A 72089-nucleotide genomic window follows, 5' to 3' on the forward strand; every position below is an offset into this window, starting at 1 on the left:
TTCAAAAAGTACAATAAACTGCATCTGTTTGTGGGAAAGAATTCTCTCTTTCTGATTGAACGACTAATTCTATGCACAATTAGATTGCTTTTTTACTTTGCATTCAATATTTCATGAAATATGTTTTCTTTAATTGAGAGGTTTCATTTTATTTATTTTGTAATGATATAAAATACATTGCACTGGTCAACCTATTTCAGTTAAGATTTTATCCTGAAGATCTTTTCATGTGGAGAAATCATCCTCACTCTCTTTCCTCTTTTCAAATCAAATGTAGTTGGGTGTCGTTTGCACTGTAGTTGGGTATAGAGCAAAATGCACCCACCTTAGGTGCACAGTTCAGTGCATCTTGACAATTCAGCACTACCACAGTCAAAACATACAATGTTTTCATCGACTCCAGAAATCTTGTTTGCCTTTCTTGGAGTTAACTCACACCACCACTCATCTCATTCTTGTCAACACAGACTGGCTTTGTCTGTTTTAGGGCTTCATGCAAATGGCATCGAATGGCATGATCTATTTTCTCTGTATTGTTTTTCTCAGCATCATGTTTCTCAGATTCATCCCTTTTGTTCCTTGTATCCATAGTACATTTTGAATTTATTGACAGTCAATACCCATTTGGGTATGTAGTTATGTGTTGATGGACAATTCAGTAATTTCTGTATGTTGAGTAGATTATATGCTATAAAATCCGTGTCCTTGTATTTGTGTAAGCATAAGTTTTCATTTCTCTTATGCAAATATGTAGGAATGGAATGCCTAAGTTATGTGCTAGATGTATGTTTAACTTTATAAGGAACTGCTAAACTGTTTTCCAAGCAGGAAAGTTGTATTATTTTACATTTCCACTAGCATGGATATCCCAGTTGCTCCACATTCTTGCCAACTCTTGGTATCATTACTCTTTTAAAAGAAAAATTTAGACATGATTATTTGTATATAATTTGCATTTCCTTGATGATTAACAACATCAAATACTTTTCCTTTTTTGGTTTGGAATTTTTGTATTTCCTTTTATAAAGTGTTTACTCAAGTTTATTTTGCCCATTTTTAAAATTTTCACCTTAAGATACATTTTGACATCAGGTAGAATATGTCCTTTAATTCTGTAGGTCTTCTAGGAAATTAGTTTTGCTAATTAAGTTCCTTGCATTTCCATATAAAAGAAAAAGCCTGCTGAGATTTTGATTGATTTATGGATCAGTTTGAGGAAAATCGACATTTTAACCACATTTAGTCTTCTAATTTACACACATGGCATATATAGCCTTATTTTTGACATCTTTAATTTCTTACCACAAAGTTTTAGTTTGCAGTGTACAAGTTTTTCACACATCTTGTAAACTTATTACTAAGAATTTCCCTCATCCTGTTTACATTTTAGAAAATTTTCACTTCAACTTATGAGGTGCACGATGTTAGTTTCAGATTTGAAAGAAGCAGTTCGACAGTTTTCCTTTAGCCTCCTACACAGTCTTATGGGTAATCAATTTGTTTTTATCTCAGTTCAAAAAGTTTTCTTTGCCCTGGCTGGTGTGACTCAGTGGAGTGAGTGTAAGCCTGAGAACAGAAGGTCATTGGTTCGATTCCCAGTCAGGGCACATGCCAGCGTTGTGGGCCAGGTCCCCTGTAGGGCGCATTCATTCAAGGGACAATTGATCAATGTTTCTCTCCCTCTCTTCCTCCCTTCCTTCCCTTCTCTATAAAAATAAATAAATAAATAAAATATTTTTAAAAAAATGTTCCTTTCCCCAAAATAATCAGGTAGGTGTGCATTTAGGATATGGGATACCACCACAAATTCTCTAATAGGCTACCTAACTTTTTCCAACTTAACTTTAGTTCTCACTGCATGAACACCACTGTTTTACCAACATATCTGATTCTACCTTTTCTACTCCTGTATGAAAGTTTAAAGAACCATGTACTTATGAGAAAAAAATCATCTGATTCCCGTTATCACCAAATGCTATTTCTGACTGAAGATAATTTGAATCTCAGTGAATCTCTAGGATTTCACATGAGCAATTCTTATGTTTTGATTAGTTTGAAGGGCTTCAGTTCTCTGAGTAAAATTACTCAAATCAGTAGGTTCTGGGAGCTTCCATTGTGTCTTGGAACATCGTGTGCCAACCGTGCTCTGTTGCTCTGACTTGGTGTGTGTGCAGGGGTGTTAGTGGGCTCATGCAATAACATTGCTACTTTCCAAGGTGTCCTGTTCAAGCAATATCCCTGAAGCTAGGATTACATTCTGCCCTTCCTATTCTGTTTTCATGACCTCATTTTCATCCAGTTCTTCACAACTTTCCTGTTGATGAATGGCTAAAGATAACTTAATCTCCCCCAAACATCCTAATGGAATGGCTCCTATTACAATCCTAATTGTATCTGTACCCCCAAATAGGTTAACTGGGGCTTCATTTTGAAGTGTGACGCTGCTAGAAGTGAGGTAAGTGTAATGTCTTCCACCCGAGGTGATTTTCCCAGGGCTTCTCTGGCTACTCAAGTTCTAAGGAGGATTTCTTCCTCTTGCTAAGCCCCTGCAATCCTGCCTTGCCTCTTTCATATCTCCTTGTCTTCTGCAATATTTCACCCGTTTGCCATTAAAGCACTGATTGGGCTGGGGGTAAGCCCTTTTCATCCACCAGTAAGTGTTCACTTCAGTAGTAGAGATCCTCCTTCTTTAGTGAGCTCCTTAAGTAAGTTGTCTGTTCTTATCCTTCTGGAAACTCATGTTCTAACTTACCATTATTTTTGCTGCATATTCTGCGTAAGGAACTCTTTCTTTTCTTTTCTCATCTTTTCTTTTTTTCTATCCTTTCTATTTTTCTTCCTTCTTTCCTTCCTTCCTTTATTTCTGACTATATTTTTTCCTTACAGTTTATAACTCCAGTCTATTGCAAGACTTTTCTTTCTCGCTCCAGCTTCACTTCTTTGATCATGGGGCATCTCCTACCTTCTGCATTTCACACGGCAGCATTTTCTTGGTGGTTGATGTTGCAAGGAATCCTGGGCAAGAGATCTGCTGGCTGGGGATTAGAAGAATCTTATCCTTCTAACTGTTTATTATCTGATTTTTTACAAAAGCCATTTTCTCGTCTCTTTCCCCCTTTCTTCATTTGAAACCATGGTAGTACTTTTTCTACCCTTTTTGCTTCACATTTCAAACAAAGACATATCTTCAGCAGTCAAGGTGATCAGTACTTCTAAATGTCACACCAACTGGTTGCTTCACACTATTCTGTTAACTTGTCTGTGATGATGCGCAATGGATCTGATTTTAAGTAACCCAGAATTTCCCTTTATACAACACACTAATTTAGGCAGAGATGTGGTGACAAACCCACAGTGTCCTGACCTCCCTACTCAGGCCTCCTCGTCCTCAATACTCAGATTTAGTCTAGTCATTCTACATTTTAAAATCCTATAGGTGGTTCTAACTGGACAGCTGAATGGAAGACTTTGATAACTGCAGGTCTCATTGGATGAAAGGTCTTGGATTGACCCCTATCTCTACTAGGAACCCAGTGATATTCCTAGCCAACCACAAACACACACACTTCTTATTTCTCATCAACCTTATACTGACATATAAACCCATTGGTATACATTTTGATCAAACCATTTTTAAGTTTAATCAAAGTTTTCAGCATGGATTTTTGTTTAGGGTTCTCCAAATACTAATGACCTTCAGGCATACATTAAGGTGTATACACACATATATTCATGATACTGTTTATCCTCAATTATTTTTAAAGGGATAACTAGACAATTAATATTACAAGAGTAACATGAGAAGAAACACCATAACCACCACCTCCTTCTTCTCAGGAAAAAGCCAAAAAAAGTTCTTATGATACTTCTATAATTGTAAATTATAACTCAAACATTAAGAAAAGGGTGCTTTTATGTCTAATCTCTGACAAAATGTATTGTTTCGATAACTTTCATACTATACTATTGTATAGTTGATGGAACATAATTTTTCTTTATCTTCACTTTCATACCAATGCAGTGTTTTAAACATCTATACCGGTGTCTTTGCTTAAAATACATTTCTATAATTGAATTTAAAGTACACATCAGAGACTTCCAGTTTGCCAAAGCCTTTAGTGAGAGGTCACTTCAGGTGATAAAAGTTTTAAGAGAAAAACCACAGGTATCAGAAATAATGTATAATTTCAAACAAAATGTCATTTAGAATGATGACCTCTGCCCTTCATCCAAGGCAATGCATTTTAAAAGATAAGCTTTAACTTCCACAATAAGTTTTAAAAATAGTTTAATACTTTATACTTCTGGTCCAAGGGCAGAAGGGCACTTAAATTATATCTAGTAACAGAAAACCAGGACAATTCTTTGTAATTTTTTAAAAGAATAAAATGCCCTCAAATGTGTTATAATTACACGTAAATCGCAAAGGTTTTTTTTTAATAACTCCCTGTTCCCCATAGAAACCACTGACTTGGATCCCTCAAGGATTATTAGATGTTTTAAGGGAAAAAAAGAAGACCTGGAGAGACTGAAATCTTCAAGTCTAGTATCAGCTGAGAGCAAGACCCATTCCATCCAGCAGCCAGAGCCCACTGGGAACCCAGCTGTGCCACATAGCAGGCTTCATCACTTGTTGTAACAACGGGGAACTTATCGGCAGGGAGGGCATGGTGGTACGCCATTCAAATGGAATTTGGGCTTAGGGAAGGTAGTTAGGAATGAGAGTGAAGAGGCTCAAAGAGGAAGCACTTTGCTCTAGGTACGATCCCTGAAACCTGTGGACATTACCTTATATTAAAGGTAAAGACCTTATAAAAAGGTCTTTGCAGGTGTCATCAAGTGAAAGATTTTAATATGAGATTACCCTGGATCAGCCATGTGGGGCCTTAGTGCCACCATGAGCATCTTAGGAAGAATGAGGCAGAGGGAGATTTGACTAAGATTTAAGAAGAGAAGGCAGCCCTGGCTGGTGTAGCTCAATGGATTGAGCTCGGACTACGAACCAAAGCATTGCAGGTTTGGTTCCCAGTCAGGGCACATGGGTTGCAGGCCACGGCCCCCAGCAACCGCACATTGACGTTTCTCTCTCTCTCTTTCTCCCTCCCTTCCCTCTCTAAAAATAAAGAAATAAAATCTTAAAAAAAAAAAAAGGAGAGAAGGCAAAGTGAATACAGAGGTAGAGAGTAGAGTGAGGGTCCCATAAAACAAGGAACGCCAGCAACCACCAGAAAAGGAAGGAAGTTTCTTTAGAACCTTCAGAAAGAATACTGCCCTGCCAACACTTTGATTTCAGACACTGGCCTCGAGGACTGGGAAAGAATACATTTCTACTGCTTGCAGCTCCCCAGTTTGAGGATTTGTTTCCACGGCCACAGGTAATGCAATGCAGATGTATCGATAATTTATATCTAGGCAGAAGGAGGAATGGAGCATAACCAAAGCTGTAATTGTAAGAAGCAGAAGCTACAACTATTAGCTGGGACAGGAAATGTTTGGTTATTTCAGGACTTTGCAGCGTTCATGTTTTGTCTGTAGCTAGACAAGATTATGGCGGGTTCTGGCTTTTTGTCCCACTTCATTGGGGTCTCAGAGTGAACTTGTCTGATGTTGTATTCTGAGCACATTTAAATATTCACCAGGAGTATGCCACAGCCTTGCCTTCAAGCAGGCCAGTTCCCAACCGACAGCTGTCAAGACGATGTTTTTCTTTCTCATTACTAATTTGATGAGTGATGTCGGTAATGCTACCCGGCCTCTCTAGATACTGCTGTTCACTTCAATCATGTATTCACCAAGTAGTTACTGAAAAAAATCCTAACCATCATGGAAGTTGCAAAGAGGGAAACAGCTAAGTGAAATACATATTACCTGTCAATCGGGGATAAGAGAGAGAAAAGTGAAATGGGAAATGTCTTAGAAGGAATAATAGAATTTCTCCATTTCATAACCCCTAATACAATAATCAATTTATGGATGCAAACTCCGTAGGTGAAAGGCTAACAGGGTGCTGGCTATCTGCGCAGTGTCAACGTGTCGTTGCTTCCTGATCATGAAGAAGCAAACTTGGTTTTGCACAGCATGGATCTGGCTGTCATCACCTTAACCCAGGGATCACGAGCGGCCAGCTAGCAGTGGGAAAGCTGGATGTGATGTGCCTACTGATACGATGCAGCAGGACACATAAAATGCCACCCCTGGAATGTTCTTGCCCAATGTGTTTAGCCTGAAACCAAGTAAGCCAATAGTCATAGCTCCTAGGGTGTACAAGATTTAGGGAGGCAATGTAAATGACATCACACACACACAGAGAAGCAATTAGGCAAATTCAAAAGGCGAAGCATTTCATAACAAAGCTAGCCTGACCACAAGGACCACTAGTCTGACCACTTCAATAGCTCAGTGGCATTTATAAATAGATATGGCCACATTCGATTACAAAGGAGATGTTAAAAACACAAAGGGCCCCTCTCACAGTAGGTATATGGTATAGATGCATGAGATAGGTTCTCATATTTTAACATATATTAGGATCACTGAGGGAATTTATTAAAAACATGAAGCTTCAGGCTCTAATAAATATTCTGATTTGTACCGACAACAGAGTTGATGCTGAAAAAAAATGTGTCTCTGGTCTGCCTTTTGAGAAACATGTAAATATATTTAAATTTATCAGAGAAATTATCAGGTTCACAGTCAGGGATTGGTGGGATTCTGGTGTTCGTAGCAGAGAATGGGCCGTCACCAGCAGAAGACCCTCTGACCCTGAGCTCTGGACCACAGCAGACTCCCGTGCTGGCTTCCTGTCAGAGTCCCCTGCAGGGCTTGCAAATCACATCCCTGATGGGCTGGGACCCTCCCCAGACCAGTTACAGCTGAGTCCTGGGAAGGCCAACTGGGCACCAGCGTGTTTGTTTTCCTTGAGTGACCCTTGTGTGTGGTTGGAGTTGCGAGCTAGCTAAACTTTCTGTAAAATGAGAGGCTCTGTTTTGTATATATGCAATTGATAAAAGAGCTGATTTTAAATTTTGATCAGAATTCATAGAGTTACACCAATAAACAACTATGGCTCACTTTTTAAAATGAATGTCCTATTGGATTTTTAAAGGAATAAATCCCACTTGCTCATGGTGTATGATCTTTTAAATGTATTGCTGGATCCAGTTCGTTAATATCTTGTTGAGGATTTTAGCATCTACATTCGGCAGGGATATTGGCCTATAATTTTCTTTCTTTGTTGTGTTTTTATCTTCTTAGGGAACTAGGATAATGCTGGCATCATAAAAAGAGCTTGAAGGTCTTCCCTCCTTTTGAAGTTTTTGGAATAGTTTGAAAAGGATAGGTGTTAGTTCCGTGAGTGATTGGTAAAATTCACCTGTGAACCCATCCTGTCCAGGACTTTTGTTTGCTGGGAGTTTTTTATCACTACTTCAATTGTATTCATTGTTATCTATCTATTCAGGTTTTCTGATTCTTCCTGATTCACTTTTGGAAGGTGGTATGTTTCTAGAATAACAGCTGTCCTTAGAAGAATGAGGAAAGAAGAAGAAAAGATTAAGAAACACTGATTTTGCAATGCTGCGGATCCAGAACTAACGACACCTCTTCTTTTTACCGAGGGAGAGGGCATGGCTCTCCCCACCCCTGCAGAGCATTGCCAAGGGTGCTTGCTGGTGGGGACAACACGAAGCCAGAACCACTCTACCGTCCTTCCCCAGGACGGTTGTTTTAGAGGAATAGCATGTCTTCAATGGAAACTCAGTAACAAGTGGTTTACACTCACGATTGCAGCATGGTGAACCATAAAGTTATTCACAACTAACAACCTGATGAAAATCTAAGCAAAGGGTGACATGACAACCTGGGCCTGTGGCAGGGTGAAGAACAGGATCACCAGGTAAGTGGGGCTCCAAGGAGAAAAGGAGAAGCAGCACCTACTTACAAGGACCGCGAAAACCAACACTCTTATCTTGGAATGATTGCACCGTTCTGCACACCAGAACACTGTACAGTCCTATTTCCAACAAAAGTCCAATGGAAAAGACACCACAGGCATCTCTGACTAAGCTACCGCCTATGTGATCTTCTTTAGAAAATTGCTGGCGACATGGCTTTGATTGTAACTCATGCCCCCTCATCTTTGGAGAGACAATGTGGCACAGAGAACAGAGGGCTGGATGCAGAGCCAGGCTCCCTGCATTCGAGCTCCGGCTTTCCTACTGACTCTCCAGTGGCCTTGAACTTAATTTTCACACTTTTAAACATTTTCCAGGTGAAATTAATAAAGTCTATATAAAGGTTTTCTATGGGAAATTAATAAAGTCTATATAAAGGCTTTCTATGGGAAATAAATAAAAGACCGATTAAAGGAGCTTTGTAAGCTACAAAGTTTTAGTTGTGGTTATGAGGACTCTCCCCTGCCATATTTCACCAGCTTCTAGAATTCCAGCAAATGGAAAGGTAATGGAACCATGTCGGTGCTCAGTATTTACTAAATGCACAAAGAATGGATGATCGAACATGTCGGGCAAAGAGGAAGGGGGAACAAAGAGGAAGGGAGGACCAGTATTTTAAAACATTTTAAATTTTTCATTTGAGCAAAGAGTCATCCATTGAGAGTCATTGAACTCTTGGCTGTGCACACACTTGGCACTGTGACTAAGAAGAGGACATGAGACAAGAGACTCTGAAGGAACCGCAGACAGCACCCAGTGAAACCCCAGTATTATAGCAGAAGAAGCTTAGTGCTTTAGTTTTCTGTTGCCATAGTAGGAGATTTTAGGCTCGTTGTAATATATTTTAAAAACATAGTGGAATTGAAGTTTGGAAAGATGGGATGGTGGGTGATGTCAGGGCCTTGACGTCTCAGCATTTCCGAAATAAACCACCCTGAGAAAGGCAATGTCCACTTTCCCTTTCCCTTAGGATTGTATGAAGTCATCCACACCAAAAGGCATAACCTAAGCAGTCAGAAATTACCTACTATGACTTTCCAAAAACCAGGTAAAAAATAATCCTTCAAATCCCCAGGACAAACAAAATTAAATCCATAAAACACCCCATTCTGTCAGAAGGAAAGCACATATATTGCTGCTTTTGTAGAGAAAATACTCAAGCAAGTCTCAAGGGTAAAATGTGCAATTAGACAATTTAGCAAATCTGGCAGCTCAACACACTGAGGCATAAACCAACCTCCCCTCTGCTTTCATCTGACGTGGAATATTCTCTCTCCCCTGCAGTCCTATTCCTATAAGGCTAGCTCTTCCATGACCTATGCTGTCAGATATCTTCCAGGCACAGCGCTTCTTACGAGGTCCTCTTTGATCTTCAATAACCAGACCCTCTGGATGAAGTGCAAAGATGAACCACATTATACTAAACTCAGTTCTGTAAGAAAACTTAGAATCATGCAATAGGGTTACGGAATATTTAAAATGATTGATGGACTCAAAAACCTTGCTTCGGTCTCACCGGAAGTAGCACAAGGTACAGCATCAGAAACCCTACATTTAGGGGGTCATATCTTCTGCTGATTTTACTTTCAGCCTCTTAAAACAGTAAGCATTTCTTCTCTCACGCAGGATATGTGGGTTCTGAATCTGGGAACCAACTAGCTGGGTAGTTCTGGCTCAGGGACTCTCCTGAGGTTGCAGTAAAACACCAGCCAAGGCCACAGGCATCCAAACACTAGACTGGGGCTGGCGGATCTGTTTCCAAGGTGACTCACATCCTATCTGGGTAAGGTTGGTGGCCTGCCAGGATCTCAGTTCTTCCTCACAGGGATAGAAGGCTGTTTGACCGTTCTTAACAACATGGCAGCTGGCTTCCCCCAGAGCAAGCTGTTCATGAGACAATACTGTGAAAGCCATCATGTCTTATGACCCAGTCTCAGAAGTCATACACCACCATTTTGCAACATCCTGTAAGTTACCCAAGTCAGCCTGGTGTACTCTGTGTAAGGGGACAAGACAAGGGTAAGAATACCAGGAGAAGGGGGTCATATACAGGTCTTCTGCTCATTGATGATATAATTGGTCATTATATAAGTCACCTTCTGTTTCTCACTGTCACTGGGACGTATCACTACTGCCCCCTACTAATATTATGGAGTTCCTGAGAGATTAAATAAGAAAAAGTATAAGTAATGGATCTTAATATAAGGAGAGTTCATGCCTTATTACTGTATTTTGTATGGGTTTTATATGCAATCCTTTTATCAGTCTCCATCCATCCTCTCAGTTTCTGGAAAACAGCGGGAGAATGGCTGCTGTTGCATCAGGATCCTGATGCGTCTGCCCTGATTCTGCTGTTGCCCCTCCCACCCTCACTGACTTAAAGCCACCTGGGTGAATCGTGCCATGCGGACCTGGAGACTGCATTTCGGCTATGGAAGGACTCCTATTTAACTTCACTTCTCTTCAGTCTGTGCCATGCCTCTTGAAGTTTCTTATTCAACTGTTATACTATTTCCCTGTCTTTCTATTTGCTACATTTTATTTATCTGTTTGTATTTCCGAATTCCTTTCACTTTTTGCTTCCCTCGTGGTCTCTGAATGGGACCTGTTACGTAGAACCCTCCATATACAAAAGGAAAGACACGCTCACTCATTAACATTGTTCAAAGTTGTCAGACACTTGATGGACTTGGGTGGGATTACCTGGGGGTTTTATAGAGACTTCAGTACTTTCAACTACTCCCTCTCAGTGTTCTCTTTAAAAAGGGTGGAGAAAGGGTATTCAAGTTGCTGAAATAGTGAAACTTATTTCTAAAAGAGAAGAAAATATTGCAGGAGCCTGAAGACCATCGATTCCACAAAGACTGCTTTGATCAATAGCAATGCAGATCCTAAGTCAACCTTGTGAATACTTTGAGAAAAAGTTATTAAGTTATTACAATATTTGTTTAACTAAAAAATTGGCATTCATATCAATACTTTTGGTAACAAGTACACAAACACATTTTCACAGCACACCAATAATCTTCACCCTTCCCTGGATGCAAACATTACTAGTGGAATTACAGATTGGTGAAATCTGTTAAAAGCTATTTGGAGTTATATATCAAAATTGCAATTATATTTATCTTATAACTTTGCAAGTATAGTTTACATGTGCCCAAAAATGAGTATATAAAATGGTGCACTATTTTTTTGAAGTAACAAAAGGTAGGGTATGCGTAATTAGTAGTAAATAAGTTGCAGCCCAAACATTTCATGGCATACTCAAGGGACCTAAACATACCGACATGTAAAAATCTCTAAGGCACATCATGAAGTTATCAGAGCAATCCTTTAATAATATGTATAACATGTTCTTAGTAAAGCTGTATATATCTATATGCACACACACATACTGAAAAAGTAAAAGTACATCAAGGCCGTTGACAGTAACCAGGGTGGGATGCATAGGGAGAGATGAAGGGAGATTTTCATGTCTTGTTTTAATTCCTTCTCTGTGTTTGGAATCATGCACAGTTAAGAGAGTATGCCTATAATACTTATGTTCTAAAACACTCATATTTAAAAAATGAGTGTTTTACCATTTTTTAATATGACTGTGAAAATACTAAGAATGTTTAAATCCCCCTATCTAATTTACTACACATTTTGGGTTGTTTTGGTTCTTAAATATGCAATACAGAATGTATTAACGCTGGTTGGATGTAAAATCATATTGCAAATGGCTCAGGCATGGTCACATGTGTTTCGATAAATGTTTTGAAGTGAACATCCAAACAAATGAAGGAATGAGTGGATGAAACCCAAACACCAGTCACTCCAAGTGTCTACCAGCTTGCCAAGTCCACATCCTTACAAACTTTATCCACAATCTCATATTGCAACATTTCTCGAAATCGCTAAGAGAGACTATTTTAACAACCTGAATAGGCCCAGGCTCCTTTGCTTTAAGTATCTTTGATACACTCCGACGGAGTCTCATTGAGTTTGCACCACTTCCCCTATCGCGGCTCTCTGGTGGGCCACAGGGAACAAGGAGCATCACCCATGTGAATTAGCGACGACAGGTTACACCTGTCCAGGCTCTGCTGCGCGCCCGCAGCCCGGTGGTGCTCCACAGTGTCAGAAACCCGTGTGACCACCATTTAGGTGCAGGCCCACAAATCTTGTCCCTGCTCACAGGCTGTCTGTGCCCTGGGTTTTGCTAACTTCCTCTGGATTTCCAGTGTCTACTGACGTGGAGATTTACCCTGACCTTCTGAAGTTCGTGAACCTGTGAGGCATCTGTGTCCTTAGGTGCTACTTCATGACATTTTTCTCTACCTACTTCTGGATCATAGAACTTTCCAGACACTTGGGAGATTCAACCCTTTCTTCCACCTAGCTCTTTATACAAAGTGAACCTGAGCTTCCTCTGAGTTTTCTAACTAAAGGCTTACTTACCTGGGCATCATATCTAGAGGTCCTCCTAAACTCCAGAAACCCTTGATTCTAATGTGACTATGGTTGAACCAGTCCTTGAGGGACCAAACAAAACCAAGATGAATTTTACAGATTTCAGTTAATCTTACAGATTATTGTCTCTCCAAGCACAAACTTTATTTTCTGTTCTTAAATTGTGTGTAACATTGTCAGACGATGATAACGATGGTGAAGGTGATGATAGTGCCTAATATCTACTGAGCCTACAGGCCCATCCCTGTGCTCTCACTTTAAAAACACCGTGTCACGCCCCGGCTGGTGCAGCTCAGTGGACTGAGTGCCGGCCTGTGAACCAATGAGTCACTGGTTCGATTCCCAGTCTAGGGCACATGCCTGGGTTGCAGGCCAGGTCCCCAGGAGGAGGCACACGAGAGGCAACCACACATTGATATTTCTCTCCTTCTTTCCCTCCCTTCTCCTCTCTAAAAATAAACAGATAAAATTTTATTTATTTTAAAAAATAAATAAAAATGCTGTATTATTAACCTGAAAAAGCCACTCAGGCAGGTATCATCAATGGTCCCGTTTTACCCTTGAGAAGCTAATACTTGGTGAGATTAAACAATTTGGCAAATTGGTCTGACACTTAGAACCCACTCTCAATCACTGCTCTCTCTATATATATCTGCAGAAGGCTTCCGGCTAAAATAGAAGAACACAAATGAGAATTGATCTGGCACCTTGAAGTTTTAAAAGACAAAGGCCATCAAAAGTGGCGTAGAGGGGCATATCCGTGCCATGCCAACACCGGTAAACCAATTGCACTTCAGTCGCAGAAAAGTATGTCCACACGCTTTCTTTGAATAAAAGCAGGCCATTCATTTTTCTTCAGAAACATCTTCAGAAATAAATCTTCCCTGAGGCTGGCACTGGTAGGCAGTGACTCTCTATGCCTCTGAGAAAACACTAAGAAGGGAAATAAATGTTCCTCGAGCGATGGGAAGAGCCGCACACTCTGAAGGCTGCCCAGTGTTGAGAAGCATGCCGTCTTCCGCCAGGCCTTGTTGAGTGAGGGTTTAATTGCGTGTCTGTGGAACATCGTTAACGCTGACCAGGGAGACTTGCTAACTGCAAGAGAGAGAGGCCTGGGCAGTTTGCTCTCTCCACAGAGTTCAGATTTTTTTTTCATTTTTTCTTTATCAAGCTGGCACTATAATGAAACCTTCCCAGGCACTCAGCTCTTAGGAACTCTTTGAACTTACAAGGCCAGAGAGAAATGGCATTGATTGAACTTTGACGACAGCTAACACTAGCACCAATTAATCAGTGCTCTTGGAAAGAAAATTGGAACAGGTAGAGCTGGAGACTGGCTTACGGACACAGGAGTCGGAATCGTTTTTCTGAAATAATCTCCTCCCGCAGTTATAAACCAGTGAAGATTTTTTTTCTCTATCAAAGAGAATGTTAAGGTAATAATACTTATTTATCTATTTAATGGGGATGCTGAAAGGTTTATTTAGTTGCTGTTTGTAAATGGTTTGGGAAATGAAAACAGCTATATAAGTGCTCACTATGATTATTAGCGAGCCTAGCACTTTTCTGCTACCGTGCTGTTCGGGTTTCTTCCTCCATGTCTGTTTCAGGGCCGCTGAGTCCCTCCACACAGAGTTTTTGGGAAGGCTTCCGTGCTGGGTCCGTGAGAAGCCAAAACATCCCTGATCACTCCAGAAAAGACAAAAAAATAAGCCACAGATATAATTCACAAACATGGGAAGGCATCCTCAAAACGCTTCACAATTCATAACGGGTCTCATAATCAGAAAAGCATCAGTGTGGAATCAAAGGAAAAGGCAAACAGAAAAATGACAAATGTCACGACTTGGTAAAAGAATCAAACAATCCTACATCAGCCCTGCCATCCAGCCGCACAAGTCAGGTCCCTCCTAGAAAGGAACATGAAAGAGTAAATTCCCTTGAGCCTGAAATTCTCCCCCTAGAAGCCCTCACTCTCCAGTTTCTAAGAGACAGCAGAAGGGGCCCAATTATTCTGACTCATACTTATTTAAACTTTGAGTGAGTCACAGAATAATTTCTGAGACTGGAATACATTTTTAAGGTCTGAAAAAAAAGTGTCATTAAAGATAATTTCCTTTGTTTGGAAATCTTTTGTATCAGATACGCAACCCATCCCACAAATGTTGCCATTTCATCTTTTGAACTGTGCAGCCTGGAAACGTATTGGTGGGAACAATACGAAACAATTGAAGAGGATCTCTGCTTGGCTTCCTCGGCTCCCATTTCTGTGAGTCCGTTAGAGAAAGTCTGGGGAAAAAAACACCAGGGCTTCCGTCGAAATCGACATCAGCCACCGCACAGTGGAGCTCAGACAGGGTGCAGGTGTTTCCAGGACTTTGCTGGGGCGTTTTTGACATTTCTGTCTAACGCGTCAGATCAAGCCAGGAGCCAAAGAAGATCAAATTGGAGCAGAGGGAAAACTCCTTGCAGTTGTCTAGCGTTGCCTCCAATTAAACAAAGGTCAGATGTTTGCTACAAACTCCGAAAGTGGGGAGCTATACACAAATAAGAAAAAAAAATAAACGTAGCCATGATACTTCTGAAAGAATTTTGAGTCCGTTTGTGTGGGTAGGTGTACCCGTGTGCTGGTGCGTGAATGGGTGTAGGAGTGAGCGTGAGGTTTAGCTAGGTTTCTAACCAGACCACTAACGTTGTTTTTGGAGAAAATTGCATCCTGTGATCATCTGTATTCAAAGTGTCTGTGTTTATGGCAGTGGCTTTATTTTGTGCAACTAAATTCACCTGGGCCAGTTTTATTACACAGAGGTAATGAGCATATTAGCATGGAATTTAAGTTGGCACAAAATTTCCAGAGGCACTTAATTAGAAACAGCTACAATGGCAAAGGGACACTGAAGCCAAGGTTATTTGCCCTGGCCACCTTCCAGCCACTCCCTGGAGTTCTTGCAATAAAAAGATAAGATATTGCTCAAGAGATGATTCCCATTCTCAGGTCTTTATTCAATTTATAAGGTATGCAGCAACAACGTCCACTTTCCTGATGATATAAACTACTGAGAACAAACAAAAATTATCGGTGGCAATCTGAAATCCCTATTCTCAACACTCAAAAGATATTAGTCTCCCTTGGAAAAAATTTGGCCATAGCTGATTGCCTGCTAGTTATTCAGTGTTGAGAAAAAGTACCCCAAGCCTAGAAAGAGGCAAGAGAATGACGGCACGTCTCTTAATACTACACTGAAATAAACCGTAATCGCACACCCAAGGATCATTTAGGTCTCTAAGGGTCAGGCTTGTCTGATATGTTATTTACTATTGATTAGGGTCTGGAGTCTCTGAAATTACATGCTAACATAGATATTTGTCAGCAAAGATGCCAAAGTTTGGTCGGGTAGAGAAGATAATGCCAAATGTTATACTGATGCTCCTCAATTTATGATGGAGCTATGTCTCCCCAAAAGCCCCTTGTAAATTGAAAATATTGGTAAGTCAAAAATGCATGTAAAACCCTTAACCCACCAGACTCAGAGCTGAGCCTGGCCTACCCTAGACGTGCTCAGCACACTTAGCCTACCGTTGGGCAAAGTCATCTTGCTGCCACTGGCCAGCATCACCAGGGTATCATACTGCCTATCACCAGCCCAGGGAAAGATCAAAAATCAAAATTAAAAGTGTGCTTTTTATGCAGTGCCTACCACTTTTGCACCATTGTAAAGTCGAACAACCCTAAGTCAAACCACAGTGAGTCGGAGGCCAGCTGTCGACTCCTTGCCCTGTAGGGCATGGACTAGTTCTGCCTCTAACGTAGCCAACACTCTCCGTGTGGCTTTCCTGATAGACTTGCGTACACACTGATTCACAAACACTTTTGACTCAAATTTCTCATTCTGCTTGTTCCCTCGTTAATAAGTTTAAATGCATTCTGGCATCTATTTATTATTTATATGAGGCTCATGTTTTTAATTTTTTTGTAAATTATACATTGACGGTTTTGGCAGGTGTCCCACCGACATGCCCAAGGTGGACTCCGCTGCCAGGCCCATAAAGGACATTTTCTCAAAAATGCGCCCCGTGGGCTGCTTAAACTTAGGGAGGTAGTTTCTGGTTCGCAGGAGTGAATCCCAAGCGACGCTAAGGCTCTACTTCTGCTGATTTTCTGTTTTTCTTGTCGCTGCCTCCCTCCGCCACCTTCGAGTTCTGCATCGGTTTCTTCCTCCCCGCCCCCCGCCTGGGTCATGGTGAGGTCTGTCCATAGCTAATTAGTCCATCAGTCATTTTCATTGATTTATCTATTTGTCTATGAATGGAAAGGAAATAAATTTTAAAATATATCATGCCCCCAGGAAAGCAGCTCCGCCCTTTGAGACCCGGATGGGAGTTTTAGATTCCGTGCTTGCCTCTGCCCTCCTGCCTTCGCCGCAGAGGCCGCTGCCTTTTCTGCGCTTGCGTGTCTGGGCCTGAGAAAATGCCAGACCTCCCTTGTGTAAATGTGAAACGTTCACTAACCTCTGAAGAGCGTTAATGAATTAAATTGTAAGTTCTCTCAAAATCAAGGAGGTCTGTTCTGATCATGTGCTTGCGTGAATTTAATCGTCCCAGAAGCCCAAGAAAACAAGGCAATTGAAGTTATAGCACTTTGTGCCAAAATACAGGGGAAAAAAATCTTGTAGAAAACAAAAGTTAAGAGTATTTTCTATAAGGATTTAAGGTCATCTAATCAAGATGAATTTTTGGACTGGTGTGTAATATTGGTTCAAAAACAGGTATTTGTGTGAATGAACCTTTCTGAGTGTGCTATATAATACAAGCATACATTGTATGTTTTATAAAATTTTATAAGACTTTTAAGGGCTGAGTTTATTTTCCCATGAAAAGACTATAAATATGAATGTCTCAAAGTTCTCATATTTATATAGTGCTGAGATAAGTTCATAGTATTTATGTTAAATATTTAAAATTAAGAAAGTATAATGTGCTTAATTAAATTATGGTCTTGACAAACACTTTCACATTAACAGTACTTATGTTCTAAAGCATATCTGATTAAATAACATTCTCAAGATCCTTAGTTAATCGAAGCCCTAATCCAATGTTAAATTGAATTAATTAATGGATAAATTTAGGATACCGAGATTAGGTGTAACATAAAAAACTGAAACATTGTCACTATTACAACTGTGTGTGTACACAATACGTGGGGTATATTTTTGGCTTTGAAGAGATAAAGAAAGTGCTTTTCTCTCGAAGTATCAGATTCATATCATATACAAGATGAAATTATCATAAAGAACAAAACATGTATTTATAGCAAGTTGCAGAAAGTTTGCAGTGAATCTTATCTGTCTTGGTTTCCCTTAATTGCAAATAGTCATGAAAAATGGAATAAAATATGACAAAATTTTTCCAAGTTGACTCATTTTGATAGGCTTATTTATAACTTATTAATCCTTCACTGCCAACTGTTGTATTAATGCAAATTAGAATTTTTCCCCTGTGTTAAAATGACAATACAGCACTTAGTCATCTCTAAGAATAGTAAATATAAGTCTTTACTTTCTATGTAATCTACATAATAGCAAATTGTTTGTCTCTCTAGAACCACAGTATATGCTATGAGCTAACTCTTAAGCTTATGATATTAAAACAAGATCTTCACTCCTGAAGAGCTAAGTTTCTGTCTAATTGTTTCATAATCTCTGTTTGTTTAAGATAGTGCACTGTCACTTTGATGAGCACATTATTTTAAAATACTTGATTTCTTTCCTAAGATAGAATTATGGGTCCTGAGAATATTTGCTTGATTACCAGTGGGTACACACACAGATTTCTTCCTCCACTCTGCAAAAAATGCTGAAGTAATTTGGTTTGGCTGATATTTCCATTTTTCTCCATTGCTGCAACAGTTATCATGGAAGAGTTTCTCAAACCAAAGGAGAAGATCAACCTACATCAGTTTAATTTCATGTAAATAAACGGCAACAATCACAAATATTAAAAGACTGTAAATTTCATAGATTTGTGAATCCCCTTGCCACCCTTGGTGTGTTTTATCGGGAAACACCGATCAGATCATTATAACCCAATGGCGGATTTCACTCTCTTCTGTTCTCAAATTGATTATGGTAATAAATTAACCATGACCATTTGGACCTTTCATTGGCAGATGCTTCAAAGTTTTGTTATAAGCTATGAGCTGGAAATTGGGTTTATAACAAAGAATGATAGATAGCCTTGGTATCTCAGTAAAAAGGATTCTATCAGGTTCTATTAACTATTGATATTTTGAGAAATAAACTCATGGAAACAAGGCTTTGAAGTTTGAGCTGGCATCCCTCAGAAAACACATTGTCCAAGTTACCTCTGACTTCTGTCCGGATTCTCTGGAGCCCTTTGCATTCAGAAACAGATGACGTCATGAAAGCCAACTGCGGACCCCATGTGCACAATACCAAATCCGAACTCACAAAGTACAGAATAAACGGTAAGGGAAATCTAATTGTCATTATTTGTTTTGGAATATTGTGGTGTTAGCTTATGTTCTATTTTCATATCAGTGAAAGAAGATGCTCTTTGTCTTCTTTCAAATATCTCTTTAATCTTTAACTCATAAAGGGTATCTTGTTTTCCCTGATCTCTAAACTGAAAAACAAAGAAACACATATATGAGTTCTGTCCAGAAAAAGCCCAACCATAGTTACTATAATGAGAATAGTTTGCATGACACTGGTGTAACCTGGCAGCCAAGGAGAGTGGACTGGAATGTGCATGTGCGAAAAATGATGACTCATTGTACTAGTCAGTGGGGGTGGTAGATGTTGTTGAGTGAGCATGTGTACTGTGTGGCCATTGCATTCAAAATACTGAGCAAGTACAGCAACAAATCTGCATCATATTTTCTGCACTGAGCTTGAACATTCTTCTGTGGAAACTATTTGGATGATTCAGAAGGCTGCAGCTATGGGTAGCTGGTGATTGGCAGTTTCATCATGACAACACGCCTGCTCATGTATCACATCTCCTGAAGAGGTTTTTTGGCAAAATATCAAATCACCCAGGTGACTCAGCCCCCCTGGGCAAATTAGCCCAGATTTGGTGCTCTGCAACTTCTGGATTTTCCCAAAACTAAAATCACCTTGGAAAGGGAAGAGATTTCAGATTGTCAATGAGATTCAGGAAAATACCATGGGGCAGCTGATGGCGACTGGGGGGACTGGTGTGAGGTCCCATGGTGCCTACTTTGAAGGGGACTGAGGCATCATTGTCCCATGCACAATGTCTCTTGTATCTTGTACCTTCCTCAATAAATGTCTCTATTTTTCATAGAGTTTGGATGGATACTTTATGGACAGATGTCTTATGTCAGAGTATAATTTTCAAAAAGTTAGAAAGCATAGGCCATGTTCCTAGAGAATGACTTATGTAGATTGATTCTTATGAATTGCATATAGAATGAGTACGTGTCAAAAATTTGATTCATCAATGAGAGAAGTAGGAAAATGGCCATTCTGGATAGCATTTGAAGAGCAGGAGTTGACACAGTCAAGGCATGTTGAATGAAATAGCTGGCCAATTTAGGCATCAGACTGAGCTAGGTTATATCTTAGAGGTCATGGTCATTAGAGTATCTTCTCTATAGGACTAACATTACTTGCATCTGTACAGGAGAAAGACTATAAATTAACATTTAACCTCATGGAGTCCAGTCCCTAATTAACAGTAAATTGCAAATTAAAGATGAAATCCCCTGGAGAATTCAATATTCCTTTGTAAGTGCATATTAAACAGTGATGTAGTAAGACATTAAAAGAACATGTAGTTTTGTTTTGCTTTGTTTTTGTTTTTTGCTTATTTTCAAATTTGGGATAATTTTTAAAAGTCCTTCCAAGGATCATAAATAATTTAAAAAATAATTTTTTATTATAAAACATGATGATTTCATTCCATTTTAGTAGATTTATTTATAGAGGTGTAGTGGTGCATGGAAATTAATGATATAAGCCTTCTTGCCCATCAGCAAACCCAGAGAGTCCCAGAGTGGTCCATGTACTAAGGTCAGAAAATTAACTTCTGACTGGTAAATTCATAAGCAATCTCAGATGGCATTTTCAATAACATCTATTATTCTCAAGGGTTTTTCTTTTTCTGTCTTTACTTTTTCTTTTCATAAATTGTTCTTGCTGGTAATTCTAGACCACATGTAAAGAGCAAATCCAAATCTGAAACATTCATATCCACAGGTTGCACCTGCAATTCCTATACATTTGCCAAATACGATTAAGTTATGCCTGCGTAAGACACAGGGAAGGTATTGTCCCAGATTCTTGGGAGGGCTTTGTGGGCACAGGTTCTTCCTATGATGCATAATCCCTATGCATTAATGATAGGTTGGTCGTATCTAATTACAATGAGATTTGTGCTCAACTAAGTTTCTGCTGGCATAGCCTTACTTGTAGAATCAGTCTGTGTAATTATAGCCTCGTAAAAAATGTCAGATTCTGGCAAGTCATTGCATTTCCAAGAAAGGGTATGAGACTCTCGAAATAGATTTTGGGTATATGAAGGTCTGTCCAGAAAGTATCCAGCCACACACTACGAAAAATAGAGACATTTATTGAGGAAGGTACAAGATACAAGAGACATTGTGCATGGGACAATGATGAAATCTGAAATCTCTTCACCTTTCCAAGGTGATTTTAGTTTTGGGAAAAGCCAGAAGTTGCAGGGCACCAAATCTGGACTGTAGTGGGGCTGAGTCACCTGGGTGATCAGATGTTTTGCCAAAAAACCACACAGGCATGTTGTCATGATGAAACTGCCAATCACCAGCTACCCATAGCTGCAGCCTTCTGAATCATCCAAATAGTTTCCACAGAAGAATGTTCAAGCTCAATGCAGAAAATGTGATGCAGATTTGTCGCTGTACTTGCTCAGTCATTTTGAATGCAATGGCCACACAGTGCACATGCTCACTCAGCAACATCTACCACCCCCACTGACTAGTACAACCAAGTCATCATTGCTCATGCATGCACATTCCAGTCCACTCTCCTTGGCCACCAGGTTACACCAACGTCATGACAACTGTTCTCATTACATTAACCATGGCTGGGCTTTTTCTGGACAGCCCTCCTAAGTCAGTTTATTAAATGGGAGAAGTAATTGAACATGCTAAGGTAAGCATCCTTTCTCAGAACAATTTATTTGAACTTCTCACTTGCTAGAGACCTCAACAGGGTTTTTGGTTATAGTTTAGCTAAAAAAATATTTGGCACTCTTACAAATTACTACTGTAAGATGACTTTAAATCATAACCTATCTCCAATGCCCTAACTGTATTTTTTAATTCACTACAATATGTGCACACTTGTTTATTCTGTGTAAAAATTAATTAAGGAAGATGATAAAGAAAGGAGAGTATAAATCATTGTCTTCTATGTTATATCAATATAATTATTATAGAATTATTAGTGAGTTTTGGAACTTATTAAGTAAAATTTATTACTCAGACCAGTACTCTTGCCAAGATATAATGTCACATCCCCATCACCCCTGAGAAGGAGCAATGATAATTTCAATGGACAAAATGAGACAAATCCATGACTTACATTACATTTCTATGACTTTATTGACTCACAATTCCCTTCTTCCCCTGTGATTCCCACACATTACATGAAGGGAACTCCAGTTGATATATGTTAGCACTATGTTGATTCAGCTCAGGTTTGAAATAAAGCATCTTTTATCAAAAAAAAAAAAAAAAAAAACCCAAAGACAAGACAAAGAGGAAATCCAGTCCACTCCACTGCAGGGGATAACGCCTTTCAGTGGGAGGCATACATACAGTGGGCTGGCTTGGCTAGCTTACATTTGGCTTAATAGTGTTTTTCTAAAGCACTCATATATAAATATTATTGAAAGAAAATCTTGACTTAGAACCAGATGTTACACTAGATGTAGGCTTGGTGAGGGATTTATAATTTTTATGTATGTACCTTTTTGTTTCCAGTTTCAAATAAATCTCTTATCAATTCCCTTAATTACATGTTTGACATGCACACAAGCCACAGTAGATGAAGACGTGTTCCGGGGACAGAAGACTATGTGTGATGGTGAGGGAGGGGTTCTGCAGGCAGGTGACAGTCACTCCAGATTGAGCAAAGGGTCTCAAGCTATCAATTATCTACCTCACTGAGACAGAGTCCTGAGTGAGGAGAGGCTAGAGTAGATCTTTAGACAACCCTCAACTCCTTTCAATCATCATCATCATCATCATCATCATCATCAAGCTTTTTCTTTTCTACAGCACTCAGCATGTCATCACCACTGCTCCAGAGCTTGGCATCAGTGACTTCAGGAGCCCCACGGAAAACACGGGGAGCATCTGGATTCACAGCAAGGAGGGATGATGTGGAAGGGGCCTGCATGTTAGCCTGAAGTGTTAAATTCAAGCACAAAACAATCATTGACAATCTTTCAGTTATATTTCCATCTCATCCACCTCTTCACGGGCACTGACCTTAGATGGAAGAGCTTAATTTTCTGATTAGTAAAAGAAAATTACAAATTAGAACCAAGTTACCAAAAGGGTCTATGAAACATCCCCATTTAACCAATGCATGATTGAACATTTATTGGAAAATGAAGACTACTACAATGCAGAAAATAATTAACATTTGTCAAGAGCTTAATAGCTTGTAGAACAACAACTCATGCATCATCACATTTAATACAATACAATAAGGTTATGTTACTTGTACTATGACAATATTGCCTTTAACTACTCCTACTAATATTAGAACAGCTGCTGCTGCTATGCTACTACTAATCCTATTGCTACAATGGTGACTGCAACTACATAAAATTCCCCGTTTTCACATTATAGTGTAGTTTTAAGACATGTCAGGTAAGTGGAAGTTACAGGAAAGATGAAAATGAACGATGAATCTGCAGTCAGGTAGACAGAACCACTGATGCTACTTATCCATCATTTCTGTATCAGTCTTTGTCATTTTCCTTTAGACCAAACTAACATCTTTACATCTAAGCCTGGTATACATCCAGTTGAGGTTAAAGAGCTACCATGTCAACCTCTCAAATACTTTTACTTGTGTCTCAATTACATTTTGTTTGAGGCCAATTCTTATCTTCATGTTGTCACTTTCTTATTTCAAAAAAAAGTGTTGAAAACAAAACACAATACAATGTTTGTAACATTTCACAAACCCTACCGTATGAAAAGGTGCTAAAATGCCCCAGTTAAAGCACCTGGGTGGCCAGCAGCGCCACTGTGGAAGAGCTTGAAATATTAACTGGTATGAGAAAGTCTGTTCTGAGTTTTAGAAAAGGAGTTTGGAGTTATAAATAATACCCATGCATTATTTATAGAAGTGCAAATTATTTGACCTTCAAGTACATAAAAATTAGAGACCACTTCATTTCGTCATAATGAAAGTTTCAGAAAGTCGGAGCCCATTTTCTAAGCACCTGGTTTTCAGACTGAGATTTCCTGGAACATGTTTAAGAAAATGTAGGAACAGAATGGAATTGCCCACTTTTAATTTTATCAGAAAAGTATATACGATACACATGTATTCCTATGTCCAAAGACAGCCACCTACTGTCATTTTACCAAAGAAAGGACACTTTCACCCATAACTATTAAGAATGGTAACATTCAGAGGGAAATGTAATCTAGAAACAAGAACACATTTGCAGTGGATTGAATTATGTCTCAAAAAGATACGTTTGAGCCCTAACCCCCAGAACTGAAAAATATGAATTACCTTGGAATAAGCATCGTTTCAAATGCCATTAAGGCAAAGATCTTGAGATGAGATTGTCCTGGGTTAGAGGGGGCCTAAGTCCAACGACGGTCCTTAGAAGAGACAGAAAAGGAGAAACCACAGGGGAGACAGCTGCAGAAAGAAGAGGCAGGGGCTGAGGTGATGAAGCCGGAAGCCAACGAATGCAGGCCACCACCGGGAGCTACAAAGAGGCAGAAAGAATTGTCTCTTTAAAGCCTTTGGAGGGAGCAGGGCCCTGCCCACACTCTGATCCCAGTCTTCCTGTACTCACGACTCTGACAAAGTAAATTTCTGTTGGTTTACACCCCCATATCTGTGGCATATTCGTAGCTCTAGGAAACTAATAAAATATTTACGCACAAAGACACACCCCTACGCCCACACACCACACGTGTGTTCCTTTTTCCAACCCTGCCACAGCCACCAATATTTATCTGGTGTTGAGATTTAGTGTTGTAAGCCAGATTTGTTGATGCCGAATTCTGGGAGTTTCCCTAGTCCGCACTTCAGCACACAATACAGTACAGGAGAAAGAAAAGGCTTGCAAGTTACAAAAGCTTTTATGGTTATTCCCCAGCTAATTGTATGTGGATAAAGATTTGAAAAATCCTCAAAGCTTTCCTTGTCAAATGCTTGGGAGGGCAGGCAGCAGAAGCCAGCATTCACCTGCTGACCCCAGGTGGTGGTTCAGGAGTGTGGGAGAGAGACGAGCTTTTCTTTGTTCACAGAGATGATCTTTCTCCACCACCACCGTGCATAACTTTATGGCTCTCATAGAGCCCTGTTAAGTTAAATGTATTTGTAAAACTTATGATCGAGTAAACTTGCATTATGTAGCTCCAAGCCTTTTAACAGAAAACAGCTGTATCGGAAAGCGGCCCTGAATTTGGTCTTGTACGTGCTGTGGGAGCTGATGGACTATTTGACAGGGAGTAAGGATAACAAAAGACAGGGTCTCAAAGGGCAATGAGCTGGGTTAACAGAGGTAGTGCCACAGCTGTGAAAGCCTCTTTTAATTGGAAAAAGACAACCACTGGGAGATTTTGTGCTAGCACATACACAAATTTGTCTGGAGCTCTCTCTCTCTCTCTCTCCCCACCTCCACCGTCCATTTCTCTCCCCCTCTGTCTGTTGCAGGGTTTTTTGTTTGTTTGTTACTTCTTTGTAGAAAGATTGAGGGAGTTGTATTTCTGCTGCTGACAAAAAGAAAGCAAATAACATTGCTTCTCTGAATAAGTTCTAAACAAATGAAAGGGCAGGTGGTCCGGGCAAGGGTTTTAGCAAAATGTTAGTCCCAGATTCTGAGTCTAGGAGGCATTGATTCTGAAATACAGTATTCAAAGTGATTGGGAAAATGCTGGCTAAGACAGCAGACTCCGGAGCTAATTTAGCATGGATTTGAATTGTGACTCTGCAATGTTCAGCCGTGCGACTTTTGGCTACTTACATAGCATGCCAGGCCTCAACTGTGAGGTGAGCATGATAATGATAGCCACTTATAAAGCTGACATGAGCATTACATCAGTCACTTCCAGAAACATGCTTCCAATGATGCCAGGTACATAGTAAATGCCCAATCAATGGTAGCTACTTCGAGGATCCAGAGAGAGCCTCGGGATTTGATTCAGCAGTGATAGTTAACAGTTTAAACTTGGAGAACAAAGCTTCCTAACTAAACCAGGTTTATAATTTAAAAACCAGGTGTAACTGGATGTATCCTTTAATGCGATTAATGGGATGTCTTAACCCTTGAAGTTTTTAAAATAATTATAAGTGTACAGATAACACTTGCATAACAGAAAGAAAAACACAGTATGTAATAACCTCTCCTTCCCTTCTCTTCCTTGTGAGCCCACTCCAATAAAAATCTGATTTTCAGATCATGAAACATTACCAAAGCACACGCATGAACAGTTATCTCAGAGAGAATAAAGCATAGAAAACCCAAAACAGGATGGGAAAAATTAACAGCAGGTTATGGTTTGCCCGTTCGGATGTGTGGCTAAGAAAGAGGTCAGGACTGAAATGCTAATCCTTCCCCTGCCAAGCGTGTAGAACATTTCCAGCCCTCACGGCGAGCGCCTGAGGCCATTGGGATTAGAGCTGATTTGAGTGGCCTGCCGGGCCACTCAAATGATCCGGGCACAATCATGCTGGGACATCTGGCACCATTTCAATCCATGTTGACAGGTCCCCTTAGGGCACAGTCATCTTCATCACAGATCTGATAGGTTTTCTGGTTGTTGTGGTTTCACCTGAATCTCTGGTCTTTTGCATCCACAGCCATCCCGTCTCAGCTTCCACCCAACAGCAGGTTTTTTTTTTTTTAATGGAGCTGTGATCCTTTCCTACTCGGTGCATTTTTATGGCCATAAAAGGAGCCCCAGTGGGTGGATGGGTAACCTTCCAGGCCTTCCTGATAAATGGCCTGTGCCTGCCGCTTGCTGTGTCCTGGATGAAGCCACGTGCAAACTGGAATAGATGTTGATGGTGTCCAAGTCTGACCTCAACAAAAGGTGCTGAGTGAACACCACTGACTTGCAGTTCTTTTCATCTGGACGGGAACTTCACGCAACATTTACAAACTTGGCCGAGCTCTGTTCAAATACATTTCTCCTCACTGAACCCCATTACATGTCGATCCTGGCTCCAAGTCTTTTGAAAAGAATCAGAGTGTAATGTTTTCTATCTAATATCGTATACTTTTCTGATCTCTCAGGAGACGTTGCGGACTTATTTTCTATTTATCACTCCTTAAATAATCTGTTTCAGTTACACATTTATTACATCATTATTATATAACTAGTGATTAATAGCCTACTAGTTTATCTTATTTTATAACTTACAAGATGTATACATAAATTTCATTAGATCTTCAGCATATCTTCATTATTTTAATGCTCCAGTTAATAAGATTTATTTTATAATTTATTTCTGTACTTTTAAAAAGAATGCTTCTTAATGAACATTTTAACATGCTCACTTGAAATATGAAATAAAGGAAAACTTAAACAAGTGATTTTTTTAAAACATGTTTTAGCTGTTTGGGTAAATGATAGACATTTTCCAACAATAGAAAGAGCTAAATCCAAAGCCCAAGGTTTTGACAAAATGACATTTATATCTGCCACAGGTGGGATTTTCCAGAAGTACATGAAGTCTAGGAGCCCAGACGCTTTCCTTGGAACGGACACCTGTGGACGAGAAACAGGACTGGGCCAGGCAATAAGCCGAATTGCCGTGCAGGCCCCACATCGCCTGGGCCAACCCGTGTGGGGCGTCCTGGGGCGAGAAGGGCCCATCGGCGTTGCGGGGCATCCAGCCGAAACGACAGGGACCACCGCCCTGGCCGGCTCAGTCACCAGGTGCGGGCAGCCCCGCGAGCGCCTGGTGTCCACACGGCATCTCGGTGCAGCTGAGACATGTGCTACAGGAGCTGGCAGCGTGGGGTGGGGGGCGCTGTGCAGCGAGGCCGCCCCTAAAGGGGTTCCGGATCTCTGTGGCCACCACAAGAGCACCGACAAAATAAACGTGTTTTCTCAAATTGAAAAAACTGTGTTAGCAATGATGTAAATACACAAGTAATAAAATTCTCATGTTCCTAATTCACTAGGTTAGGTTAAACAAGGTGCCTCTAGGTGGAAAATCTCACAGATATAATTAATAGTCACTAGATAAATCTTAGGTAAACATTTTGATGTGAAGAAAATTATTTTAGAAATCAGAAAGATTCCAACATTTTGTTTTTAATAACATGGAACCTAACTGAGTCATTAGCTGGTAAATCGCTAGAAATGAAGTTGCACAGTGGGGAGAACTATACAGCTTTAACGGCTCACATGGGGGAAGTTCAAGGATTGGATGGACATTTCCTTTCAGTTCCATCTATTATGAATGGCACAAAATTACTCAGTGATTTTATCTATAAAAGTACATAGTAGATTTTTTTAAATGATGTGGAATCCTATGGCATTTTAGTAGTCAAGCCTATGACACATGAATGAATACAGAACACATTATTTTAAATTCATATTTGTTTATTAACAGCTGCATGTCCAACAGTGTTTTTATTATTTAATGTATAAAACTTACCTATGATGTCTCTTATATTATGGCATTTGGACCAAATGTTTATTAATAATGGTTGTGGTGATACAGAATACATTTTTATCTAACATTTAGGATCTATGGTCAGAGGAATTACCTTCTGAAATGTTAATTATACATATTTAATGGCTTGAGTAAACTTTTAAACATAAAACATATTTCAAATAAAATTCTAATAGGGATAGTCACAGAAATATGATTGAAAGAGAAATGGTTAAATATAAAATTAAACATTAGCATACTGTTTATTTATTTGTTTTTGAAGAGATCACTGTGCATTTAGAGTAACTATGGTTAGGTTCCATTGAATGTATTTTAAGAATTAATATAGCAATTTTATTTAAAGATATTCATACTTATAACATGACAAAATCATATAGTTCCTCAATATTTAGCCTAAAAATGAAAAGTGGTATAAATTGTCAACTATAAGCAAAAAGTCAACTAAGCATTCTGTCAGCAAAGGAAAAGGACTTATTCAGGGGAAAAGAAAGGATTGCAAACCCGTAAGTGTGGCCATGGGGAGCCATGCGCAGGTCCCTGAGAGCAAGAAGAAAGCTATTTTTCAGAGAGGAAGACTCAGAGGGGAAGGGGCAGCAAAGAGGAAGACGTTGAGGGACCAGTACCACAGGATCTCACCTCTAACTGGAACCTGATCAACAAAACAAACAAGCAAGCAAAACATAACCAGAGACATTGAAATTATGAACAATCTGACAGTAACCAGAGGGGAGGTGGGAGGGGATAATAGGGGATAATGGGGGAAGAGTTTTCAGGAACAACTATAAAGGACACAGGGACAAAACCAAGGGGGGGTGGAAGCAGGGGAGGGAGGTGGGGATGGCTAGGGAGGCGGGGGGGCAGGGAGTTGTGGAGGCTAAATGCAGACAACTGTACTTAAACACAATAAAATATTTTTTAAAAAAAATTTAAAAGAAGAAGAGGAGCTGTTAGAAGCGCCAGACTATTATAAGCACAGAGTTCCTCCAGGAGGGATTCTGCAACCCACTTAGGGTGTGAGAGCTCCTCCCACAGGCTGTCCGATTGCTGTCTTGGTTAAGGTCTCTGTCAAAAATTTGACAAGGCCAATTTACTCGTACGAGCGGAGGTACAGCATTTTCCAAATTCTTCTAAAGGGTACCGGCAGATCAGCAGTTGACAGCCCCGGACGCGGGCGAGGTGGATTCTTCATGACTCACCCTCTTGCTCATTAGCCGGTCTCTAGACAAGCTGACACTGTAATGTCCGAGCATGCCCATCACTGGCCAGGCCAGGGGAGCATGCACTATGGCAGGGAGCAGGGCACCCCCGCCCCCGCACCCGAATCCCGTGAGCTTTTTTTCCCCTGAATCCTCACTCCCAGAGTCTTAGCACAGAGGATAAAGGTCTGAAGGCAATTATATGTCAAGTTTCTTTTAACTCATAATAAAGTATCATCTTTCACATACATTTAAAACACAAATGAGATTCTATCACTACCTCCTATGAGAACTAGGGGGAAGGGCAAAGGGGGCCGGGAGGAGGAGGAGGACAAGGGTGGGAGGAATAGGGGGACATCTGCAATAGTGTCAGCCATGAAAACAAAAGAGAGCTTTCATTAAACTTGTTCCTGTTGAATAAAATCTGATGTAGGAAGAATAACGCCTCCCAATATGTTTATAATCTAATCCCTAGAACCCGTGACTATATTATATGACAAAGAGGATTTTGCAGATGCGATTAAGATTATAGGTTTTCAAACAGGGAGATCATCCGGGATTATCCCGATGACCCGAAGTGACCACCCCGGAGCCCTCAAAGGCAGAGAACCTGCTCCAGCTGGAAGCAAAGGTGGCGGAGAGCAGAGGGGGAAAGCCTGTCCTGTGTCACCCACGGTATCTGTCCTGTGTCCCTTCATTACATTCCCTCACAGTCGCGAAATAACCAATGTGGCTTGTCATTTATTAGTAAAAATTAACATGTGTATAGCACTGCATCATTTACAAAGCATTTTAAGAGAAGGTCTTTAATGTTCGGCAGTCTACCACAGAGTGAAGTAGAGCTGATACAAAACTATCAGAAAATATCCCCGACTCACTGATGTCTATGTTCCTCGTACTCCGCACAGTGTCAAGTTCACCCCAGGGCTTTATTTATTTTCTGTTTCCAGGAAACCCACACATGTTTATCTCCCATTTAGACCTTCCTCCAAGGCTTAGATCACAGTCTCAGTTGTTTATTTGATAATGTCTGCAACACAGCTTTTACCCGAGCCGAACCCGTCGGCCCTCCGGCTGTCCTTCACTGGAGGATGGGCGGAACAGGGCACATAACTGTTGCCATGCCAGCCCCGTAGGAAGGGTGGGGTCAGGCATGTTCTAGGGGTAATACCTCTTGTGAGAGCGTTGCAGGACTAAAATACAATTGAGCACAATGGGCCATGTGTTGTCTTCTAAGGGGCTTAGGGTATGCATTTCTCTCCATCACGTTCTGCCCCAAATTCAGTCTTTCAGGATGCTGGTGTCTAAAATTAACCATGTCAGATCCACTCCCTTGGCTTCGGATTTGTCACCTGTTAAAGGACAAATAATTCAGAGCCTGACCAGTGTGGCTCATTTGGTGGGGCTTAGTCCCAACCAAGGCAAATGGTTGCTGGTTTGACTGCTGGTCAGGGCACGTGCCTGAGCTGCGGTTTGGCTCCCAGGTGGGGTGCGTAAGGCAACTGGTCAATGCTTCCCTCTCATACCCGTGTGTCTGTCCCTCTCTCCCTCCCTCGTTTCTCCTCTCTCTCAAACCAAATAAAATCTTTAAAAATAAGAAGAAATAATTTAGGGAAATACTGTAATTTCATTTTGTTAATAATTATTCCTCAGAACCCACTTATTAATAATTTGTTCTATAGATGTAAATGACCTTGATACCAATCAAACTCTCCCATTGGTCAAATCATATACCCATGCTAAGCCCCAGTTCTCTCAATCAGAAAATACAAGTAACACTAGATCCTACATTTTAGATGGTTGAGAACCTTATATGAGAAAATACATTTTAACACAGTGAACGGAGGGCCTGGTACATAGTGTACGTCCAATTAACTTAATGTTGGGCAAAATTTTTGCCTGTTTTCCTCACTGTTGTTTCTCAGTAATGAACACGGTGTCTAGCACATAGAAGGCACTCATAATAATGTAAGAATGGGTAAATGATTGAATTATAGGACTAAGTAATTTCCAGATATTGGTTTTGCAGAGAAAAAAGATAATAAACAGTGAACATGGTTGCAACTGGAGAGTGTGCAAAAGGATCAAAGAGCAGAACCAAAAGGAGAAGGCCACACAAACCTGCATAAAATACCACCTGTTTCTGGAAGCTTCCAAGATCTGCCTCAAGAAATGCAACCAGAAGCGCAACCCCCCATGTTTACTGTGAGCGGGATCCATCCCTGTCATTTCCTTTCATACTGGGTTCTTTCTTGTAGTTTATTTGTTTTGACATAAACGGGAGCAATTTTGCAACATAAATATTGGGCCAAACAGCCAGAAGGCTGTCAAGTAAAACAGGCAGCTCGGAAGAATCCAGAGCCTCAGACTCGGGCTCGGCAGCTCCGTGGAGCAGGCAGCTTGATCGACAGGCTCCCGTCATCCCTCCGCATGTCCATCCAATTCAGTCGTGTTGTTCACCCTAAAGGGAGCGAAAAGGAAGACCACGCTGTGTGTTACAGGAGGTGACGAATACACTGAGCAAACAGAGATGGCCACGTAGTGATCTGCTACCACTTTGTCTCAGACAGGGGTTACAAGTCAGTCCTAGGGTGGCCGGGTTTAGACACTGAAAAATAGAAATGATGAAAATGGATTTTTACTACCATGGCTTGAAGGCAAGATAAAGGAGCTCTTTGACCAGTGAGCAAACTCAAGAATGTTCTGAGCCCCGGCTGGTGTGGCTCAGGGGATTGAGTGCCAGCCTGTGAAACAAAGCGTCACCAGTTCAATTCCCAGTCAGGGCACGTGCCTGGATTGTGGGCCAGGTCCCCAGTAGGGTCTTGCAAGAGGCAACCACACATTGATGTTTCTCTCCCTCTCTTTCTCCCTTCCTTCCCCTCTATCTAAAAATGAATAAATAAAATCTTTTTTTTAAAAGAATGTTCTGAGACATTGGAGTTATTTGTTAGTATACAGCTTCATTTTCCTGGCCAAGAATTTCCTTTGAAAACATTCAAAAGGGGTTGACACAAATGTCCCCAACCCTCACAACCAAGTTCAAGAAAATAGTGTTCCATAGAATTGGCTGAAGTGATAGTCCCTGAATTATGGACTGAATGATATATCCTCAAAATTTACACTGAAGCCCAAACCCGCAATGTGCCTGTCTTTGGAGAGAGAGACTTTTGGGAAATAATTAAGGTTATCTGAGGTCCTAAGGGTGGAGCTACGATTTGACAGGACTGATGTCTTTATTAAAACAGAAAGAGATGCCAGAGCTGTCTCTGTGAATAGAGAGACAGGAGACTGTGAGGACACAATGGGAAGGGGGCCAACTACAAACCAGGAAGAGGTGTCTCACAGAAACCAGCCTTGATGTCACCTTGATGTGGGACATGTGTGGTACTCTGTTTGGCAGTCCAAACTGCCAATATACCTGTGTATCAAAGGCAGATAACAGAATCCAGCATGAATGTTGTGGTCATAAAACCCTTTGTTAAACTTCATGGAAAGTACCATTACTCTTACAGGACTACCTGGAACACAGAGTTCTTAAAAAGTAACATATGTTTTTCCTTGCTGAAACTTCCAACCAGTTGAATAGCTCATAAAAACAAAATAAAAAAATAAATCAAAGATTAAGGAAGCCATTAATAGGCTATAAGAATGAGAATTATACCCTATGATACTTATTTGCTTGTTATACTATCTAGTCAGATAAGTTTTCTCAAAAACTCGCCTTATCTTACTGTGGTCTTACTGCATGAATATTCTTTAACCACAGACTCCATTTCCATCACAATGGGGGTTAAGATGTATAGAATAAATCCTTGGGAAACACTTAGAAGTCTTCAGAGCCATGAAAACTTTATGTATAGATAGTCAAGAATTTCTGGATCTTCCCTCGGGTTTCCTGAAATGTGTGGCCCCTTGCGTGGCCACTGCTGTGATTTCTGCAACTTCCCTTAACAATACTCGTCCCCAGAGACTGGAGGCGTGGCTCCAAAGGGCTCCCTTCTTTTGCCTCTTCTGGATGTGTTGCCCAGAGTAGTCAACCCGTAACAACAGCAATAAAAGTAAATTGACTGCTCCCTAGAGTGCATACTCGTAGTAGATTCCAGTAATACAATGACAGGAACATTCGTTAAATGCTAATGTCCTGCTTTTTATGCTTTTATAGGTTCTGTTATTGATTTGTTTATATTCCATTTGCTTGTTAATGGTTTAGATCTACATTGTACAGTATCTAACGCGCCATTATTGTACTTAACTCCTTTTTTTTTCTTTTTATTTGTGGCAATATCTGGAATTTCTTATGCATGATAAGATGGGGGTGGAAGTAGTTTATCTTCAACAGTGATTAAGATGGATATTTACCAGAGTGTACAAATGGACAGACAGGGAAACTAAAATGTTGAGATAAACTAGGATTTAAGCCATTGCTTCAGACAGGCTATAAAAATGTTATTAGGAATTTGCTACAGGAACAAAAGAAAACTGCTGTTTCTAATTCTTTCTTGGCTTAATCATCCAAAAGTTTAATAAACTGTGTACCTAAATGGAAGACGGATTTTACAATTTTGGGATAACAGTCTGTTTATCTATCCCTTTTGTACCTCCTTTGCAACTGAAGTTATGGATCTATCATTTTGTTTGGGCTTCAGGTGGACGCAAACTCTTACGTTTTTACAAATTGGTTTTTTTAAAGAAGCAGGTGAAGTGGTCACCACAACTGCATGGATGCATTTTTCAATTACTCAAGGATTTATAATATTAAAGTCCTGGAGCCTGCCTTACTTATCTTTTCATTCTTCACTGGTCCAACCATGATGCCTTTACCAAAGTTTGGGGAATTTAATTAAATACTCAGAGATGGCTTTCCCGATTTTCCCAGTTCTCAGGTGCATGTGTTTTCTGATTTTAATATATTTAAACTAAATTATTTACATTCATTTGCTGTAAGTTTTTCCTCCTAAGTATATTAGTAAATTAGTTGTATCTTCTGATTGATAATGTCTTACAGTTAGGAAAGTAAGAAATCTGGAAGGATAAAAAACTCATGTTTCATTATTTCCAACCTCACTGCAATGTCAGGATGGAGTTGAGACATTTCTCCTATACAATTCAACAAACTGTATTTGATAGGGGACTCAAGATTTGGAAAATTTTAGCTTAAGGTAAAAAATTATGAGTCTAGCAAGTAATGTATATGTTAAAGTTTTTGTTTCAGAAACTACAGATGAGGCCCATCCTGGCTCCCGGGAAAAACAGCCGACCTCCTGGGGCACTGATAGAAGATTACCGCCTGGGGACATCCGAACCTTTGTTCCAGGGAGAGCAGACAACCACCCTTCCCCCTTGGGAACAGCTAACTGCCCAGGACAGGAATGTTGCAGCTTCTGGATCTCAAAGCCCTCACCGCACCTTGTTTGTCCTCCCCCTACCCCCTTATAAAAGATCTGGCCAGGAAAGAAAAGACAAGATGGTTTGTTAGGGTATGAACCCACCATCTTCTCGGATTGCCAGCCATTTGAATAAAGGGCCCATAAAAGATTCGCATAGCTTATTGGATTTGGTAGTGACAGGCAGTCCGAACGCTGGTGTCTTTTCTGGTTACATATTTACTGAGCCCTTTCTACCTGCCAGATTCTGTGCCAGATTTGCTCTAATTGGGAGTATTTTTTTCTTCAATGTAACTGGAATGCTTAGTTTTTCTTTATTTTTTAAGGTGAAAAAACACTTCTCATAAGACCAGTTCCTAAAAAGAAAAGAACATTTTCTAGAATTAGCAGCATATGAACCATTCAATACTAGATTTCCTTGATCCTTGATTTTTGAGCCTGGATTCTTCGATGACACAGTCCCTTTCAATCTGCAAAGCTCAGCCAGAAAGCACTCATTCTGAAGCTGCAGTGACGGGGGCAGGACCCACTACACTGGGAGCGCCAGTCACACTGGGAGCTTGGCAAACAATGGAACAAGGCTCCTGCCTTGTACACGGATAGGGCCACTCACCCACATCGCTGAGCTCTGGGCTTTGTGGCATCCTGCACCACCTCTAATGAGAAGCAACCAATAAGAAGCTCCAATAAGAAGCAATAAGTAGCCTTGAATCAGTTGTTTAAAATAATCTCAAACATCTGCAAAAAATATTGTAATATTTACCTCTCCCTGCCCACCACACTTAAGTTATCTATACTGTCTTAGTTTTACTACACTTGTAGTAAATGAGTACGTGAGTAAATGAGTAAAAGGAGTAGAAAATAAAAAAAATACACCTCAAGTGGATAGACCTGAGTCTTTTACCAAGATGTGATTCCACCACCATATTGCTCTTTTAAGCTACCGCTCCAAGGGTGCCAGGGTTTGAACTCCAGCTGTACCACTTAGTAACTGTGACCTTGGCAGTTACCCCACTATTCAACCGCTCTGTAACTCAGTTTTAATACTTCAGACATCGAACAATAATACCTTTTCGATAGAGTTGTTGTTGTTTTGATTGAGTTTTGATAGGTTGTTTCTTAAATAAGATGAAGAGATGATGCAAAGTGTTTCACAAGATGGACACAGAGCACATGCTCAACACATGGGGTTGCTATTTTTATTTTTGTTTTGTGGCTACCTGATCTCTTTCTACTAAATGTTCTTGTCAATAAGTTGCTATCCAAAAGTCGCTTGAACAAAGGACATTCCACCAACGGGAGAGTGATTTCTTCTGTTGGTGGAAAGAATGAAGTTGTCACAAATCAGTTTCTCTGCCCCTTCTCTTCACACACATACAAATAATGACCTAAGTTAAAAGTGTCTTGTGTAAATTTAATAAAATTTATCAAAATCCCAGCCTGACATAAATACTAAGTGATATTTAAAGTTTTGAATGTAGTTTGTGGCACTGTAGTGTCTATACCTGATACCTAATTATAGTATCATAATACCTAATTATAATACTATAATTATTCTATTATAATACTATAATTAGGTATTTTATAATGTTAACCTGCTTTTGATTTTTGCCTCTGCCTGAAAATCTTTTGCTTCTACACCTAGTCCTGCATCCTCATTTCTTCCAGTCAAACATTCACATACTATTTCATTTATTCACTTTCAAATATTGTTATTCAACCATTTAAATACTGTTAGAATATGTAGCTTTTGCCTCCCCAACAATCTTTTTTATTTCTTTGTTTTAAAAATCTCTATAAAAATGTTCCTGGTTTTCTGTTTGTGGTCTAATATTGAGTTTTTACCACAGCCAGATTTTGTAATAATTGCATTGCAATTTTGTTTGCTACAGGGAAATTAAAATTGCACATACATTTGAGTATCCTATATACTGTACTACTCTGAGGTTCTTTGACCTCAGTGTGACTGAACGCTAAGATTTTCGGGGTTCTCTCTCCTACCCATTCTTGTTGCCTATTAAGTGCTTCTCATTTCCCCTGTGCATGTAGGAACATTTTAAAGACATGCTACTTCCCCCTCCTTAGATACACTAGATGCCAGGTAACATGAGAAAATCCTACTCGTGTTAGTAGGCTGTCTTTAGATGTATAATATGAACTCTGTGAAAACATTTCACAAACAAGTTAAAAAGTAATATATTTTGGCTCAGTATTAGGAAGAATGCCATACAGTGCTGAATTTCACTAAAAAAAGACTTTTGAAGGTGACAACGTAGCTCCTAATGAATAGGTTTAAGTGGAGCGTGAAACATTATTTATCAGGGATATTGGAAGTAAATTTGGGAAAATGATTGAACTACGTACCAGTTATAGTGGAGATACCACCTTTCTCAGATAGTTTGTTCTTCAAAACACTCAGGTTTAGAAGTCAAGTAGGTAGAGAGAATCCAATAAGAACAAGACCTAGATCTCAGATATTATGTATTAACTTGTGATCAGAAAAAAGAAAAATATAGTTTAGGTTGGGGACAATAACAAGCTTGACTCTTTGTGCAAGCTGGGAAGCAGGTGGTGGGTGAGGGAGACAACACCAGGCCAAGGTCAGGATGGTTCATGATGGAGGAAGTTAATGATACGCTTCTTCTCAAGTGCCCCTACTGCCCTGAGGGACCTGTAGGCAGACTTTACAAAAAACCACCTCAAAGAGTGGTCTTCAGGTCTGTTACAACCCTGAGTACAAAACAGAACAAAACAGAAGAAATAAAACATTTTGACCTGAGAAATGAATGAATAATTATTCATTCATTTCAATAGCATTCATTGATCCCAGACATCGTGCCAAGCGCATTTCCAGATGCTGGTGATAAAATGATGAATTGGATATGGCCTCTGACTTTAGGAACGAACCTCTCAGACTTGTGAAAGAGTTAGTCACATTAAAAAATAAATAACAATATAGCATAAGTGCTGTAGTTGAGGTATAAAGAAAAATGGAACTTCTAAAGAATCAATTTTTACTGAGAAGTTACTTCCCAAGATAAAAAAGATAAACAGATATTTAACTTGCCTGACATATCAAAGAAGGTCCGGGGCTAAAGATTGTCAAACCCTCTTCCATTGCTGGAAGAGACCCAAATTGTTTACTGTTAAGAAGCTGTTATATATTTTTAAGATAGAAGGACCTTCTTGTTAGGGTAATAACTTCATTAGAGATTTTTTTAAAAGTCATACCTACATAAGGTTAAACTGAGTTTATCTTCTGTAACATTTATAATTTTTAATTTGCTTCCACAAACATGAAACTAACTCGTAAGATTCATTAGCATACTTTATTTGATATAGCTCCCATAATAGCTCACTAGAAATACTATAAAATTACTTTCAAGGGAAAGTGGCTCTTCCCAAATCCAGAGGCTGTTATTTCCAAAGGCCTAAACGTGAGGATAATGAAAAAACAAAAAGACATGCTTGGCAGTGTTATCAAAGCAATACAGAAAGGAAAACTTTTGAAATATCAAGGTAAAAATCAGTTCAGACATTTTTAGAAATGCACAGATTCAGTAACTTTCAAAGAAAAAAGCTAACGTTTGTTAACATTGTTAAAGCAAATTAGAACCTGACACCTCAGATGTCCAGCCTGTGGGCCCACGATCTCAGATCTAGCCGAAGAAATATTGCCTGGGTTTCTAACAAAGAGTATATGTCTTGTTGTAGTTTCGGTACCCTGTGTTGACTTAAAAAACTCAGACTTAAGCCCTGGCTGGCATAGCTCAGTGGATTGAGCGCGGGCTGCAAACCAAAGTGCCACAGGTTCAATTCCCAGTCAGGGCACATGCCTGGGTTGCAGGCCATAACCCCCAGCAACTGCAGATTGATGTTTCTCTCTCTCCATCTCCCTCCCTTCCCTCTCTAAAAAAAAATAAAGTAAATAAAATCTTAAAAAAAAAACCTCTCAGACTTAATCTATGATAGCTGTCACCGGATTCGAGTTCTGATATTAAAAGTTTGAGTACCCACCTACCTTATGGTGAATTTGAGGAAGAAAGCCTTCTGGCTGATGGGGATGTTTCTGCAACTTCTCGGAGTCATTAAAACTCAAAGTAAACACCAGGATGATTTATGCAAATGCAAACAAATGAAAACATTTTCTTAATGACACCCACAAAACTTATTCCGTTGAAATTTTGTTTAAGATTAAATAATGGGTGCTTTATTTAGATTAATTAGCAAAAACATCACAGCAGTCAATAGGTAACTGACAGGCACCATCTGCTCTCTCTTCCAAACATATCTGTGAGTTCTGCATTGGTGTACCAGGGAACATGGGAGAATTAATTAGGCAGCAAATGAACTCTTCTTGCAGATGGCACCCATTTAGTTCTTGCAAATGCTTACCAGTAGATTTGCGTGCTTTTGCTCTCATCTTGTTTGCCTCCTTGAAAGTTTTGAAGGACCACTGGAGTCTGATCATCAGTTGCCTATTTAAAAAAAAGGAAAATAAATATTGTGAAGCTTAGCCTCAAAAGAAAGTACCTGGTCAGGGATAACATCATGAGCTCTTCATAAAGACTTGAAATGCCACCTTGATAAGAGCTCAAATCAAGCTGGTTGTTTTTTGGTTGTTTGTTGTTTTTCATTTTATTTTTATTAAATTTATTGGGGTGGCATTGGTTAAGAAGATTACATAGGTTTCAAGTATATTTCTGTGATCCGTGACCTGTATGTCGCACTGTGTATCCACCAGGCAAAGTCAAATCATCTTTTGTCATCACATACTTCGCCACCTTTAACCTTGACTAGATGTGTTGTACATATACACTATGGAATACTGCTCAGCCGTAAGACAGAGTGAAATATTGCCATTTGTGACAACATGGATGGACCTTGAGAATATTATGCTCAGTGTAATAAATGAATCAGAAAAAGCTAAAAGCCATATTATTTCACTCAAGTTGGTTGTTTTTAATCCCAAGATTATGTTTGTCTTTCTTTTTTATTGTGGCTTTCAGTGTACAGTAGGAATTCTGGCTCTGATCTTTTTTGCATATCAATACAGAGATCTAATATATCTCCTCAAAGCTGTCCTCCAAAGGTTGTGCCAATATAATTTCCATAATACATTTTAAAGGTAGTTCTAGATGTCTGTGAATCACTGATGAAACTCATATAGCAAGACCACTGTACTGAGTTCTGTTTTAGAAGCTTCTTCTTCAGAGACACAAGCTTGTGGTTTGAAGAAAAATGTATTGTCCTATCAATGTTCCCATTAAAAAAGCAGTTACCTGACCATCTTTCTCTTATTTTGCCATCAGTGTTCTGAAAATAGTATTCTTCAGCTCTCTTGCTCAACCTCATGATATCCCGATCTCTCCTTGCCCTACCAAAATCGGGCCTGTGTCCAAACCACTCTAGAGAATTGATCTTTCAAAAGTCATGAATGATTTCTTAATTTTAAAATGCAGAAATAACATTTGAATCAAAATCAAAAATGAGAATGAGCCAATTATCAAAATAAGGGGGGGTGAAACTTACTTCAGGCAGAGGAAGCTGAAAGTCCAAACCCTTCAAACAGGAAAAGCCTGGCAAATTTGAGGGAAAGAAATCTGTGTGTTTGGAAAGAAAAAGGCAGAAGAGGAAAAGGGCATGAGATAACATGAGAATGGAGAGGTGATCAGAAATAAAACATTGAGAGCAATGCGAAAATTATTTTCCCAGAGCTAAATAGGAAGCCATTAAATATTTTTAACAGAGGAGTAACATGATTTCATTTGTCTTTGTAGAAGTGTGGAGAATGAACCACAGAAGATTAAAAAAAAATGGTGAAGAAAAAAGGACAAGTCCAAACACACTAGCATGCATTTATTCAACAATTATTTATAGAGGACCTAGTCTATTCTTGCCACTTTTTACAAACTGGCTTGCACTTGAGTAGTGGTAGTGAAGCCGGAGAGAAGTGTGAAGGTATATTTTGAAGCTTAGACAGTCAAAATTGGAGAATGAGTTGTAATGAGGGAAAGTGAAAGAAAGGAAAAAATAAATGACTTCTCAGTTCTTGCTTTAAGCACCTGGGCGGGAGGTACCATCTTTCTGCTGATAAAAGAAATGTGCACAGAGGATTAGGTTAGAGTCTGGAGCGAGGAATTAAGGACCCTGCTGGGCTGTAACAATTATGAGAAGCATATCCAGTACTAAGTTTGGGTTTTAGAGTCTAATCCTTCACCACAAAGGCAGGGCAGGTGAAGGAAAAGGAATCATCAGCATAAAATGGGATTTTAAAGCCACTGGAACAGAGGATATCGCCTAAAGACAATGTGCCATTAATCCTCCTTCTGATATGTTATCAAATCTCCTTCCACTTTTCCCCTACCACCTGTTCCTGCCTTGGTTTGGAGCCTCACCAAAGCTTCCCGCTCAAGGCTTTTTTCGTCCCTACCAGACATCATTTATCATTCTGCTTTCCCAAAAGCCTGAGATAGATGCGGCTGTCTGTAGCATTGAAGGAAAACTCGTTAAAATCACGTGAATGTGTATGAGCCCTCTTTTCGCTCCGCCAGGAGAACGTCACGTCCCAGATCGCTTCCTCAGCTCAGGTTCCAGAATGAAGGGAAGGGGCGCAGTGGAGCCGTGTCTAATCCACAGCCGCCTGGCGTTTATGGAAGAATTAAAACTTTGTTGTGGTAAAACACGAAGAACCAGGAATTGTTCGTTACTGCAAACTAATCCAGCAAAGCTGCCCTTTTACCCTAGACCTTCCTGTTTGGTGGAAGTTGAGAACAAACTTTAATTTAAATTTCATAAATATTAAAAACACACAAAGAAAATTCAAGGTTTTGGCCGTAGCCAGTGACAGGTTAGTTTGATCTTAATGAATGGAAAAAGCTAAGACATGCCAAAAATGGTTACAGAGAAAAGCTTCAGTTTTTATTACATTGTTATATGGCTAAGCTTTCTAATTCATTTCCTGAGGTAGGTGGATATAAGTTACACATTGGCCTTTAGCAAGCCACCACTTGACAGAGCCTGTGATTAGAGTGTGTAAACCAAAGAATGTCTAATAAATGAGATAATGAAAAGCTAAAATATTTCCCATCATCTCTGAAGTTAAGGTTTAGCTAATGATTAGATTAAATATTTCTTGATATTTGTTGGGAAAAAATGGGAATTGATGTAAAACATTTTAAAATATTGTAGAATTTCCAGAAAATTTTATTTATGTATGAAATGTGCAAAGCTTCTTCGTTTCATTTAGTGGAAGCTTTGTGGGCAATTTCATGATTTTGGTCATTCTGTAGGTCTATTGATTTTTCATTCATTTGTACCACTATTTTTGATCTGGTGAAAGATTTTTTAAGCTCCAAATCTTCAAAGTATTTTCATTATCAAATGGCATGAGTTCAGTTTATTTTTATATGCTTATATCTAAACATTTAGCATCGTACTACCCAAAGCATTTTCACAATGTTTCTTATGAAAAATATCAGAAATTTTACACATTTGAGATTATAATTTTTTTTTGGAAATTATACAGAATGTTTATAATTTTCTTAAGTTTGTACAGATTCAGGATTGGCTATTGAAGGAGTCCAGAAAATTCTTGGAGACTCCATCAAATAAAAATGTCCTCGGTACGATTTACCTCTATATGCTTTTGAAAATTAATTATTTTTAACCATCTCTTGAAAATCACATTCTATTTTTTAAATGGTGCATATTCTTTTATCATCCCTTCACATACTGAGTACCTGAATTTACGAGGAGGGATCAAAAAAGATGGAATTACCTCTGGGAGGTGTGCCCTGGTAGTACAGGCACCCCCTGCTAGGTGGGTGTTCTAGGAGCCCGTCTGTATCAGTGCACGAGCTGGTGGGGTTATAAGAGGCTGCTTTTGGCTTCAGTGAATTTTTTTGAAGACTCTTTCAATGCATTTGCCCATTTCCTGATGGGTGATTTACAAGCGCACCTGCCCATAACTGTGCTGAATGTTCAGCAGTTTTTGACCAAAATGGCACGTTCCCCATTCTCCACTCTCCCTATTCACCCAATCTTGCCCCCCAAGTGACTTTTTTTAAATTTACCAGATGAAAAAGTCCTCAAAGGGAAACATTTTTGCTGATGTGGAAGAGGTGAAACAAAAAACAACAGAAGCACTAAAAGGCATCAAAATCAACAAGTTCAAACACTGTTCTGAGCTGTGGAAAAAATGTCTCAGTAGGTGTATTGCATCAAAAGAAGAGTACTTTGAAGGTGGCCAAAGTTTAAACATGTAAGAATAAATGCATAAGTTTTATAAATACATTCCATTTTGGGGGAGTCACCTCTCATATCAGTCTATCTCCAGCAGGGTCTTTCAGGGGTGCAGTCAGGCCTCATCCCTTCCAGGGTGGGGCCTCAAGATGGTCTTACAGGTAACGGACTGGGAGGAGGCCATAAACCCGTGGCACGACATCCCCCACCTCAGCTCCCTCCATCACCTGCCCTACTTCCCCACAGCATTCAACACAGATCAACTTGGATGTTGGTCGTGGCTGCGGTTTCTGGCTTCCTTATTGTAAATGGGATGTTTCTGAAAACTGGTCATCCTGGCTCAGATCTTACCCAGTCATCACCAAAACCTTCTCCCTGGAGCGAAGAGCCGCTGTCTCCTGCCTGATTTAGCTGCCGTGTTCTAAACTGCTTACCGATGTCTTTCATCCATGTCCCCAGGGACAGGAAAAGCCACGGCAGATGGGAAAAATAATAGCACTCATGACATTCCTAAAATATTTTAAATATTCCAACTAACTCATCCACATGTGTCATTTCATCTCCCTCTCTTCCTCTTCTTCCACCTCTCACCAAGTGGTAATTATCAAGGAAAGAATATAATGGTTTCTAAATAATGCTCATATTTGGTTCCAGAAACTAGTTTTTACTGAGATAAGCATCAAAACAAATAGTCTTTATGATTCCATCAAAGAATTTATAATTTCCTAATTAATTTACATCTCAACATCATTAACACACCCTCAGTTGAGGTGCACACTAAATCGTTTTTAACATTCTTTTGCAATACCATTCCTAAGATGCAATGCATTTTGAAAAATCTAAAATTTTAGAATAATGTTTTAAAATATTAGATAATAATGTTGTCTTAAAATGTTATAGATAATAATGTGGACTATTTAATTAAAGCCATTGACCTGTTTAATATGAAGCTTTTTTTCTCTCTTTTGTTCTAATGATTGGCTAATACTTTTCTCATTTCAGTACTAACTTGTCTCATCAATTAGTCCCTGTCATTGGAGTATGAAGAACAAAGGCCATTCATTCCAATTGGAGTTTGAAAACTGAATTATGTGTCAATCCATTTATTAAATTCAAACTAATTCCATAAAGCAATGGAGTAACATAATGTGCACTAAAAACTTTCTAATGCATTAAAATTTAGTAAGTTACATAAATAAAAATCAGAGAAAGTGAAGATTGTCTTAGTATTATGTTTTTAAATAATTACTTTATATGGAACTATACATACAGAAGACTGAGGGATATAGTATTCAAAATATAACTGTAATTTTAATATCATGGGTAGTATAAGAAATCTATGATTAACACTTATATCATAATATTCTTAAAGCATGTGCACTAGATCTTTTTTGACATCTTGTAGACACACCTAGCTCCATAGTGTGTGTACCCATTCTTTTGACCTCTCTGTCTCCCCGCAACTTGAAGATTTACCATATAACCACATAGTGCTACATGTTTCTAAGAACTCACAGAGATTGTATAATTTCAATAAGTGTGTCTTTAAAATCTTACAGGTAGGAAAAGAATACTAAAGCCAAAGTGAAATGCAACACTGAAAATTTTTCTTCTATCATTTTACTTATCATAGCATTTAAAAACTCATTTATTTCTCGGAATTTTTATATTCCAATCTGACTCTCACAACAAAGCAGACACTGGGTGTTCATATTTAGAAACAAATAAGCAAATTAAAATAAATTCTTTTAATCCCCTGGAAAATAATGATTTGTGAATGGATTTAGATACAGACATTTTCTGTAGTATTAGTCTAATAAATACTTGTAAACAACTGAAGTACTTTTGTTTTTATTTTAATATACATGTTGAATTTTTATTTTGCCAAGTATATCAGTTTTCCCACTCAAATTTGTGTCTTTTCTGTTGCTTATAAAGACCTTCTCCACCTGAAAGATTATGTTGCCATTTATGTTTTTTGAAGTTCTATTGTAAATTATTTAAACAATTAATGAATTTTATTTGTAAACTCAGTTTTCTGGGTTTGTATAGCATGATGTAGCAATACTTGAACTGAAATTAATGGTGGATTTCACCCTAAAAGAGGTAACAGAGATAGTGGCATTTCTCTGTTGCACATTTGAGGAGAGTTGCTGTAATCCCTTCTTCATTGCTCATATTTTTTTAAAGTAGATATAATCATTTAAAGGCCCATGTAATTTTTATTGAGGTAGCCAGTAGCCATGCCCAAATGCCAGCTGAAGTAATTACGTTCTGCTTATAAACAGTAGCATTATAAACTCAATTAGAATAGCATCGAATGGACTAATATAAACCTAATGGTTTGAAACCCATTCAGGTCACTAGAAGATAAATGGGACATGTGACAAGCAAAACGCTCAGAGGTAAAATTAATTTTTAGGCAGTTTCTGATGGCCAAAAATCAATGGATAAGGGAAAGAAGAAAAGTGTGGGGGTGAGGAGTGGAGAGGAAAAGGAAGTGATAAAATATACAAAATACAACAGTAAGTCTTAGAAGGTGTACCCCATGGCAGACATTGTTATGAATGCTTTACATACATCCAGTTACTGAATACCGAATGACCATAACAATCTACAATGTAAATACTATTATTCTCCCCATAACATAGATGAAAAAAAAGGAATGATTGCCCAAATCACACACTTACTAAGGGGCGGTGGTGGCATTTGATTCCCAGCATTCAAGTTCTAGGGTGTCATTCTCTGCTGAGCTAAATTGTCACAAAAATCTCATTTTCTTCATCCTTCTGAATAGCATACTCACAAAGGTGTTCTTGGCAGGGGTCTATAATTTTCCCATTAACAACTTGTTTACTATATTCCCCACTAGATAATCAAATGAGTTAATATTTATAGTCCTTAAAACAATGCTTAGCACATAGTAAACAACACATAACCTATTAATGAATATAATTAATAAGCTCAATTACATTTATTGAATGTTTTTATGCCACAAGCACTCTGCCAGATGCTGAAATTATACAGTTGAACAAAAGACATAAAAATCTCCTATTCCCTTTGAACTAAAGTCAAGTAGAAAAAAATCATAAAGTAAAATTTCACAAATCATTATTTCATAGCTATTATGAAAATTAGGGCACATGGCAGGGAGAGCTGACCCAGGTTAGAAGCTAGCTCACAGAAGATCCTACGGTGCTGACTATTAATAAGGAGGTAGGCAGAAAGAAGGCTGGGATGAGAGTGTTCTAGGTAAAGGGAAACTCAGGTACAAAGGCCCTGAGGTAGATGGGAAACTGGCAATCTGGAAGGGGGTCATTGATGTTTGGTTAATATTGAGCAAAAACAAAGGGGGCATCTAGGAAAAGTTCAGATGGGACCCAGCTGTCCCCTAGTCCATGGTATCACCCAAATGTCTCCTGAGACATCCAGCTCAAGGTGTCCAAACCTGAACTCCTTTATTCCCTGCCAGTTTCCTCTTCTCTCTACTGCAGTTTTTAGTTAATTACACCACTGTTTACCTGGTGGCCCAAGCCAGACATCTAGCCATCATCTCCCCCTTCTGTTCCTCCTCTTTATCTGATCATTGTCACCAAATACTATTGCCTCCACTTTCTTCATATACTCCAAATCTCTTGACTTCCGCTGATGCTCCTTCCTTTAGGCTTTCCTTATTTTTCACCTATATTTGTGTATTGACCATGTAAATTCTTTCTCTGTCCCCAGATCTGGTTCTAATGATCCGTCTCATAACATAATCAGAGTGACTTTTCTGGTCTGCAAATATGTCCACACCCCTCCCTATTTAAAGAAATCCTTTTGTGACTCCATTACCTGCAATATCAAGTCAGAACATAAGAGTTTCAAGATGCAAGTTCCATAGTTAGAGCTCTGTCCACATTTCTGGCCACTCTTCCCCTTTATATCAATTTCATCTCATTCAAAACTATATGTTGCTTCTGGACCCAATCATGCTTCTCCTCCTCAATAATTTTGCACACTTCCTTCTTCCCTCACTCTCAATATCCACCAGCATAATGTCTACCATCTTGATCAACCTGCTGTGAACCCGTCCTGGACCAGGACTTCCTTTTCCACTTGAGTCACACGCATCTCCATTCGAACTAAGGGTGTCATGACGATGCTTGGGGTGCCCAGGTATCAATGCCAACTATAGTCCATATCCAACCATTCTGAGGTCATTGCATGTTGCCTTTTCCAAGAGTACCAGTGTAGGTGCTTATGGCCTCCCCTGGGGACCAACTGTGGAAATCATAACGGTGTTTTCTCACCATCGAGTTGCAGTCTCCTTTCCCTGGAATACTGGCCTCTCCTCCCACCAGAGAGGTTCAGAGTCAGAAAGCTATCTTAAGCACAGAAGCTGAAAAGTTATGGAATGTACATATCTAGCTTCTATGTGTATATTACCTCTAACATTAAAACAAACAGATAGTATTGTTCACCTGCCACAATTTTTTTTAAATGTTAGTTTGGTTTTGAGGGAGAGAGAAAGATACCAGCAAAAGAAATTGAGAAACTGCAGGCAAAAAACAACACAAAGAAGTTGATGGAGCAATTCATACCTTAAAAGAATATGCTTTAATTTTCTATTTGGTGGAAACATCAGTTACAGCTGAAGACTCAGCAGCCACCAGGATCTTGCCTTTGACATTCAACATGCAGTTCAAATTGGAGGAGCCTGGTGCACGGAAAGAATTTGTACCGCAGTGGTACTTTCCATCTCAAGAGAAGGTAAAGCCTTTGCCCCTGGAAGTACCGGGTGTCTCCCTCAACTGTTCTGGAATCATCCATGCCAACCGGTACCTGAAGACATGTTAGGGCACTGAGGGCAGACATGGCGACCCAGAATGCACTCCCCTAATGCACGGTCTTGTGAGCAACAGACATGCAAACAGTTGTGGTAACACTATGTAATTACTTTAAGGAGGTATGTATAGATTGAGGTGGGGGAATGTAGGACTATTTCACTTGGTCTGTAGATGTCAAATGTCAGTTTGTCATTTTTGAATGTTAGATGGGAGAGATAATTTAGGAAACAGAGCAAGTGTCCTAACAAACTTCAGTTTCTCTCATTTGCTTCTGTTTTGGCTTCATAAACGTTCTTCTTTCCTGTAATGTTTGTGGTAGGCACTAGACTTCAAATGTGGTTTGGGGAGTCCCAGAGAGTTCCTGAAACCTTTCCAGAAATCTCACAAAAATGAATACATGAGCGAATGACACTTTCATCACAGGAGTTCCATTTTGGTAAGTACAGTTTAATTGTATAGGTTCCCTTGTAATATTTCATGTGAACAAATAGTTCTATGAGCAAAAGCATAGGAATAAAAATTTTGACAGCTTAAATTATTATACATATTGATTCTTAGTAATAACACATGGCTTTGTTTTCAATATAGGAACTAACAATGAAAAATACCATAAGGTTCAGATTTATTTACAGTTGGTCTATGGTGAGTACCCAACACATATTCAAAAACTTTATAAGTCCTATAGGGCCAAAGGGATTTCCACAACCAAAATGATTGATATGGACAGGTCTTAGAATGCTGGAAAAAGAATTGAATTAATAACAGAAAGATATATTTCACAGGCATAGAAAAACAAAACAACATTGCAGTATTTTTCTCCTTTTATTGCTTTTATAACAGAAAAAAAATGCAAGACTGGCAACTATTTTATTCAGAGACCCAATCTACCCGTTAATATAACTAGCTAAATATAAACATCAAACAGATAAAGATGTGGGAAAAACATGCTTTGTAAAGAAAAAAGAAGTGTGAGAGTTAGAATGGCTACGTGTTAAAACCTAATTTAGAGAGTGGATAGGGTTAAGAAAGTGCTTTAAAAATAGTCACCAGTAAATTAAGTTGTTAAATTTAACAGTGACCTGCACTACCTCGCTCCTTCCCAGAGCTGACATCCACTTTCTCTCCTTTGTGCCTCTGATTAATGCACCATTCATAATACATGGGGAAATAGAGGGTGAACAGCACCGTAATAGGCTGAGGTGACTAAATCTTGTAAAGACTCTATGACCAGCAGCTGGAGGCTAAAATTAGGACAAAATCACTTCAATCCAAATAATGTAACTTCTCCTAACGTCTGTCAAAGACTCGGCTTTTCGTCTTGTGATTGGAAATGGGGATTGCCACGCGAACAGCACTTTCCTGGTGAACGCAGTCATTGTCAACGTTCGAATGAATCTGATGGTGATCTAATGGTAGGATTTCAGTTAGTTCTCTGAAGATTTCCCCACGCACAGACAGAAAAGACATCTGGAAAGCACGATGTTTTGTTTTGTTTTGTTTTGTTTTGTGCCACTTTCTGTCATCTCTGATGAGCTCTCTAAAGAAGGAGAAGTGTTTAGTATTTCTGGCTTCTGCACGGAATGATTAAGGTCTTTGCTACGAAGAGGTCAGAGAGTCAGGGAGAGGTTCTCTGAGATGCAGGGGGTGTTCTCCTGAGGATCCTTAATTTGATTCTTGAATTCTACCCATCACGTCTTTTTCTCCTCATTCTGCATCTCCTAAAAATATTCTTCAGTGGGAACCCATAAGATGAAGGCATGATAAACATCTGATCTTTAGCCTGTAAGATTAAATACAAGAATCATAGCTAAATATAAATCTTTGGTAAATAATTTTAGCATAAATATTTCATGTGTAATACAGGAGACATACTTTGTAGGAGAAAGATTATTGAAGAGTTTATTACAGATATAAATAGAGAGATTCTAAGGTATGTAGTATACATTATATAAAGAGATTTGTTATAAGGTATTGGCTCAAGTTATGGAGACGGAGAAATCCTACCATCTGTCACATGCAAACTGGAAGCCCAAGAAAGTGGGTGGTGTAGCTCGAAGGCCTGAGATCCAGAGAGCCGATGGTGCAGATTACGGCCCACGTCTGCAGACCTGAGAACAAGGAGCGTCAACAAGGAGCAAGAGAAGATCCTGCCCAGGCTCTTTCAGACTAAGAGAGAGTGAAATCTCTCCTGCTTCACCTTTTTGTCCTATTCAGACCCCTGACAGATTGGGTGATGCCCACCCACATTAGCAGGGGACAATCACTTTACTCAGCCTACCCATTCAAATACTAATCTCTTCCACAACATCCTGCCACACACCCTCAGAAACTATGCTTTACCTGATACTGGTCCATCTGGTGATCCAATCAAGTTGACACAAATTAACTATCATATAATATAAAAAAAATTACTATTTTTCTGAAACTTAAATTGAACTGTGTATCTGCATCTGGTAGTCCTACTAGCCACAGAGATAATAAACTATATTGGTGCATTTGCTGACACGATAGTAAGATGTTCGCTCAGGGTGTACTTGATTGCATTACTATGGTAAATATTTTGTTTTCCTTATAAAAACAGTGAATTCAAAGACAAATTACAAATATTTTAAATTATTATTTATTTTTCATATTATTCATATAATTTTTCCCTATATTAATTCAGAAAAACAAGCAGTTTAACTCTGACTTTTTAGATGATATAACTTGGTATGATTGGAAATAAAATACTGGTAAGATTCACTGACATTATAACAGGTTTGTAAATGCCTTCAAAATTTATAGATGGACAGCATTTCAAAAAACTCTAGTACTTTCATTTTACTGTTTCTATTTCCTTAAAATGTCATTATATGATAGGAGAAAAGATGGTGTTCCTAAGCTTGAGGGCTGAAAACATTCTTTTTCAATAAGAAATACAGTTCTAAATCATTCATCACACTTTCATAAATCCCTTTTCCACAGGTACACTCTGCTCCAGTGGGTATCAAAATCCTGTAACAGCTAATTATGGAACATGAAGGTTACACTTTTTCAGCTCAATACCTTTAAGATGATGATCAAAAGATTAATTTTAATAAAGCTCAGTAAACCAAAAAAGTGTAAATAACATGGGTGAATAAGCTTCCAAATGTCAATATAGTTTCTTTCTAGAATTTTACTTCCATTGTAAACAAACAAGAAAGAATTTAGGCAAAACCCATTCTTACTAGCATTCATTGAAGGCTTCTCTTAACTTTAAATGGTGGTGTATATTATAAGTTACTACACGGTTTTAAAAAAATAGAACCCATTTAAGATAATGTTGCATAATTTTGTAATTTCACAAATTATTTTCCTTATTTAAAAGTAAAATTTTTGCAAATATGTAATACTAAGTCTGTAAAAATTTTACTTCCCAAATATTAATGGATAACAATAGAAAGTAAATTAGAATATTTTTAGCAGTAGTGATTGTTAAGAGCAAGTAAGTTAATTTATTAAAACCTAGTTGAATTTTGCTTTGTCACTACAGAACCAGAACTTAAAGAGAAAATGTCTTGAGCTTCAACTTTTACAGACTAGCCACAAATAACCACAATTCTCTAGGCAGTGCTGAGTGCAACTTTCTGCCATGCTCATCCTGGCTCCATGAAAAAGGGTTCAGCCCCACTCACCTCGCGGTAGGTCATACTTCAGAGCCTTCTGGACTCTCACTGGCACAAAACACATGCCTGTGTCTGGGGAGAACAACAATCTGGAACCAGGCAGAGTGTAAGAGTTACAGTGAAGAGCCGCCACTCGCCTAGCTGTAACCAATCCATGAAAATTAACACAGGTAGAAGGAATGAATCCCTTCCTATAACAACCTGAATTTATCACGTTGTCTTGGTCGTTCTGTGGGGAAAATCATCACTTTGGACCCTTCAGCATTTCTTCATGACCTCAACTCTTAGAACGTGGAAATGCAAAAACACCCAAGCGTGCATGAGCAAGTGAACTGAGGCTGACCGGCAGGGAGGAGGGGATGCCGCCGGCCGGCAGGTGCGCCTTGAAGGCAGGGACCCAGGTGTGTGTTGAAAAGGATTCTCATTCCTTAAACCTCTCTCTTCCTCCTCAGGTTCCTCTAAGAAAACTGCACTCTCTGTATTATCCAAAGTGATGAGATAGCGGAGAAAAACTTTTTATGCCACTAAAATCAGTGTTTAAAATTCATGTTAAATGTATCTGGTATTTTTTAATGAATGCAGTATTACAAAATCATACTAAAATTATATTTTTTAATTTTGCAAAACCACAAAGTGACCTAACAGAGGTGAATACTCTTTTTCTCTTTTAATAATATTGTATTGATGTTTTAATAAAGTTTGTGCTTGTTCTTTATTTCTCTTCTTGTAGATTATATAAAAATGAATAACAAAAATAGAATAATTTTGGGTTCAGCTAAAACTTCTAATTTTTTGCTAATTAAAATGTAAAAGTATCCATAATTTAAGTTTGTGTGAATTTTATCCTTCTTAAAACTAAAAAGGAAAAAAGCAAAATAATTTGATAAGTTATAGATAATACTACTGTATTGCACACCTAGTGTTTGCTAAGAGAATAGGTCTCATGTTACGTGTTCCTACCAGAAAACAATGATTGCAATAACAATGAAGAGAGTTGAGGGAAACTTCGGGAGGTGATGGATATGCCCATGGCTTCGATGGTGGCGATGGTTCCATTGTTGTGTACTCATCCTTGAACTCACCGAGTTGTACACATTGTATGTGTATGGGTGTGTACATGTCAGCCACACCTCAATATAGTGCTTTTAAAAATAATGCAAGTTGCCATTTAAATATGTATTATTATTTTATTTTTATATTAACTTACTAAAAATCTCCTTTCAAATGGAATAACCATGATTTGACATTCAACTTTAATACACATAAAGATATAATGGATGACAATTACTATGCTATGTCATTGTAAATACATTAAGGAAAGACAGGGGGAGTCTCAGAGTAAAATTACATCAATCTTCCAAAAGGAATATTCATCTGGGGTGAAATGTCTTGAGAAGACTTTTCCTCGTGGCTGCATTGTTTAAACAGAATTCGCGTGAATTATCAGAGGGCTTCTGGAGACAATTCGGAACAGGTGAGAGTTGCAATGTACGTTGGTGTGGAATGAGAGAGCTCTTAAATCAAAACTTGCTAGAAGAGTTGCAAAAGCACCCAAACCTGATTTCCTTTCTCAGCTATTGCCTCCATGTTCAATAATGCTTAAGCAACGTTTTTGTACTCTGCCCGATCTGGATGACACCACACGATGTTTCCTTTTCCACGAAGGCTCCCACTACAGCGCCACATGGAGCCAACCCCCTTTCCTCAGAGCCCCTTCTTCATACTGTGTTTGAACTTTTGCTCCTGGTGTTCAGGGGACAGTTTTCATTTCCTCATCATTCTATGGCCGATGGTCCCATTTCACAATGCCCTACGCGCAGCGCAGGCTACAATGGTGAACCTTGGACATTCATGAATTTAAAAATTGGTTTGTATTTATCTATGAATTATCCCCAAGCACTGTGGCTCATAATAATGTGCTTCCTTGATTGGATCCAAAGATGATGTGTGAGAGGTTCGTGTAGCCAGTGCATGACCGTAGACAACTCATTAGCGGCCACACTCGGCATTATTGTGTTGTATCTTCTCTTCATGGTGAGCCAGCTAACAGCATTTAGATACATTACTATGCAGTCCATAGAAAATTATAAAAATTGACAAATTATTCAAAAGGTCCAGGGTGTAACCTTTGCAAAAGTCCAGAGATTACTGTGAATACACTTAGAGTTTCATTGATTGGGTGTTTTACTAAATGGTTAGAAACGTAATATTGAAAATCCTAACTCATTCCAAGTGAAATTTAAGAGGCAGATTTGGAGCTATCATATGGATTATATTAGACTTTTTTGGCCAATATTTTCCCTGAAATTAAAAAATGGAAAATTTATTTTTTGGGTCTAAGGTGTCTACATTATTAGTGTATCTTTTATTGCATCTCTTCAAATTGCTCGGGTATTGTTTTTTGATATGTCACCGAGCCAGGATTCAAAACCATTTGGCTTTCAATGTATGATTCAACAGTACTAATGATCAAATACTTTTTAAAATGTCCTTAGTGCATGCAGAAAAGTTAACACATTTGCTTTTCCAATTGTATTCAGTAAAGTTTGAGAACCTATTGAATGAAATATACTTAACTACATTTTATGTCAGATTTTGGAAATAGATAAATAAGTGAAACACATTTTCCCTCAAGGGCTTGACAAGCTAACAAAAAAATAAGATAATCACAATAAAAAGAACTAAAAATATTTAAAATGGTGTTTTAAGAAGTATAAAAAGATTAGCCCTGGCTGGTGTGGCTCAGTGGATTGAGCACTGGCCTGTGAACCACAGGGGTCACTGGTTCGATTCCCAGTCAGGGCATATGCCTGGGTTGTGGGCCAGGACGCCAGTTGGGGATGCATAAGGGGCAACCACACACTGATATTTTCCTCCCTCTTTTTCTTCCTCCCTTCTCTTCTATCTAAAAATAAAATAAAATAAATAATCTTTTTAAAAAGAAGTATAAACAATTAAGTGAATTTTCAAGAGAAACTGGGATGGGAGGAATTGTTGAGAGATAACACAGATTTGAAGGATGAGTAAAAATTTAAGTGGACCTGAGGGTAAGGCGTAAACAGAGGCAGAGAGGCAGGGGGAACAATGCATGCTGGAGGAAGACAGTCCTGTTTCCCTTGGCCGTGTGTGTGCTGAGTAATGGGATGGTTGCCCCTGGTCCCTCCCCTAGCATACTCCCCCTGTTGAGGATGGTACCACTCCACTCATGCCCTAAAAACATGCACTAGCCACCTCCTTCTTACGCCCCAGCCAAAACTTGCTCCAGGAGCCATGAACTCCTCACATACATACAAGTCAGTATCTTCCCTCTCTCATTAGGTATTTTCATTCTAATTTATTGTTTGTCGTGGTGGAGGAAAAGGCTTAGTATTAAAGGCCTCTGCATCTTACCAAGCAAGTGAGACTGGAGACAGGTCCAGGCAGGAAGGATTCCCTCTGAGGATAACTGATGACTGAAGTTACAAAATCTACCGCCGCCTTGCAGTCGCCCAGGCAAGGGATGAAAAGAGGAGGGCTTCACATGCAAAGAGCTATCAAATGAGAGAAGACCAACTGGCTGTGTGTATGAAAAGAAATTATGGCAAGAAATTTTTTTCTTCTTTAACTGACCTTGAAAAGTCCCCAAACAATGTATCCCCCAAAATAGGAGAGCCTGCTCTTGAGACATTCCACGTGGGCTGTGCCCACAGCGAACATTCCAGAGGCACACCCACCTTTGGCGCTCAGTGGGTCTACATCCGCAGTTAGTTCTGGGCCAGGATTTTATCACAGCAAAAGGTAGGCGTTGACCAGACAAGCATAATCAGGAAATGAAAGAAACTTAAAAAAAAAAAGACATCAAATACTTTTCCCGAGTCAGAGAACATCATCCTTAAACTAATTTTAAGATTATTTTAAAGTCACTGAAATGTCTCTAATCCTGTCCACTATCTGGTAATAAAAATAATTTTTCAAAATTCAAATGTCAACTTTTAATATCATCTTCAAACTGGTTAAGAAGAGGCATTGGTGTAAATATGGGCTTTAACGTTAGAAAGACCCGAGCCCTGCCACTCAGTACGTGACTTTGGGTAAACTCGATGACCTCACTGATTCTCAGCTTTGTCATCTGCAGAATGGTGAAAATAATATCTGTGGCACAGGCTATGGTACTATTAAATTATGTGGTTTAAATGTTAAGATTTTAATGATCAATTATATTACTTATTATTGAGACATTTCAAATATAATTTATATGTTATGTTAAGGAAATAATCTTAAAATAATTATTTCACAAGAAAATGAATTTATTATGACCATGTTCAGAAAGTACAAATTATGCTGCTGTTACAGGTAACTGTTCCAATATATTATTCCAAATTTTCAAACAAATGCAGTAAATGTCCTAAGTTTCCATTTGTGGTCCATCTCTGGAGAGCCCTGTCTTAATACACTACTGAAGTTGAAAATATACTTTCAGATAAAAGAGGTTTTACATGGCTCAGAGAGTAGATGGCTGGCTTTTCAACAACAAACCAAAAACCAATTTTCTGTACACCAGCCTCAGAGTACTAGATTTAACTGTTAAGCTGCCCACTGCCAAGATAATTAAAAGTTATCTCCTTTCCACCAATTTCCAGATTGGAAAACATTCATGGCAATACTTAGTAATACAACCTCTGTCAAAGGTTTTAAAAAAGCAGAATACAGAAAGCCAGCTGGGTGTTATCAGTGAGAATAAAGTTTTGATGTCACAACTTGCACGGATATTCACCTTTAAGTCAGCAAGATGAGACATTTCTCTTGAGAGATCATGAAAGTGAAAGAAAAGCAAATACAACAGGGAATCAGAATCAGAGAAAAAGTGCAACAAAGAAAAGTGAAAAGAATTTCCTGCAGCATCAAAAATTGAGATATTCTTTCCAAAGGTGATGGTTACTCAATATACTTCCCAGGAATTAAGTTGAGTAGCATCATTCATTCATTCATACATTCATTCATCAGTCCATTCACACATTCTTGCCACCAACAAATGCATGATGCCTTTTTTGGGGCAGGCTCTCTGTTAGTCCCTAAGGATACAGGATGACTAACAGAAGATTGCAGCATTGGATGAGAGCATGAGACCACACAGCCAACCATCCCAGCAGAACACACATTGGTTTACGAGTTTATGGTAGATACATATGGGTGAGGGAGCCAGAGGTTTTAAGGCAGTTCATAAAAAAGACCAGGGTTAACATAGGGTGCTAATCCCTTCCCATATCGTACAGCTATTTACTTAACAAGAACATTCAATAATGATTAAAGCTTTCTACTGGCCACATTTTCTCCTTATGCCCTCTTGCAAAAATTGAGGAGATAGATGACCGATTATATCATCAAATCCATGACCGACACACCACCTAATCCATAAAAGATGGGTCTCCAGAGTGCATCTAATCTTGTTCATGGAGTCTTAATAGCTCAGAGGATGGAGTTTCTACCACTTCCCTTGCATGATAAGTCCATGGAATAATAAATTTTAAAGTCAAGGAGTAGATCCTGATATAAATCTTCATTAGGCTTTCTTTGCTTTACCTGAACTTGTGAACATATGAATAATGTATTCATGTGCCTAGGGATATATATATCATGATTCACTCCTTTTTTGAATGGAACAATGCTAGTCTACTTTCTCGCCAGGATTAAGGGGAATCAAATAGCAGACACTCTAGAAACTGTTAGTCCCACCTGTGGATATTTCCCAGTTAAGCCTCATTTCTCCAGGAGATCCTAAATATGCAAATACACTAACTCCATAGGAGCCTACCTGGGCACATTAGAACACTTGCATGATGCAGAGACTGACAACTATACACTTTCAAATGAAAAGGATGTGCTTTTTTGAATTGTTTCTATAATTATATGACCCCATAATACCTTTTTCATTGGCTACTGAATCTGATATTTTCAAATAGCATCATTTATTAATTCATGGCTACATATTGAATGTAAATAGCCTCCTTCCTCATGGACCTTAGAATCCAGAAGAGACATTAGCCAAAGATTCACAAAAATATATGTAAAATTACAATTCTGGGTAGTGTTCAAAAGGAGAGGAAATGATGCTAAGAAAGGGTACAGGATCTCTCAGGAGGGTTTTCGGGGGAAGTGATATAAGAATAAATAGGAGTTAATAAGGGGAATAGAGAAAAAAAAAATGGCCATGACAATCAGAGAAAACAGCACAGGTAAAGTTCTTACAGGTGAAGAGAGGGGCATGATGGTGAAATCTAAAGAAAGTCAGCGTGCCTTGGGTAAAAGCCAGCGTGGTATGAGATTGGAGTTTTGTGTTTTTTTTGAGATTGGAGATATTCTAGCTCCACACTATGCAGGTGCTTTAAAGGGGGAAGCAATTTGATCAAATTTGCATTTTAATGAAGCCATCTAACTATACCACACAAAAAAAAAGAATTTGAATGGTGGGGTGTGAATTTTGATATGGGGAAAAGTTAAGTTATTGCAATAGTTCAGGCAAGTGATCATGATAACTTGAACTAATTTAGTGTCCGTGGGGAAAAAAACCAACAACAATACCAATTAGAGCAAACATTTATTGAATGCTTACTTTTAATAGGGAAAGAAACGAGGTACTTGGAAGCGTTTTTTTAGAAGATAGGATTGGCAGGTTTACTGATAGATTGCCGATGGATGATGGTTAAGGACAGGAAGTTGTTCAGGACAACTAGGCATCTGATTTGTAAGCTTACAGAATGATGGTGTCATTTATTGAACTAGAAACTAGCATGTTGGGTCTTCTGTTCATCCCATAATAATAGTTCTTAACATCACACAACATTATGTTCTCAAAAGTGCCAATAAAATGATCCATGATCTCTCAGTCCATCAATATCAAAGCTTCAGTCTGTTTCATGAACTCAAACCGTGTGTGGCAGTGATATGATGTTGAATTTCTAGGCAACTGTAATTCGGGACTTCCTACATTTTCATTATTATTAATTATATTTTTTAGAATGAATCCTTTTTCAATGGTAATGAGTTCTATAAGGCATATGCCCTGTGTTGGATTACTCATTATATGCTATCAGACTGTTTATCTGCAGCCTGTATAGAAGCACTGACTGCTAATTCAACAGAACTGCATGTTTCAGAGAATAAATACCAACAGCAGAAATTAAAAGCTGGGGGCCTGAAGATATATTTTGTCCTACATAAATATGTCCTATATAAAGTTTTCAAAACTATTCATTTCCTTGTCCATTTCAATCTAAGGAGTTTACATTGATTTCTCTTGAAAAAAGAATGATCTTGTAGGCTTTGGAGCATTTAATATTTCCCCCATCACTTGCTGCTGACGTCTGGCTACCACTGCTTTTCAGAAGGCATGTGCTTTCCTGTGTTCCACAGACATTGCGTGGCCAGTTTCAGCCATGTCCTCACCTGGCTGACTGGGGGAGATATTTGAGACTGAGGTTGCTCATTCCAAGGTCACTATCACAATACCATGCATTATAAGAATGCAGGTAAGTAGCATTGACAGGGGTAATGTTTCCTTACAGAATTCACAAAATGCCAAATATAAACAGTTTGTGAATCAAGATATTAAGTTAGGCACTAAAACGCAACATGAACTTGATCATCTAAGCCTCCCTGTAGCTTTAAAATTCTACAATTTTACACTGTGTGAGGAGAAAAGAGTTTTTATTTAATGAGGTAAGTTTTTAAAATTATTAAAACATGTTTTCTTAACTGTGTGCCATCTTCCATTTACTGTGTCATAAACAATGTATATTGCCTAGTCAACGTTACGAGTCTAACTTATGAGTTTGAAATGCAGAAAATGTGTGCACAGTCATTTTGTGAGATTTTATACTTTCTTTAAAGTGATAAACTAGAATAATATGTGTATCTAATGGGAATTTCCTCATAACCATTTCTTTATATACAGAAGGGAAGATACAATAGGGGAGATAATGCCAACGACTTTGCAAATGGCCCTGTTGAGCTCTGCTAGAGAGAGGCATTACAAATCTAATGGACAGGGGTGCATTCAAAAAGTATTATTCCAAATCTGATACTTTTCTTACTGAACTGACAGTGTTGGAAAATAATTATCCAACATTCTTGGCTTGTATCAGGAAGATCCTTGGCCTTTAAAACTATTACTCAGCCAATCCTGCTTTATAAAGAAACCATTTACATGACTACTACTATATGGAAAAGAGTTTGATTCTTGAACGTTTAAAATGTGACCTCTTAAAATTCAACCTGTACAAGTGAATTTTTAAAGAAAAACTAAGCCAGTAACAAGACAAACACTGTGTGGCCCCACTTACATGAAGAACTTAGAGCAGTCAAAGTCACAGGGACAGAGAGTAGAGCTGTGGTTGCCAGGGGCTGGGGAGTGGGGTGGCATGAAGAGTTACTATCTAATGGGTATAGAGTTTCAGTACTGAGAGATAAAAAGAGTTATGGAAATGAATGGCAGTGATGGTTGTACGACATTATAAATACATGGGGGGGGGACCCCCAGAAAACTGGAATTATCTTCTGAAGGGTTGGCCCCTTGCAGTACAAGCTTCCCCCACTAGGTGAGAGTTCTAGGAACCCCTCTGTATCAGTGTACCAGCTGGCGTTGTTGTGAGAGGCTGTTTCAGCTTCAGTGAATTTTTTTGAAGACTCTTTCAACGCATCTGCTTATTTCCTGATGGGTGACTGATGAGCGCACCTGCCCACGCTGCTCTGAGTGTTCAGCAGTTTTTGACCAGAAATGGCACGGCCCCCATGTCACACCCTCATGGCATGACCCCCATTCCGTGTCCTCACTACTCACCCAATCGCACCTCAAACGACTTTTTGTTTGTTTCCTCAGCTGAAAAAAGTTCTCAAAGGGAAACGTTTTGCCAATGTGGAAGAGGTGAAAAAAATGGCAGAAACACTAAAAGGCATGAATATTAATGAATCCAAACACTGTTTTGAGCAGTGGGAAAAACGTCTCAACAGGGGTATTGCATCAAATGGAGAGTACTTTAAAGGTGACTGAAGTTGAAGCGTGTGAGAATAAATACACAATTTTTTATAAATAAATTCTGTGTTTTGGGGTCCCCCCTTGAATTGAATATAAATGATTAAGATAACAAGTTTTATATGTATTTTTTCACAAAAAAATAAAAAAGGAAAATAAGCAAGTGTATCTGAATTATTTGAGCTAGAATACTAATAACTAAAATTATAACATTAAATTTAAGACATATTAGATAAATCATTGTATCTACTATAAAAAATCTCTATCTCCATCTTCATATGGAATTCTCCCTGTGTCTTCTCATGGACTTCCTGTAGGCCATGGCCCTGGCCATAGGATGTAGGGTCCACACTAACCCATTATGATCTCATCCTAACTTAATGAATTATATCTGAAAAGGTTCTATTTCCAAATAAGGTCACTGTGTGAATTTGTTCAGGCTGCTATAACAGAATAGCACAGACTACGTATAAAATGTTATAAACAACTGAAATTGATTCCTCATTTTTCTGGAGACTGAAGGACCAAGATCAGGGTACAAGGATGGTCAACCAATGGTCCTTTTCCAGCTGCAGACTCCTTACTGTATCCTCACAGAATGGAACAGACTTAGCAGCTCTGTAAGTTCTCAAAACAAGATCGCTAATTCTGTCAAGGGTCCCTCCTCATGACCTAATCACCTCCCCCAAGGTCTCACCTACTAATGTCATTACCTTTGGGGCTTAGAATTTCAACATATGAGTTTGGAGGAATGAAAACATTCTAGGATGTGAACTTAGGGGAATACTATTCAATCTTGCACAGTACATCTTAGAAATAGATGAAATGAAAATGAAATATAGTCATTGTGTGTATATATACACACACACATACAATACACATATGCATACATATTATATACATATGATGCTATCTCATTGACTAACTACAACCCTACAAAGTCCATTTTACATACAAGATAAAAAATGTTTACTTTCCCAGAGTGACACTGAGGAACTCTCAACTTGAATGCACATGTGTTCAACAGAACAGCCCGCGCACCGTGCTAAGGTTGAGAATGGTCTTCTTTATGCTTCACTTGTCCTGCCAGCTCTACACTTCAGTGATCCACTCCGTGCTCATCACCAGGGCCACTCTCCACTTGCTCGCAGCTGGATTCAGCCATGGGGAGGCGTCAGCAGGAGATAGGATGCTGGCGACAAGGCAGGCAGGATAGGCATTCCCAGGCTCCTCCTCCTCTGGCCCTGGGTTGGCAGTGGCCACCCAGACCCTGTTCAGTGGCCCATCCCCGGTACCGCAGTTCCAGTTGGGTTGTCACAATGGCTCCTTCTTGCCCTTGAAGGCATAAGCTGGTGTCTGGATGCTTTATAATGTCCACATGGCTCCCTTAACCCCACCCCAGCTTTGCGAAAGTTTTGATGACTTTTTTGTTACCCCTTGAGTGTGCCATCTGTTTTCTAACAGAGAAATGAGGGTGGATCTGGTTTCATGAACTAACAGGATGTGCCATGCATTCTGTCAGTTGGGTAGAGTCTCTTACAACTTTACCAGCCAAGAAAGAAGAGAAATCAAATAGTTCTCAGGGGACGAGGGGAAGAAGGCAGGAATGCTGGGACAAAGTCTAAGGAGTAGTGGTCAGAGTGGCAGGTGAGCAACAGAGTCTAAGTTATGATGTTTTATTTTCGGACAATAGTTGCTTAGTTTTCATCTTTTACTATCCACAAAGCCCGAGATTTTTGAAGATTTTATTACAAAAATGATGAAAACATAACAACCAGCAATACCAAACTCACTGTTTCTGATGTGGACAAAAGCAGAAAATAAAAATTAAAATTATATATATTTTAAAAGATTCTGTAGCCTAAAGGAAAAGAAGTTGGTAACAACATCATCCTTCCAACACGCCCCTCTTCCCACCACTGTCCTAAATCTGTCTTCGCGGACCTTGGGGGAGGATGCAGATCTCCGATTGGGAACCATTTCTTTAGACAACTACAGAAGGTTTGAATGTGTGGGCAAACACACTTAGGCACCACAAGGAATTGGTTTTTAAGTTATGCTCTGTATATTGAAGTCATCTTTCTGAGTTGTACAAAACTGGCCTCCTAGTCAGAGTCACTAATAATTGGAAGTGGAACTTAAATGTTTTCAATATTTAACCTTTCCGTGAAGCTCTTGACTCACTTCGCATTGCTAGGTCAAAAACAAACATTTCAGCTAATGCCAGGTATATATTCCAGCAAATGTTTGGCCCGGGGATAGATAATGTGACTCCATGGACAGTGAGATGAGACACGAACTTCCAAAGGAAAATACTTTTATGGCTACATTTTCAAGGAAATAAATTAGAAAGGTCCTCCGGTGGACCTTTTATTTCCGAAATTGCCTTCCACTTTTCCCTCCAGTTGTTCTCAAGGAGCCTTGCTTTTCCTCACTTTTGCAACTTCGTGAAAACATATTTGAGTTTTGGAGGAAAGACTGAGCAGAAATTCAATTTCTATTGCTCACATTTGGATAAAATTCTATTTTGACTTTCAGCTGGCAAGAAGTTTAATTAATTAGCTGTCTCTTGCAACTAATGTTTGAGTTTCACACATCTGTTTAAAAAATTCAATGTGGAATACAATTAGGATAAAATGGGCTCTCCAAAAACAAATAAGCACTCTTTGCAGGTGTTAGACAAGTATCTAAATTCACTTATATATAGTTTCTCAGGAGGGAGATAAGTTAAATTCCTAAAATCATCATTCTTTCTGAAATCATTTCAACTCTACAAAATGCAGAGGATCTTTCTATCATGCTTTATCATTTGGCCAAGTCTCTGGTAATAATTTTCAAATGAGATAGCCCCATTGAGAGCAATAAACATGAAAAGGTGTCTATTATAATATGCTATAATGTGTTTTATATTTTTTACAACTTTCTGCACTGTGTTTCTTTACAGTCCAGAGATCACATTGAGCTCTTCCAATGACCTGCCTCCCTATGACAGTCATTGTCCCATTACACGTGGCTTCTGTGATGAGCCACCTCACCCACCCCTTAAGATGAGAGCCCAGCTCCTTGGACCTGAACCTAGGTTGGGCCTCTCATCAAGTGCTGAGTTTTCTCATCTTGCAGGGAGTGTGGTGACAGAGAGGACACCAGAGTCTTTCAGCAGCCTGTATATCCCCTGAAATTCTGGTTAAAAAGATATGCTGAACAGCAAAGTAGACTCCAAATGTTTTATTGAACCAAGGAGCATTTTTCCGTTTACTCAGTCATTGCTTCTATCACTGAGTAAGGATCTGTAAGCAATAGATGTCAAAAAGCAAGACTTTGGGACCCTCTTTTTCTATTTAAGATCCTCAGCTATAACTCTTGGCAGTTGTAGCCATTTCTAGAACAATAAAGTAGCCGGATGGAGGAGGCTGACATGACCAAGTGTATGGGTTTTTTTCCTCCAAGGCAGGACAGAGATAGCCTGAAACTGCAAAAATGAAGCAATCATATACTTCTCCTATTTCAGCTGAAATGTGCATTTCAGGGACATCCATCTTTGAAATTTTTTTTCTTGATATCTTCCTCGGCTGGCCCCAGCTCTACATTCTGCTGTGTTTCTGCTGGTGTTAGTGTACTGACTGCAAAGGAAATTGTTGTCTCGCTCACCAAACGTTTTGGAACATGAGAAATGTGTCAAAGTAAACAAAACATGAGCAGATAACTCCAAGGAAGTTATTTTTTAATGTTTACTCAGCAGCCACGGCATGCAAAATTGCAAATAAAATCTATGCAAAATAAGCTCTCGCTCAAGAAATACACTTCTGGGGAGATAACTGCTCTCCCTCACGTTGGCACATTCTACCGTCTGTTTGTACAAGACGTTATACCTTCAGCCAAGAACTTACACACATCTTAGTTGGAGAATTCAATACTAAGTGAAAGGAAAGGTAGACAATGGCCTTGGTGTAGCACCAAGAGTGGTCTAGAGTTAGATCCCAGTCCCTTTTCAAAGCACTCAAAGCACTAGACAAGATTCCTGTCTAGTTTACATTTGTTGCTGTTGCAGTGCATGCAGTAGGGACGGTGGTCAAAACCCCACAAGTAAGCACATTACTAGTGCTGCAGGTTCTTGTATCAACAGTCTGACTGAGTAGGTCAACTAGGTTTTATAAGTAGCTTCACATCCGTTTTTGTCACTTTTGTCACCAAATTAGTTTAGAGAAAAATAACTGTTTTGCTAAGATCGGTGGCCTCTGGGAAAGCGGATGAGGAAGGAGCTGGGGTCTGGGATACTAGCAGGAGCAGCAGAAGGAGTTGCGGCAGCGTAGGAACGGCCCTCCACAAGCACTTTGTGTGCACGATTGAGAATTCCTACAAAACCTTGCAAGATCGGTATGGTGCCCATTTTACAAACGAGAAAACCAAGAATCAGACAAGTGGAGTTGTTTACCCAAAGTCAGCTTGATTCTCATTCAGAAGGGACCTGGCTCCTCATCACAGCCCCTCTCACCACTACAGCCACTCACACACCTCACAGCCACTGCCATGCCCTCCCACTCCCAGACAAAACCATTACAAGCACTGGATGCATCACAAGGCGCCAGAGAGTTGGTTTGTGTAGAATCCTTCCAACAAATTCCTAAGGCCACAACCTGGCACATACCATAATATCACTCGTATTTATTAAATGAATGAATCAATTGGTTAACATTACTGTAAAATGTAATGGTTAATCATGATGCTACTTTTAAGTGGTTTTTATATATTAATGTTTTTATCATTAATACTGCCCAGTGAAGCAAACAAAGCCCCGCCCCAGGGCCCACGTCTCAGGGAACCCTGTGCTTCGGGTCGCCTGCCTCCAAACGTCCCATGTGCTGCCCCCTTATCTGAGACCAGCAGGGCAACAGCTATAAAGGTGGCTCTAACCCTTATGCAATCTCATATTATTTTTATTCAATACCATACTCTTTGTTCCAGCTATGGACTTGGCCAAAGACAACAAGTATGAGGACATGAATGTAGAAAAACAACAAGTTGATGAAAACTGTTAAGAGGAAAATCATTTTAAAAATGGGTTTCAATATCATCTTCTTCACATCTGCATTGAAAAGACTGGAATTCTTATTGTAACCCAGCAAGATGTTTCTAGGACTTCACTAAATGTTTTAAAGACAGAAATAGCGATGATTTCACTTCTCAGTCTGTGGAATGATGGCTAGTCACATCTGCAAAGAGTTGGTGGAGGCCCCTATAGAGCAAGAACTCCTTTCCCTAATGTCAGGACTTCAGAACAAAAACACAAAGCAGAGCCAATCTGACTGGGCCCTCTTGCCTCATCTTTCCTCTGCCTCCCTCCTCGGCTCGTCTCTTAGATCCTTCTGCCTTCTTTCTGCTACCAGGAGTCAACCTAGACAACCCAGGATAATCTCCCTATTTTAAGGTCAGCTGATTAGTGACTAGTAACTTAATTCCATCTTCAAAGTCCTTTCAGAGCATCTAGATTAGAGTTTGACTGGATAACCAGGGGACAAGCATTTTAGGGAGAGGGCTCACATTGAGAAGTCAACATGCACCAGTACCGCCTTGGCCATCCTGCCTGGCACGCAGCAGACACAAACCTTCAGGGGGGAGGACAGGAAGAGGAGATGAGCTGGATACAGCTGCAGAGCACACAACACGGAATATGTAGGGGAGCTGTGTGGGCACCAAGGAAGAACTGGGGTTGCCCCAGGGCCAGTGTGACTGTGGGAGAATTGTGAGGGGTGGGAGGATATCGAACTTTTTTTTAAGATTTTACTTATTTATTTTTAGAGAGGGAAGGGAGGGAGAGAGAGAAACGTCAATGTGCGGTTGCTGGGGGCCATGGCCTGCAACCTAGGCATGTACCCTGGCTAGGAATCGAACCTGCGACACTTTGGTTTGCAGCCCGCGCTCAAGGATGTCAAACTTTTAAAGCAGAAAGGTCAAAGACACAGCTCAGTGGGATTCACATTTTGCCCCGGGGCTGATCAGGATGCGGATCTTTTCATCAGAGAGCCAATCGGGCTGTGCCAGATTACCTTCCTGTACCCACACAACTGTCCTTCAGAACTCTCAAAGGCTGAGGAATGTGCACACCTACTGTCATTCATTCTTATGGCATCAGTGCTTCAGTGTAAATAAATAATGAAGGGATGAGTAATCAGAGAGAGAGAGAGAGGACACGAGCCTTCTCCACTTGCCCTGTGCCACACTCTGTAACACTTTCTCCTGTCATGAGCATAATACCTTTTAAAGAATCACTTGCTAAATATCCACCTTCTCTGCCAGATGACCAGATTCATGAGGTGAGAATCATCATCCATCTGGCTCACTCTGTGCTTACAGCTCATTGCCCTCACCTAGTAAACTCTCATCAAATATTTTCCAGATAAATGGATTTCGGAAGCATGTCTCATAAATCAAAACTCCAATAAGAAGTACAGGTCTTCTTCAGCTTTCTGAGTCTTCCTCTGGCCTTGGCCTTCCCATCAAGAACACGGGAAGTTGCAGGGGTTTTAGGACAGTGTCTGAACTTTCAAGAGTGTATCCGTGGTCCTCTCCAAACCAGACTCAGTTGACTCTCCTCTCTTTTGGACGCAGGGAGTGGCAAGTATCTTCTGACTGTGACAAGAGGGGACTAGTCTTGGGAACTTAAGTAAAGACGAGGGGTTGCAACAATGGAGTTCAGGAACCTACAGAAGATGTTTATTTGACTAGAACAATTCTATTTTGTTTTGCTTTAGATTGCAATGCATCCTGATTACTTAGAGCAGCCCAATTGTACTTGTTTTTGTTACCTGCCATATTCCCACATGTGTTTTTCTTTCTTTATCCGAAGCTGCACACCCCACCTCCCCAAGCAAATAAAAACCTACCAACCAAGGTCACATGATGAGAAGGGACTCTACTCTTCCTAGCTTTTTTCTGCCAGCCCACCGGCTGTCCTGACACCTGAGACACCTTTGGGTTAACGACTAGGACCATGAGGCATGGTACAGGTTTTCTCACTGCTAATTTGTTCTCATTTTCCTTTAGGTTCCCACCCTTATTCATTCTTCAAAACATTAACTGGTCATACCTAGAGTTTCCCTTCCCCATCATCATGACAACTCGATGGGCCACAGGCAGTACGTGGTCCCGCTAGTTGCTGACATAAAAGAGGAGTTGAGATCTCCTTCCCACCATTCTGGGAAGACTGAGCTTTTTCGCTTGATGTCACTTTTGTTTGTTGTGCCAGAGGGGAGGAATAGTGCCATTTGTGTGTTTGTTGTTTGTTTATCTGTTTGTTCTGACCCACATTTCTGTCGTCTTGTGCATGTTCTGTATTAGCCATTTCTCCCCATAAGCAGAATGACCAGTTGAATGGGACCATTTCTCTTAATGCCTATTGTATAGGAGAACTATTTACAGCTCTCCCTTTTACCTTCAAAAGTGGTCTTTTCTGGGCAATAAACTATATGGTCACTATTTTACATTATTCAAGCCAGGGCAAGGTCCCTGTTATGAATGCCAGACTCCTCCTTGCTCACTGTGGCGTGCAGAATCACACTGTGAGAAAGAAAAAGAAACTGCACATTTTTAGACCTTGCCTCCCATCGGCTACAATGCTCTTTTTGGCTCTTTGCAAAACTCTCAAACACAGAGCCCTAGCTCCTCACCTACTCCTTATATGCTATTTGCTCCCCTATAATTTTCCCCATTTTATCTTGACGGCCTGTTGATTTTCAGACTCTTAAATTTCCCTTGCCCATATATATTGGCATTTCATTATTTTCTCTACATGTTGGGATTATGACTTTCCCTTTCATCTTGGCTTTGAATTAATATACCCTTCAGAAGTCTTCAAAGGAGCTGAACTCCTGTTAGCCCTCATTTCTGAGTCCATTAGAACTCACTTGCTGACCCCTTGTGTTGGTCTAACTGTGCTTTTCATGGTTATTTAATCCTTTTAGTCCTGGCCCTTCCCTTCTTCATTCTTAGGCTGATAAACTCCATTATTTTGTGATCAATCACACTTCAATTACCTCAGCTTTTAGGGTCACACACTCAATGGCCTTCCGCCACACCTCTTGTCTCTTCTGTACGACTTTTTTCTCTGGCTGACTTTGTGCTGATCTCACCAGCTTCTAATCAGTTCAATTTTTTCTCTAAGAGAAACCTAGATAATGCTTTCATTTTGAGAAATATGCCCATGACATCCTAAACATTGTGTCGAGGCAAAGGAGAATAATCAATAGATGATTATGCTTTCCACAGAATTCTGTTACGAGGGCTGGGTCGCGGGGGATCCAATTTGGCCAAACCCTGTTGTGTTTGTCAGAATGCAAATAACAAACCAGAAATCACTACAGGTATATCAGAGAATTAAATACAGTCATGGGCTGGAAGAGCAAAACAGAAAAGCGCATGACTGAGAACTTGGGATTGATTTCCACCGAGGGGCTGTCCGTGGGAGGAGACGAGCCACCTGAGAGAACACCAGCGTGCTGCAAAGTCAGGTGCCGGCTGCTGTCGCCATCCCTGCAGCTGGAAACAGAGCTCTTCTCCTCGTCTTCCATGCAGATTCCATGGCCAGGCCCCCACTGGCAGAGCGTATTCTGAAGCCATGGGTAAAGGAGCTTGGGAAATTAAATATGTGGTGTCCCAGGCCCTTGTAATGTAAGGTGTGACTCAGTAAAGCTTGAGATTCAGTGACGCAGTTTCCCTTGTTCTACATAACAAAGCTGTGGGAACAGCACATGGAAAGATGCGCTTAGCCCAGGTTTCGGCAGGGAGCAGGAGCCTGGCGGACCTTGAGAGGGTCGTGGACTCCTCTTCATATAAGGGCAGGCAACTTGCAGGTGCTTAAGTTGGTGACAGGGTGACATTTTGTCATCATGGTCAAAAGCTCAACTACTTCTTTGTGTATACCTTTATAGAACTATAACCTGGACTAACTGTCCCTCCTCCATGCTCCTGTAGCACATGCACCAGACTGTTCTTATGTCCCACTTATTGTGTTGAAATTTTCTGTCTTCGGGCCTGTCTCTCCAACGAGGCCATCAATTCATTGGAAGGGGGAAGCATCTTATTCCACGTTGTATCCCTGGGGTATATAGTCGGTGTCTCGCTGGCTCCTCCTGAACTACGATGAGCCTCTGGCCTCAAATAAGTCAGTTCCCAATAACAATTTGCTTCTGCTTCCATAGTAATAGAATGTCAGCAGGGCACATTCTGCCCAGAGAAAGATTGAATTCCCCAGCCTTTCTGTCCCTAATTGCAACCATGCAATGGCAGAGAAAGTGATGTGCTCCATGCTGGCCTCTTGCTCTTAAGAGGATATGATATGGGTTCCCCCGGCTGTGCTCTCTACCACTGGCCAGGAGGTGCTGAGACCAAGGCAGCCAACTGGGGTCCATCCACCAGCAGAAGGTACATGGCAGGGAGGGCAGAGCTGCTTACCAGTTCTGCGCTGCTGAGTTTCTTCAGATTATAATATGAAGGAGAAAGGAGTTCCAATGCATTTTAAGCCACTGTCTACTGGGGGTTTTGTTTGTTTTTTTGTTGTTGTTATTGTTGGGTTTTTTTAGTTTGCATGCTAGCTAATACAACACTTTCACTCCAAATTCTGAATAAGAAGAGTATCAGCCAGGAATCCAACAGAAAAAAATAATATACACAAAAATTAGGGTAACTCAAGGAAGGTTTGCTAACAAAATGATTATTATAGTCTCTGAGCTGTTACCTCTTCTAGACCCTAAGAGCTGAGTTAAGGGAGCAGTTATTCAGCCCTTGACGGAGAGGTAATTGTGAAGAGTTGGAATCCTTGAAGAGAGGTAATGCCCTTCAGTCAAGGAACGACCAAGTTCAAACCCTAGCCTCACTCTCCTTCCTCATTTCTCTCTCCCTAAAGGCTGCCCTCTGAAATGGAAATTCAGTAAAGTCTGAGCACGTGGGGACCCTAATGATGTTGCCCATAAGGCCAGCCTCTCAGGGCAGAGACTAACCTAGAAAAGGTGACCAATGCCTGTGACGGAGCTTAAGATGTACCTTTGCTATGGAAGTCTGAAATCGATCGTTACAGAGAAAATAGCAGTATTTTCTGCTGTTATGTCCTCTGTCCTTTTCTATATTTCAATATGTATTTTTAATTGATGTCTAGGAAGCTGCCTGATTAGAAACCCAGTGGGATTTATTTCTTCCTATTGCTGATAATGCAATATAAATTCAATAAATATTCAACAAGCATTCCTCAGCTGTCACCTGTGTATCAGGCACAGTGCCAGGCAATGGAGACTAGAGTCTTGGGACTGGTCCCCGAGGAGCTAATAGACTCAGTCTATTTTTCACCTAATCTTTCCCAGCAATCCAACTCAAGGTGCCTTGGGCGCTTTCTGCCATCTTTTAAACAATTTTCTTAATTGTTATGAAGATAATGATAGCACTGCCCACATGTTTATTAAACACATATTCGATGAGTGCAGGTCTATTAAGAGAAAAGTTAGTCTAGGTTTGGTCATGATATACTGAATATAATCAGCAAAAACCACGATGATTGCAGCAGAGGCTGCAAAAGAAACTAAAAGCACCTTTAAGTCATGGTGGAGTGGAAAGTGTACCAGGCAGTGTTCTTAGCGGCATGCAACAGAAACCAAATTTGAGTATCTCAGCCTAAAGAAACTTCCTTGGAGAGATATCAGTAGTATGCAGAAGTGGCGGAGTCTGAAGGGCCAGGCATAGAAATAATGAGACGAATCTAAATAAATTAATTAGGTGGAATAGAGACTCAGCTTCTGTAATAAACAGACATCCACACAGAGTGCATTATGCTTATTGGGAATTTATTTCATTTTTACATGCGTCAGGCTAGTCCATAAAGCTGGGTTAGTCCTTTCCACAAAAGAAATCAATCCCGGGTCCAGGTTTCTTTCATTCCCTTGTTCTGTCATCCCCTAAGGGGTTGTCTGATTTTGCAAGGTCACAACTTAATTGCTATAATAACCCCATTTAAACCCGCAGGTACAGAGGGAGAAAGGAGAGCCAGGACACGAAAATAACCCAGTGGTGGACCCCATAGCTCCCGCTCACATCTCATTGTCTGGGACCTAATCACTTAGCCACACCTTGCTACAGGAAGGATGGAAATTTGAGTCTATAATTGTCGGTCATGTGCCAGCTTAAACTTTGCCAAAATGAATAAGAGGAGAATGGAAGCCATGAGACGTTAGTTGCCTCAGCCACATTAAGGGATTTCCAAAGGATTAGCCAAGTGGGAACCACCGTAAAAAACATCATTCTGCAGAAATAGTCAAATTCATGTGCCTCCTGGGCCCCTGAAATGAGACTGACCTCTTATTGCCCCCATGTAATTACATCATCCGTAAAGTTTCAGAATCTCAAAAAGGAGTGACTTATTGACCTAACCAAAATCAACAAGTATTCACCCAAAAGAGGCAGGAGGAGAGGGAAT

The sequence above is a fragment of the Phyllostomus discolor genome, chromosome 1, assembly GCF_004126475.2.
Source record: "Phyllostomus discolor isolate MPI-MPIP mPhyDis1 chromosome 1, mPhyDis1.pri.v3, whole genome shotgun sequence".
Lineage (NCBI taxonomy): Eukaryota > Metazoa > Chordata > Mammalia > Chiroptera > Phyllostomidae > Phyllostomus > Phyllostomus discolor.